Source organism: Delphinus delphis, chromosome X (genome assembly GCF_949987515.2).
Source record: "Delphinus delphis chromosome X, mDelDel1.2, whole genome shotgun sequence".
Lineage (NCBI taxonomy): Eukaryota > Metazoa > Chordata > Mammalia > Artiodactyla > Delphinidae > Delphinus > Delphinus delphis.
Genome location: NC_082704.1, coordinates 62,528,377 through 62,600,465, shown reverse-complemented (window position 1 = coordinate 62,600,465; position 72,089 = coordinate 62,528,377). Strand labels below are relative to the sequence as shown.

The 72,089-nt window shown below is 36.9% G+C and overlaps 1 protein-coding gene across 2 annotated transcripts; it reads left to right on the top strand.

Moving 5' to 3' along the window:
* Nucleotides 1-27,909: 27,909 nt before the first annotated feature.
* On the top strand, nt 27,910-54,146 carry LOC132418070 (putative P2Y purinoceptor 10). 2 transcript variants are annotated; one of them, XM_060001976.1, is made up of 2 exons: nt 27,910-27,959; nt 52,871-54,146. In XM_060001976.1, the coding sequence occupies exon 2, from the start codon at nt 52,920-52,922 to the stop codon at nt 53,904-53,906; it is 987 nt and encodes a 328-aa protein (XP_059857959.1). In that variant the 5' UTR covers nt 27,910-27,959; nt 52,871-52,919; the 3' UTR covers nt 53,907-54,146. The 2 variants fall into 2 exon arrangements, with proteins under 2 accessions (XP_059857959.1, XP_059857960.1); XM_060001977.1 differs by lacking the exon at nt 27,910-27,959 and adding an exon at nt 36,804-36,809.
* Nucleotides 54,147-72,089: the final 17,943 nt, after the last annotated feature.

Below are 72,089 nucleotides of genomic sequence, written 5' to 3'. Positions count from 1 at the left end.
GGACCCTTACTTTGTACCATATAAAAATTTACTCAAAGTGGATCAAAGAGCTAAATAAAAGTAAAACCTAAAATTATAAAGCTCTTAGAAGAAAATTTTAGGAACAAGTTCCTGACATTGGATTTTACGATCACTTTTTGGGTAAGACACCAAAGCAAAGGCAAAAAAAATTTAAATAGATAAGTTGAATTTCATCAAAATTAAAAACTAGAATAGACACAACAATCAAGTGGGGAGAAAGTAAGAAAATTGGAATTGGAAATTGAAAGACTCACCCTTCTCAATTTCTAACTTACCACAAAGCTACAGTAATTAAGCCTGTGTGGTGCTGATACAAGTATGAGCATATGGATCAATGGGATAGAACTTAGAACTCAGAAATAAATCTATACATTCATGGTTAATTGATTCTCAACCAGAGGGCCCAAACATTCAACGAGGGAAAGAATGATCTTTACAACAAATAATACCAGGACAACTGGATATCCACATGCATATGATGAAATTTGACCTCTTCCTTAAAACATACACAGAAATTAACTCTATGTGGATCATAAATATAAATGCAAGAGCTAAAATATAAAACTCCTAGAAGAAAATATAATATAAAATATTCTTGATATTGGACATTCCAATGATTACTTGGATATGACATGACAATCACAGGCAACAAGAGTAAAAATAGACTAAATGAAAATATGAAACTTTTGTGTATCAAAGGACACAATCAATTACCTTTAGAGTAAAAAGGTAATTCACAGAATGGAAAAATATTTGCAAATCACATATCTGATAAGGGATTAAAATCCAGAATATATAATTAACTCCTCCAACTCAACTGCAAATAAACAACACAATTTTAAATATTGCAAAGCACTTGAATAAAAATTTCTCCAAATACAAGTGACCAAATAAGTACATAAAAAGATGTTCATTGTCACTAATCATTAGGGAGATGCAAATCAAAACCACAAGGAGATAGGATCTCACAACCATTATGAAGGCTACTATCGAAACAAACAGAAAAATGTAAGTGTTGGCAAAGATGTGGAGAAATTGTAATTCTTGTGCATCAGTGATAGGACTTTAAATGATGCAGCCAGGTTGTCAAACAGTATAATGGTTCCTCAAAATATTAAAAACAATTGCCATGGGTTCCAGAGATTTCACTGCTGGGTATATACCCAAATGAATTGTGAGCAGGAACTTGAAGAAATATTTGTACATACATATTCATAGCAGCATCATTTACAATAGCCAAAAATGGAAGCAATCCAAGTGTTCATTGACACATAAATAGCTAAACAAAGTGTGGTAATATAAATACAATAAAATGTCACTTAGTTTTAAAAAAGGAGGACATTCTGACACATGTTACAAAGTGAACGAACTTTAAGGACATTATGCTAAGTGAAATAATCCTGTTACAAAAGGAGAAATACTCTGATTCCACTTGTATGATTATCTAGAGTAGTGAAATTCATGGAGACAGAAAGAATGGTGGTTTTCAGGGGCTGAGGGAGGGAATTATCATTTAATGTTTATAGCATTTCAGTTTTACAAGATGAAAAGCGTTCTGAAGATGGATGGTATTGATAGTTGCTCAACAATATGAAGGCACTTATGTCACTGACTGAACTCTATACTTAAAAATGGTTAAGATGTTAAATTTTATGCTATATGTACTTTACCGCAATATGAGAAAAACTTTCAAGGTCATGAAAAACAAAGAAATACTAGAAAATTGCCAAGTAGTATGGGAGACTAAGGAAACATGATGACTAAATTCAATATGGTTCCCTGGGATGGATCCTAGAACAGAAAAGGGACACTTGTATGAATACTGGTAAAATCTGATTAATGTATGGTCTTTGGTTAATTATATGGTATGAATGTTAACCTCTTATTTTGAAAAGTGTATCATGGTTATGATAACGTTAATGGAAAATGGATGTAAGTTATCTAGGAACTCTGTACTATATCTGCAACTTCGTAAATTTATTTCAAAATTAGAAGTTTGTCTACAAATTATTTTAAAAAAAACATAGGAGGAAACCTTCAGGACCTAAGGCTAGGTAAAGAATTAGACTTAACACCAAAGGCACAATCCACAGAAAGGGAAAAGTGATAAGCTGAACTTCATTAAAATTAAAACCTTTGTTCTGTGAAGGACCCTTTTTATAGAAAGATTAAAAAAAAAACAAGCTACAGACTGGTAGTCTATATCTATAGAATATATATCCAGGAGAAGACCATTACCTAGGACATATAGAGTTCTCAACACTCAATATTAAAAAAATTAAAAAATGGGAAAGTGCTGAGCCAACACAACACTGAAGGGTGTATACAGGTAACAAGTAAGGACCTAAAAAGATGTTCAACATCATTAGCCATTTGAAAAATGTAAATTAAAAACACAATGCGATATCAGAATGGCAAAATTAAAAATTAATAATAGCACAAAATTCTGGTGAGGAGGTAGAGAAATTGAATTGCACATATATTGCTGGTGGGAGTGTTAAACAGTATGGTATAGCTTCTTTAGAAATAGTTTGGTGTTTTCTTATAAACTAAACTGCATTTATCATACAACTCAGCAATTGCACTTTGTAAAATTTGTTTAAAATTCTATTCTTTCCTCATTGATTTTTCTTGACAACCTGGTTGAAAATCAATTATGACATAAATATAAATGATCATTTCTAGTCTCTCAACTCTATTCCATTGATCTATATATATGTCTATTGTTATGTCAGTTATCTTCATTACTGTAACTTTGTAGTAAGGTTTGAAAAAGGAAGAATTTCTTCATCCAAGGTTTGTCTAATTTTATTGATCTATTTCAGGATTGTTTTGGCTATTCTGGGACGCTTGTCTTTCCATATGTATTTTAGGATCAGCTTGTCAATTTGTGCAAAAAACAAACAAACAACACTCCTGGGGTTATTAGTGATTGAATTAAACTTGTAGCTCAGTTTGGGCAGTATTGCCATCCTAACAATGTTAGGTGTTCTGACCCATGAACGTAAAGTGTCTTTCCATTTATTTAGACATTCTTTAACTTATGTCAACAATATTTTGTAGTTTTCAGTGTATATGTCTTCCATTTCATTTGTTAAATTTACTCTTAAGTATTTTTCTCTTTAATATACTTGTAAAAGAATTGTTTTCTAAATTTTTTTGGATTGCTCTTGTATAGAAATACAATTGAGATTTTTTTTTCTTTTTTTTTTTTTTGCGGTACGTGGGCCTCTTACCGCTGGGGCCCCTCCCGTTGCAGAGCACAGGCTCCAGACACGCAGGCTTAGCGGCCATGGCTCACAGGCCCAGCCGCTCCGTGGCATGTGGGATCCTCCTGGACCGGGGCACGAACCCGCGTCCCCTGCATCGGCAGGCGGACTCCCAACCTCTGCGACACCAGGGAAGCCCTACAATTGAGATTTTTTTAAATATTGAGCTTTTATCCTGCAACTTTGATGAACTTGTTTACTGATTCACAAAGTTTATTAGTGAATTTCTTAGGATTATTTGTATGCAATATCAGGTTATGTGCAAATATAGTTTCACTTCTTTCTTTACAATCTGTATGCCTTTAATGTATTTTCCTTGTATAATAAATCATCTAGAAATTATATTAGAAAGTTGAATAATTGGGGTAAAAGTGGACAACCTTATGTTTTTGGTGATCTTACATGGGAAGCATTCAATCTTTTACCACTAAGTGTAATGTTAACTGTAGGAATTTTTTGTAGGTGCATTTTATCAGATTGAGGAAGTACCCATCTATTCTTAGGTTACTGAGAATTTTAATAATGAAAGGGTATGGAATTTTGTCAAATGCTTTTTATGCATCTATTAAGATCATGTGTTTTTTTGTGTTTTATTCTATTATGTATTGATTTATTTTCATATTTTGAACCAATTTTACATTCCCGGAATAAATCCCACTTGGCGATGTTGTATAGTCCTATTTGTATGTTCCTGAATTAGGTGTCCTAGTATTTTGTTGAGGATCTCTATATCTGTATTCATAATGGATACTGATCTATAGTTCTATTTTCTTGCAATGTTATTGTCTGGTTTCTTTCAGGATAATACTGGTCTCCTTGTAAAATTAGTTGAGAAATGTTCTCTCATCTTCTATTTTTTTTGAAATGTTTGTGAAGAATTTGTGTTAATTTTTAAAAAAATGATTGGTAGAAGTCACCAGTGAAGTCATCTGGGTCTGGGCTTTTCTTTATGGAAACATTTATTTATTTATTCATTCATTTATTATTTATATTAAGTCTATATATGTTAAAAATTCAACACCACTTTGTTATTACTTTGTCTATTTTTTGTCTTTTAAAAGAGCTGAAAGAGGAGAGCAAGTATATATCTATAGAAGTTTTATATTATCCTTATTTGCAATGTCTGGTTATTTTTGTTTCTTCTTGTGGATTAGAGTTACCATCTGATGTCATTTTTCTCACTCTATGTATCTGAGCTCCCATCTGTCTCCTTTGTGCTGTTATTATGACATAGATCTTTTCTGTATGCTATAGCCCAACGATACAATTATCTTAATATTGTCCTTTGCATTAATTTAAAAAAATCAATTAAGAGATTAAAAGGAGAAGAAATATGCAATTATGTTATGTCTTTCATGTTTACCTACATTTACTGTTAATTTTTTAAAAAAATATATGGATTTAAATAATTGTCTGGTATCACTGGTGTTCTGTCTGAAGAACTTTAGTATTTCTTATATGGTGGGTTTACTAGTAAAGTATTCTTCCACTTTATCTTCATTTCTTAAAGATAGCCTTTCTTTATATGTAATTTTTGGCTGACATATTTCTCTTAACCAGTTTGAATATGTCAGTTCACTGACTTTTGGCCTCTGTAGTTTCTGATGAGTTGTCAGCTTCTAATCTTATCAAGGGTCTTTTATACATGAGGTTCTGCTTCTCTCTTGCTTTCAAGACATTCTTTGATTTTGGCTTTTGCAGTTTGATTATGATGTGGCTAGTATGGATCTCTTTGAATTTATCATATTTGGAATTCATTGAGCTTTTTGGATATGTGGACTAACATTTTTAACCATCCTAATGTTTTCACCAGATTAATATTTTCAGCAATTATTTCTTTGAATATCTTTTCTGCCTTGTAGTCTCCTCTCCTATCTCTCATTATAGACATTTCTCCAAAGAAGATATACAGATTGCCAACAAACACATGAAATAATGTTTTCATTAGCATTCTTGATGGTGTCCCACAAGTCTCAAAATCTTGTTAATTTTTGTTCATTCTTTTCTTCTGTTTCTCAGAGTGGAAAAATATCAATTATTCAATCTTCAAGTTTAATGCTTTTTTTCTTCTGCCTGTACTATCCTGTTGCTTTGTATTTTTACTGAATTTTACTTCAGTTTTTGTACTTTTCAACTCCAGAGTTTCTATTTGGCCTTTAGAAAAATTCTCTTGATATTTTATCTTTGTTGAGACATCATTTTCACACACTTCTTTAGTTCTTTCTAAAGATATGGTTTCTTTTAGTTTTTTGAACATATTTATGATAGCTGAGTTAAGCTTTTGTCTAATATGTCTACTCTCTAGAATTCCTCAGGGACAATTTCCTTTGATTGCTTTATTTTTTTCCTTGCATGTGGCATACTTTCTTGGTTATGTATATTTCTAATATTTTGTGTTGCAAACTGGATATTTAAAATAATATAAGGCTATCCTAGAAATTAGATTTTCTCCTCCTTTCAGTTTATTGTTATTGCTGATTGTTGTTGTTTGTTTGTTGACTGACTTTTCTAAACTAATTCTGTATAGTTAAAAAATATTATTTATTAATTAATTAATTTATTTGCTGCATTGTGTCTTCATTTCTGCACGCAGGCTTTCTCTAGTTGCAATGAGCTGGCACTGCTCTTTGTTGCAGTGCATGGGTTTCTCACTGTAGTGGCTTCTCTTCTTGCAGAGCATGGTCTCTAGGTGGGCAGGCTTCAGTTGTTGTACCATACAGGTAAAGTAGATGTGGCACGTGGGTCCTAGAGTGCACAGGCTTCAGTTGCTGTGGTGCATGGGCTCAGTAGTTTTGGTGCAAGGGCTTAGTTGCTCAGCAGCATGTGGGATCTTTCCAGAAAAGGGATTGAACCCATGACCCCTGCATTTGCAGGCGGATTCATTTTTTTTTTAACATCTTTATTGGGGTATAATTGCTTTACAATGGTGTGTTAGTTTCTGCTTTATAACAAAGTGAATCAGTTATACATATACATATGTTCCCATATCTCTTCCCTCTTGCGTCTCCCTCCCTCCCACCCTCCCTATCCCACCCCTCCAGGCGGTCACAAAGCACCGAGCCGATATCCCTGTGCCATGTGGCTGCTTCCCACTAGCTACCTACCTTACGTTTGTTAGTGTGTATATGTCCATGACTCTCTCTCGCCCTGTCACAGCTCACCCTTCCCCCTCCCCTTATCCTCAAGTCCGTCCTCAACTAGGTCTGTGCCTTTATTCCCGTCTTACCCCTAGGTTCTTCATGACATTTTTTTTCCTTAAATTCCATATATATGTGTTAGCATACAGTATTGGTCTTTTTCTTTCTGACAAACTTCACTCTGTATGACAGACTCTAGGTCTATCCACCTCATTACAAATAGCTCAATTTTGTTTCTTTTTATGGCTGAGTAATATTCCATTGTATATATGTGCCACATCTTTTTTATCCATTCATCCGATGATGGGTACTTAGGTTGTTTCTATCTCCTGGCTATTGTAAATAGAGCTGCAATGAACATTTTGGTACATGACTCTTTTTGGATTTTGGTTTTCTCAGGGTATATGCCCAGTAGTGGGATTGCTGGGTCATATGGTAGTTCTATTTGTAGTTTTTTAAGGAAACTCCATACTGCTCTCCATAGTGGCTGAGCCAATTCACATTCCCACCAACAGTGCAGGAGTGTTCCCTTTTCTTCACACCCTCTCCAGCATTTATTGTTTCTAGATTTTTTGATGATGGCCATTCTGACTGGTGTGAGATGATATCTCATTGTAGTTTTGATTTGCATTTCTCTAATGATTAATGATGTTGAGCATTCTTTCATGTGTTTGTTGGCAATCTATATATCTTCTTTGGAGAAATGTCTATTTAGGGCTTCTGCCCATTTTTGGATTGGGTTGTTTGTTCTTCTGTTATTGAGCTGCATGAGCTGCTTGTAAATTTTGGAGATTAATCCTTTGTCAGTTGCTTCATTTGCAAATATTTTCTCCCATTCTGAGGGCTGTCTTTTGGTCTTGTTTATGGTTTCCTTTGCTGTGCAAAAGTTTTTAAGTTTCATTAGGTCCCATTTGTTTATTTTTGTTTTTATAGCCATTACTCTAGGAGGTGGGTCAGAAAGGATTTTGCTGTGATTTATGTCATAGAGTGTTCTGCCTATGTTTTCCTCTAAGAGTTTGATAGTTTCTGGCCTTACATTTTGTTCTTTAATCCATTTTTAACTTATTTTTGTGTATGGTGTTAGGGAGTGATCTAATCTCATACTTTTACATGTACCTGTCCAGTTTTCCCAGCACCACTTATTGAAGAGGTTTTCCTTTCTCCACTATACGTTCCTGCCACCTTTATCAAAGATAAGGTGTCCATATGTGTGTGGGTTTATCTCTGGGCTTTCTATCCTGTTCTATTGATCTATCTTTCTGTTTTTGTGCCAGTACCATACTGTCTTGATTACTGTAGCTTTGTTGTATAGTCTGAAGTCAGGGAGCCTGAATACTCCAGCTTCTTTTTTCGTTCTCGTGATTGCTTTGGCTATTCAGGGCCTTTTGTGTTTCCATACAAATTGTGAAATTTTTTGTTCTAGTTCTGTGAAAAATGTTAATGGTAGTTTGATAGGGATTGCATTGAATCTGTAGATTGCTTTGGGTAGTAGAATCATTTTCACAATGTTGATTCTTCCAATCCAAGAACATGGTATATCTCTCCATCTATTTGTATCATCTTTAATTTCTTTCATCAGTGTCTTATAATTTTCTGCATACAGGTCTTTTGTCTCCTTAGGTAGGTTTATTCCTAGATATTTTGTTCCTTTTGTTGCAATGGTAAACGGGAGTGTTTTCTTGATTTCACTTTCAGATTTGTCATCATTAGTATATAGGAATGTGGCAGGTGGATTCTTAAGCACTGTGCAACAAGGGAAGTCCCTAATTCTGTACATTTTTAAGTCAAATTCTCTACAATCTTTGCTGTGTCTGGCTACTGAAATCTCTATCATGTTAGCCTCATGATCATTGAATGATAGAACAAAAATTGCCTGGAACCAAAAAGGTCTCACAATTTTTGTTGAGAGCATCTGGATGCATGTTGTGGCAACAGTAGCCTGACAGTTTCAAATCTGCCTTAGACTTCACTTCTTTCCTATCAGCGTTTTTTTTTTTTAACATCTTTATTGTAGTATAATTGCTTTACAATGGTGTGTTAGTTTCTGCTTTATAACAAAGTGAATCAGTTATACATATACATATGTTCCCATATCTCTTCCCTCTTGCATCTCCTTCCCTCCCATCCTCCCTATCTCAGCCCTCTAGGTGGTCACAAAGCACCAAGCTGATCTCCCACTGCATTGCGGCTGCTTCCCACTAGCTATCTATTTTACATTTGGTAGGGTACATATGTCCATGCCACTCTCTCACTGTGTCAAAGCTTACACTTCCCTCTCCCCATATCCTTGAGTCCATTCTCTAGTAAGTCTGTGTCTTTATTCCCATCTTACCCCTAGGTTCTTCATGAACTTTTTTTTTAAATTTTCTTAGATTCCATATATATGTGTTAGCATACGGTATTTGTTATTCTCATTCTGACTTACTTCACTCTGTATGACAGACTCTAGGTCCATCCACCTCACTACAAATAACTCAATTTCGCTTCTTTTTACGGCTGAGTAATATTCCATTGTATATATGAGCCACATCTTCTTTATCCATTCATCCGATGATGGACACTTAGGGTGCTTCCATGTCCTGGCTATTGTAAATAGAGCTGCAATGAACATTTTGGTACATGACACTTTTTGAATTATGGTTTTCTCAGGGTATATGACCAGTAGTGGGATTACTGGGTCGTATGGTAGTTCTATTTGTAGTTTTTTAAGGAACCTCCATACTGTTCCCCATAGTGGCTGTATCAATTTACATTCCCAACAACAGTGCAAGAGTGTTTCCTTTTCTCCACACCCTCTCCAGAATTTATTGTTTCTAGTTTTTTTGATGGCCATGATGACCGGTGTGAGATGATATCTCATTGTATTTTTGATTTGGATTTCTCTAATGATTAATGATGCTGAGCATTATTTCATGTGTTTGTTAGCACTCTGTACATATTCTTTGGAGAAATGTCTATTTAGGTCTTGTGCCCATTTCTGGGTTGGGTTGTTTGATTTTTGTTATTGAGCTGCATGAGCTGCTTGTAAATTTTGGAGATTAATGTTTCATCACTTCCTTCATTTACAAATATTTTCTCCCATTCTGAGGGTTGTCTTTTGGTCTTGTTTATGGTTTCCTTTGCTGTGAAAAATATTTGAAGTTTCATTAGGTCCCATTTGTTTATCTTTGTTTTTATTTCCATTACTCTAGGAGGTGGGTCAGAAAGGATCTTGCTGTGATTTATGTCATAGAGTGTTCAGCCTATGTTTTCCTCTAAGAGTTTGATAGTTTCTGGCCTTACATTTCAGTCTTTAATCCATTTTTAGCTTATTTTTGTGTATGGTGTTAGGGAATGTTTTAATCTCATACTTTTACATGTACCTGTCCAGTTTTCCCAGCACCACTTATTGAAGAGGCTCTCTTTTCTCAACTATATATTGTTGCCTCCTTTATCAAAGATAAGGTGACCATGTGCAAGTGGGTTTATCTCTGGGCTTTCTATCCTATTTCATCGAACTATATTTCTGTTTTTGTGCCAGTACAATACAGTCTTGATTACTGTAGCTTTGTAGTATAGCCTGAAGTCAGGGAGTCTGATTCCTCCAGGTTCGTTTTTCGTTCTCAAGTTTGCTATGGCTATTCGGGGTCTTTTGTGTTTCCATACAAATTGTGAAATTTTTTCTTCTAGTTCTGTGAAAAATGTTAATGGTAGTTTGATAGGGATTGCATTGAATCTGTAGATTGTTTTGGGTTGTCGAGTCTTTTTCACAATGTTCACTCTTCCAATCCAAGAACATGGTATATCTCTCCATTTATTTGTATCATCTTTAATTTCTTTCATCAGTGTCTTATAATTTTCTGCATACAGGTCTTTTGTATCCTTAGGTAGGTTTATTCCTAGATATTTTATTCTTTTTGTTGCAATGGTAAATGGGAGTGTTTTCTTAATTTCACTTTCAGTTTTTTCATCATTAGTGTATAGGAGTGCCAGAGATTTCTGTGCATTAATTTCGTATCCAGCTACTTTACCAAATTCACTGATTAGCTCTAGTAGTCTTGTGGTAGCATCTTTAGGATTCTCTATGTATACTACCTTTTCATCTGCAAACAGTGACAGGTTTACTTCTTCTTTTCCAATTTGAATTCTGTTTATTTCTTTTTCTTCCCTGATTACTGTGGCTAAAACTTCCAAAACTATGTTGAATAATAGTGGTGAGCGTGGGCAACGTTGTTTTGTTCCTGATCTTAGTGGAAATGGTTTCATTTTGTCACCATTGAGCATGATGTTGGCTGTGGGTTTCTCATATTTGGCCTTTATTATGTTGAGGAAAGTTCCCTCTATGCCTACTTTCTGGAGGGTTATTATCATAAATCAGTGTTGAATTTTGTCAAAACCTTCCTCTGCATCTATTAAGATGGTCATCTTGTTTTTCTCCTTCAATTGGTTAATATGGTGTATCAGGTTGATTGATTTGCGTATATTGAAGAATTCTTGCATTACTGGAATAAACCCCACTCGATCATGTTGTATGATCCTTTTAATGTGCTGTTGGATTCTGTTTCCTAGTATTTTGTTGAGGATTTTTGCATGTACGTTCATCAATGATATTGGCCTGTAATTTTATTTCTTTGTGATATCTTTGTCTGGTTTTGGTATCAGGGTGTTGCTGGCCTCGCAGAATGAGTTTGGGAGTGTTCCTCCCTCTGGTATATTTTGGAAGAGTTTGAGAAGGATAGGTGTTAGCTCTTCTCTAAATGTTTGGTAGAATTCGCCTGTGAATCCGTCTGGTCCTTGGCTTTTGTTTGTTGGGGTATTTTTAATCACAGTTTCAATTTCAGTGCTTGTGATTGTTGTGTTCACATTTTCTACCTCTTCCTGGTTCAGTCTCGGCAGGTTGTGCAAGTCTAATAATTTGTCCATTTCTTCCAGGTTGTCCATTTTACTGGCATAGTTTTGCTTGTAGTAATCTCTCATGATCTTTTGTATTTCTGCAGTGTCAGTTGTTACTTCTCCTTTTTCATTTCTAATTCTATTGATTTGAGGCTTCTCCCTTTGTTTCTTGATGAGTCTGGCTAATGGTTTATCAATTTTGTTTATCTTCTCAAAAAACCAGATTTTAGTTTTATTCATCTTTGTATCGTTTCCTTCATTTCTTTTTCATTTATTTCTGATCTGATCTTTATGATTTCTTTCGTTCTGCTAACTTTGGTTTTGTTTTTTGTTCTTCTTTCTCTAATTGCTTTAGGTGCAACCTTAGGTTGTTTATTTGAGATGTTTCCTGTTTCTTAAGGTAGGATGGTATTGCTATAAACTTCTCTCTTAAAGCTGATTTTGGTGCATCCCAGATATTTTGTGTCGTTGTGTCTCCATTGTCATCTGTTTCTAGGTATTTTTTTAATTTCCTCTTTGATTTCTTCAGTGATATCTTCGTTATTAGTAATATGTTGTTTAGCCTGCATGTTTTTGTATTTTTTACAGATCTTTTCCTGTAATTGATATCTAGTCTCATAGCATTGTGGTCAGAAAAGATATTTGATATGATTTCAATTTTCTTAAATTTACCAAGGCTTGATTTTTGACCCAAGATATGGTCTATCCTGGAGAATGTTCCATGACCACTTGAGAAAATTGTGTATTCTGTTGTTTTTGGATGGAATGTCCTGTAAATATCAGTTAAGTCCATCTCGCTTAATGTATCATTTAAAGCTTGTGTTTCCTTATTTATTTTCACTTTTGATGATCAGTCCATTGATGAAGGTGGGTGTTAAAGTCCCCTACTATGATTGTGTTCCTGTCGATTTCCCCTTTTATGGCTGTTAGTATTTGCCTTATATATTGAATTCTTCCTATGTTGGGTGCATAAATATTCACAATTGTTATATCTTCTTCTTGGATTGATCCCTTGGTCATTATGTAGTGTCCTTCTTTGTCTTTTGTAATAGTCTTTATTTTGAAGTCTATTTTGTCTGTTATGAGAACTGCTACTCCTGCTTTTCTTTGATTTCTGTTTGCGTGGAATATATTTTTCCATCCCTTCACTTTCAATGTTTTTGTCCCTAGGTCTGAAGTGGGTCTCTTGTAGACAGCATATATATGGGTCTTTTTTCTTTATCCATTCAGCCAGTCTGTGTCTTTTGGTGGAGCATTTAATCCATTTACATTTAAGGTAAGTATCAATATGTATGTTCCTATTCCTATTTTCTTAATTGCTTTGGGATTGTTATTGTAGATCTTTCCCTTCTCTTGTGTTTCTTGCATAGAGAAGTTCCTTTAGCATTTTTTGTAAAGCTGGTTCGGTGGTGCTGAACTCTGATGTTTTGCTTCTCTGTAAAGTTTTTAATTTCTCCATCAAATTTGAATGAGATCCTTGCTGGGTAGAATAATCTTAGTTGTAGGTTTTTCTGCTTCATCACTTTAAATATGTCCTTCCAGTCCCTTCTGGCTTACAGAGTTTCTGCTGAAAGATCAGCTATTAACCTTATGGGGATTCCCTTGTGTGTTATTTGTTGTTTTTCCCTTGCTGCTTTTAATATGCTTTCTTTGTATTTAATTTTTGATAGTTTCATTAATATGTGTCTTGGCATGATTCTCCGTGGATATATCCTGTATGGGACTCTTTGTGCTTCCTGGACTTGATTAGCTATTTCCTTTCCCATATTAGGGAAGTTTTCAACTATAATCTCTTCAAATATTTTCTCAGGTCCTTTCTTTTCCTCTTCTTCTTCTTTGACCCCTATAATTCGAATGTTGGTGAGTTTAATGTTGTCCCAGAAGTCTCTGAGTCTGTCCTCAGTTCTTTTCATTCTTTTTTCTTTATTCTTATCTGCATTAGTTATTTCCACTATTTTATCTTCCAGTTCACTTATCCATTCTTCTGACTCAGTTATTCTGCTATTGATCCCTTCTAGAGTATTTTTAATTTCATTTATTGTGTTCTTCATCATTGCTTGTTTCCTTTTTAGTTCTCATGTTCCTTTTAAATGTTTATTGCATTTTATCTATTCTATTTCCAAGATTTTGGATCATCTTTACTATCATTATTATGAATTATTTTTTGGTATACTGCCTATTTCCTCTTCATTTGTTAGGTCCGGTGGGTTTTTACCTTGCTCCTTCATCTTCTGTGTGTTTTCATGTCTTCTCATTTTACTTATCTTACTGTTTCTGGGGTCTCCTTTTTGCAGGCTGCAGGTTCATAGTTCCTGTTGTTTTTGGTGTCTGTCCCCAGTGGCTAAATTTGGTTCAGTGGGTTGTGTAGGCTTCCTGGTGGAGGAGACTACTGCCTGTGTTCTGGTGGATGAGGCTGGATCTTTGCTTTCTGTTGGGCTGGTCCATGTCTGGTGGTGTGTTTTGGGGTGTCTGTGTCCTTATTATGCTTTTATGCAGTTTCTCTGCTAATGGGTGGTGTTGTGTTCCTGTCTTGCTAGTTGTTTGCCATAGGGTGTCTAGCACTATAGCTTGCTGTTCGTTGAGTGAGGATGGGTGTTGGTGTTGAGTTGGAGATCTCTGGGAGATTTTCGCCATTTGATATTACGTGGAGCTGGGAGGTCTCTGGTGGCCCAATGTCCTGAATTTGGCTCTCCCATCTCAGAGGCACAGCACTGACTCCTGGCTGGATCTCCAAGAGCCATTCATCCACACAACTCAGAATAAAAGGGAGAAAATATAGAAAGAAAGAAAGAGGATAAAATAAAATAAAGTAAAATAAAATAAAGTTATTACAATAAAAAATAATTATTAAGAAAAAAATTTTAAATGTAAAAAATATCGAAAATGGACAAACAGAACCCTAGGTCAAATGGTGAAAGCAAAGCTATACAGACAACATCTCACACAGAACCATACAGATACACCATCACTAAAAGAGGAAAAAGGAAAAAAAATAATATATCCCACTCCCAAAGTCCATCTCCTCAATTGGTGATTATTCATTGTCTATTCAGGTATTCCACAGATGCAGGGTACATCAAGTTGTTTGTGGAGCTTTAATCCGCTGCTTCTGAGGCTGTTGGGAGAAATTTCCCTTTCTCTTCTGTGTTTACACAGCTCCTGGGGTTCAGCTTTGGATTTGGCCCAGCGTCTGCATGTAGATGGACTGAGGGCGTCTGTTCTTCACTCAGACAGGATGGGGTTAAAGGAGCAGCTGATTTGGTGGCTCTGGCTCACTCATGCCTGGGGGAGGAAGGGGTATGGATGTGGCATGAGCCTGCAGCGGCAGAGGCTGGCGTGACATTGCACCAGCCTGATGCATGCCATGTGTTCTCCCGGGGAAGTTGTCCCTCGATCATGAGACCCTGGCAATGGTGGGCTGTACAGGCTTCTGGGAGAGGAGGTGTGGGTAGTGACCTCTGCTTGCACACAGGCTTCTTGGTGGCTGCAGCAGCAGCCTTAGCATCTCATGCCCATCCCTGGTGTCCAGGCTGATTCCTGAGACTTGCGCCCATGTCTGGAGCTCCTTTCAGTGGCACTGTTAATCCCCTCTCATTGCACACCAGGAAACAAAAAGGGAAGAATAAGTGTCTTGCCTCTTCGGAAGCTCCAGACTTTTTCCCGGACTCCCTCCCGGCTAGCCATGGCACACTAGCCCCCTTCAGGCTGTGTTCATGCCTCCAATCCCTGTGATCCGACCTAAGTCTGAGCCTCAGCTCCCAGCCCACTCCCATCCTGGCGGGTGAGCAGACAAGCCTCTGGGTTTGGTGAGTGCTGGTCGGCCCCGATCCTCTGTGCGGGAATCTCTCCATTTTGCCCTCTGCACGCCTGTTGCTGCACTCTCCTCCATGGCTCCAAAGCTTCCCCTCTCTGCCACCCGCAGTCTCCGCCCACAAAGGGGCTTCCTAGTATGTGGAAACCTTTCTTCCTTCACAGCTCCCTCCTACTGGTGCAGTTCCCGTCCCTATTCTTTTGTCTCTGTTTATTCTTTTTCTTTTTCCCAGGTACGTGGGGAGTTTCTTGCCTTTTGGGAGTTCTGAGGCCTTCTGCCAGCTTTCAGTGGGTGTTCTATAGGAGCAGTTTGACGTGTAGATGTATTTCTGATGTATCTGTGGGGAGGAAGATGATCTCCGCATCTTACTCTTCTGCCATCTTCCTCCCAATCCCCCAGAGTTTTAAGTTTGATCAGAGATGAGAGCTCATTGTCTTCTCAGGTCTTTCTTGAGCTTGTGCACAGCTCTGGGCATGCATATAGACCTACACATGTGTATACTTCTAGATTTTGAGAAATATAGTGCTAGATTTCTAGAACTTTTCAAAGTCCCTTTTGGACTTACCATTCCATAACTTTTCCTTCTAAACATTTTGATTAGGTTATTGTCTCTCCCAGTTGATGTTTCCCCCTTGAGGCACATGTGTTCTTAAATAATTACTGCTAATATTTCTAAAAAACTGTTCCAGGGAAAATGATGTTCACACTGGGAGATCTCTGGGTCAGTTTAAACAAGCCCTGCTGGTGGCATTTTCCAGGGAATGTCCAGACAGATCCAATAGTAATAATTCTCTGGGAATGTGGCTTTGGAAGGACCCAAACCTTAACTTGGCCTTTCTAGTAGTGGCCAGGCTGCTGGTTTCCACTGTGGTTCCAGGTTATTTGTTGTCAAGGGTGCTGCAGGTCTCGGGAAAGAGTTACAGAAATAGAGCAAATTAAAACATCAGAAAGCACACTATTCTTCACAAGAGTTAGCCATTTTTCTCTAAGAAATATTCCATGGATTGTGGCAAGTGTTTAGTCAATTTCCAGAGTACTGAAAAAGTTGGTTTTGACACTCTTTCCAATGTTTTTATTGCTTTTATCCAGGAGAGCACTTTAAGAGGTCCTTATTCTGCCATTTTGAATCTATTGTACTTAGAATGAATCAATCTTCTTAAATGTGTAGATTGATATTTTTCATCAAGTTTAGGACATTTTCATTCATTGTTTCTTTGAATAAGCCTTTGCCCCTTTATCTTTCATCTTTGTTTCTTGTATTTAATTATGTGTCATGCACTTAATAATATCCCATATTTCTCTGAGGCTCCATTCATTTATCCTCCTTTTTTCTCTCTGTTCTTCAGATTGCATAATCTCTATCAATCTATCTTCAGTTTTACTTATTCCTTTCTCTGCCAGTTCAGATATATTTTTGAGCTCCTGTAGTGATTTTTTTTCTTTTTGTTATTGCAGTTTTTATCTCCAGAATTTTCATTTTTAATATAATTTCAACAGTTTACTGATATTCTCTATCTTATGATAGAAGGAAAGTCGTAACACTTTCCTTCAATTCTCTCAAAATGTTTTCCTTTAGTTGTTTGAATATATTTATAATAGCTGTTTTGAAATATTTATCTGCTGAGTGCAACATCTTGCTTTCCTCAAAGGAAATTTCCATTGCTTGTTCTTTTTACTATTTATAGGACTCATTTTCTTGTTTCTTTGCATGTATCATAATTTTTTTTAAACTGAACAATTTTAAATAATATGTTGCAGCAATTCCAGATGCTGAAATGGCCTCCTCCTTGGACCTTGTTGTTTGTTTGTTTGATTGCTTAATTTTTTTAGTGACTTGGCTAAGTTAGTTCAGTGAAGTCTATTTCTATTGCAGTGTGAAGCAGAAATTTTTCTTCAGAAGGCACAGCTTTAGGCATACATATTGTCTTCCTTACCAGTAGGACCACTTTAGATTTTTAGCCTAGAAAATTTGGAGGATATCACATTAATCAAGGAGTAGACTCACGGAGGGCATCATATTCACTGCCATTTGGGATGCATTGACTCTCAGAGGGAACTATATTGTAGACAATTTTGATAAATCTATTTTGGAGTTATGTGTTTATCATAAGAGTACAGATTTTAATTTTGATGATATTACCAAGGACCAGTAAAGAGAAAAGAAGAGAGGTTTAATGATGGTATGTTTTTCGACACTGAGATTTAAGGCTTGAAGGAGGAAAAGGAACAAGCAATAGATTTTTTTTTAAGAGCAATGAGAGAGGTAGGGCAGCTTCGATAATGCAGTTATCAAACCACAGAGAGCATTTCATGAAATGTGGAGAATGGTAACTAACATTTACTGCAAGTTTATTGTGTTAAGGCACTTTAAATGAGCAATTGAGCCATTATATTAAATTCTCAGAATCGGCCTAAGGAGTAAATGAATTATCTCTGTTTTATAGATGAAGTCACTGAAGCTCAGATGAGTAATATAACTTATCTATGATAACCCAGCTAATATGTGGCAACAAAGGATTTGAACGTAGATCTATCTGAACCTAGACCTAATTTCTTGTCCATGGTGTCTTCATACTGGTTAACCATGTCAAATGTCAGAGAGTTCAATAAGATATTGAAGAATGATCCATCAGAATGGGTGATTATGATGCATTTGACAACTTTTATTAGACAAATTTTAGAACAGGAGAGGGAGTAGAAGCCAGATTTCGGGGATTTGATTTGTAGAATGAGCACAGAGAATGCTGTTGGCATAAAGAAAGTGGGATTATTCAAGCAAGGAAGAAAAAAGGTTAGCAGTATATAATTGAAATAACTTTGGAGCCAGGCTATACTGAGTTCAAATACTGTCTTTGCCAGTCATTTAATCTTGGGCTCATTAACTAACTTCTTTGAATGTCAGTTTCCTCATGTGTAAAATAGAAATTCCTATCTTGCAATATTGTTGTGAGGATTACAGATAATGGATGTAAAATACTTTATATATTAGGTATTTATTCATTGAAGGAATTGAGATAGAATTTATGATGCAAAAGGGGCTAGTGTTGTAAGAGGAGGTAGTCTAAAGTATTTTACCCAGTAGCTATTATTATATTATTATTCCCAGTAGTGGGCCTTACATTTTTGGGGAGATCCCATACTTCTTTCAGAATTTGATGGAAGCTCTGAATTCTCTTCTAGAAAATTTCATATACACACAAATGTTAAAGATAACTTCCATGGCTTCACTGGTCCAATGAAGGTTAAAAAAATAATAATTTACATGTATTGAATGTTTACTATATGTCAGATACTACTATAAGTTTTTCATATACATTAACTTATGTTCATTTTAAGATGAAGAAATAGGCTCAGAGAGGTTAAGAAACTTGCCTAAGGTCACACAGCTAGTAAGTAGGAGGGCTAGGATTCAAACCCAAACCACTCTACTATGTTGCTTTATAAATTCATATGTTGAAAATGCCACATATAAAATGACATTATTTACAGAAAAAATTTCAAAAGCAAAAAATTATAAACCACCTAAACCACCAGTAGAGAAGAATTAAATTAATTATTAGACAGTCAAAATTGTCAAAAATTATTGGTACCTCCTTATTTTTACAGATAGGCAATTATGTCTAAGATAATTTACTAAGTGGAAAATCAAGGTGCAGATGAATATATATAGTTTACTGCTTTCTTGTATTAAAAATGAGAGAAAACATATATATGTATGTGCTTGTATGTGCATAGAGTATCTGTGAAAGCATAAATAAGAACCTAAATATGGTAGTTGCCTCTGAAGGAGGGAAGCTGAGTAAATCTGATCTCAGCCTGCATTGTATTCTAGCACTAAGTATATACATCCTTAACTTTCTAAATTAGATTTTAAATTCCTGAAGAGCAAGGACTTGTCTTATTCATCACTGAATCTACCCAAACATAGCCTAGCACAGGGTCTTGCAATTAGTGAATGCTCAATTAACATAGCTACTCTGAATTCAAATGAATAAAGGAAAGTACTCTGAATTCAAATGAATAAAGGATAGTAAAGACAGAGGAGATAGCAAAGAGAATACCGAAGGTACATTTGAAGACAGCCAAAAAGGCTCTACAGAGACCATGTAACTTTCATGTTAATGCTAGAATAATATGATATAGATGGTATCAGTTGATTCCCAGTATGAATGTTTAACTATGTCTATAGTTATTTAGTCATAACATTTTGACTGAATTTTTTAACAATCCCTTATGAATCCCTATGAAATATGATTTGAGACAAAGATTCTTAAGGTGTGGTCTACAGATCCCTGGAGGTGCTGAGATTCTTTCAGTGGGCCCTCAAGGTCAAAACTATTTTTATAACAATACTAAGACATTTTTACTTTTTCACTGTATTGACATTTGCACTGATGGTACAAAACATATGGAGGGTAAGAATGCTGATGGCTTAATATAAATCAAAGCAGTTGTGTCAAAGTATTCTAGTATTCTTCATTGCCATACATTTATGTGTAGAAAAAGCAGTTTCACTTAAGAATGTCCTTGATGTAGCAACAAAAAAATATTAATTTTATTAAATCTTGACCCTTGAGACAAGTCTTTTAATGTTTTGTGTAAAAAATAGGAAGTATATATAAAGTATTTCTGCTGCACATCGAAGTATAATGGTTTTCTCAAAGAAAAGCACTTGTAAATTTTTTAAGGTTTATGCTGAACTAGACACTTTTTCATGGGACACAATTTTTACTTGAAAGAAATTATAGTTGTTCAGATTTGGGTATTTGGCAGACGTTTCTTAGAAATGATCAAAGTAAACCTGTGGCTTCAAGGAAAAACAACTGACAAGTATTTGTTGCCAATATTAAAACTTGAGTTTTCAAGTAAATTAGAAATTGGACAACTTGCACCCATCATCATGTACTTGACAGCTTCCTATTACTTACAGACTTTTCTGATGAAACCGGTGGTGATTGTAGCAGATGTGGTGCATTTTTGATTCTGTATAGTGAACTGTATCAAGAGTAGCATAACTCCATGAACCAATATGTTCCAAGAGACCAATGCAAGTAGTTACAAGTAATGCACGACTAAAAGACCATTCAAAATACAAGATATATCAATGAATTTTAATAAAATAGAGTAGGAAAAGTTCCTTGATGTGCTTTCAGAATCCACATTGCAATTATCCTGTAAAAGGCTACTTCTAGTTTAGTTTTCGTATTGTAACAAAGAATATGTACACTCAAATGAAAGGATTATTAAAATGCTCACCTTTTTTCATCTCATCCACATGAGACCATATTTTTTTCTCCTAAACTACAACTGAAACAATATATCATAACAGATTGAATGAAAAAATAAATATATGAGAATCCAGCTTTGTTCTGTTAAAGAGGTTTGCAAAAATGTAAAACAATGTCACTATTTTTTAGTAAGTTAGTTATATCTCATAAAATATATGCTATTTATGTTAACATACAATGTATTTATTATTTCAAGTGGATTAATAAATTATAACTTTTATCGAAGTATAGTTGATTTACAATATTGTGTTAGTTTCAAGTGTACAGCAAAGTGATTCAGTTATCATTTTCAGATTATATTCCATTATAGGTTATTAAAATACATTGAATATAGTTTCCTGGGTTATACAGAAAATCCTTGTTGTTTCTTTATTTTATGTATAACTTTATATCTGTTAGTCCAATACTCCTGATTTGTGCCTTCCCCACACTCTCTTCCCTTTGGTAACCATAAGTTTGTTTTCTATGCCATCAATTTTAAATGTCTAATATGGGGAATATTGATAGCGTTGACTTGAAACAAATAGACTGCCAGATATTTCTCCAGCAAAATGGGTTTATCAGGATCAACAGAGAATTGCAATTTGGGGTCTGTAAGCATGATAAGCTAAGTGCAAGTCCCCACACAGAAAGGGAAGGAGAGTGTTTTATAGAGAAGAAAAGAAAGTTTGGAGGGTCATAGTAAACAGCAAGTCCATGGCTTTTCATTCACTGAGTACTTGCCAGGAAAGAAGAGGAGTCTTTCTTCTTCCTGCTGGGCTCAGTTGCAGTTGCAGAGCATGAGAGCTCCACCTTCTGGACTACGAACTCTATTTAATTGAAGTTTTCGTTTATTAGTTATTTACAATAGATACAACCCATATAAGCAAAAGTTTTTTGGGATCCTAAATAAGTTTTAAGAGTGTAAAGCGGTCTGAGACAAAAAGCTTGAGAATTGCTTATTTGAGGATTTTGATTTAATTGCTGATTTGAGGAAGCTTTGTTTCTTTTCAATGCCTGAAATTCCAGACACTTGGAATCCATTCTCATGTGTTTGCAGTGCCCAAATCCTAAAAACCCTTCCTGTTTTAGTATTAAATATATAATCACATCAAATTCTTTTGTGACAACAGGAACCCAGAGGGTCTGGAAAAGCACCCTATCCTAGGAGAGAAAGCTGAACAAAAAGGCCAGAAAAGGAAGGTAGGGCACAAATATAGCCTTCACTTATTCCATCATGTTCTCAATGGTCAGTCCTAGTGATATTTATAAAGTTAGTAAACCTCATAGCAAGGAACCCAAAATAAGAAACCTAGAGAAGAAATACCTTTTCTCATCCCTTGTCCTCTTGCCCATTGTTCATGGCTTTGACTATATAGAAACCAAATAGATGACCAAGAATTTTGGGAAAGTTTATCATTCACGTTAATTCACAATATGTATATACAACCAGCCAGTTAGCTGAAGGAACTCTCTTCTTATGGAAATTTTCTGAAATACATTTCTTTAGAAATTCACATCCTGTGAGACTAACCATTTCCCTTTTCAGGACTGTGGGTGCCTCACAGGGGGTCTCAAGAAGTTGCTCTGTGCTAATATCTGTCTCCAAAACAAGCCTCTAGGGTTCAGGAAAATTAACTCCTCTTCCAGTTACAAAGTAAGGTTTTCTCATTGAAGAAAGATACTTTAGTGTGTGACTCAAAAACGTTTTAGTGAAAAATATGAAAAAATTAAACCCCTTCAAAGACTAATTTGTTCCTACTTGTGAAGATTTCGTTTCCCCTTTCATTTTACTGATTACAGTTTTAAGTGCTCTTTTAAGAAAACTAATTCTTTTGAAATTACTCTTTATCTTCATTCTTACTGTCACTGCCCTAATCCATGCTCTTATTACCTTAAATTTAAATTATTGGCATTTCCTTCAATAGGTCTCTCCACCTCCTGTTCCATCTCTTCTCCAATGCATTCTGTGCACCTTTGTCTCAGCAATCCTTCATGGAGTGGAAGAAAAGAGGTTGGGCTCTGGAGCCAGACATACTTGGGTCTGAATCTTGCCTCTCTCACTTATTTGTTGTATGATATTAGGGAATTTAATTACCCTCTCTGTGTTTTAATTTGCTTGTAGGTAGGATAGGACATAATATTAGTCCCTACTCCTTAGGATTTTTCTGAGGATTAAGTGAGAGGATGTGTGTAAATTGCCTAGAATGGTGACTAGTACATAGAAAGTACACAATAAATAAGAGTTTTTAATCTCCCTCTCTCAGCTCTGTTTAAAACCCGTCAATGATTTCCTATATCCTATGGCTTCTATACTCTTAAGTTCTTCTTTATATGGTTTCACTCTCTGAGTTTCTTTCCTGCTGTTCCCTAGCATGCCCTATGCTTTAGTCAAGATTTTGTCCTCCCTATCACACAAATAGTATGTTTACTCTTCATTTACATGCTTGGCAATATTTCTTCTCTCTCCTGGAGTCCCTTGACTTCCCCTTTCTCTTTAAGCTGGTATTTGCCAAATTTCAGATATGCATATGTCTCTCCATTGTTTTTGCTATGTCTATTTACCCTCTATACTATTATTTGTATGTGTGTTGTTTAATCACACTTTTAAAAACTTAGCTACCTACTTTAGCCTCATCCTAAGTAGTATTATGAATGAAATCATAGATGTGAAGTGCTAATTTTATTACATTTAAAGCCTAATAACAAATGTGTAACTTGAAAATGTTTAAACAGCAATTCCTTGTACCACCACAAATAACCTTGCATGCCTCCAGTGGGACATGTTTCACCCATTGGGAATACTACCGAAACCAAATTTGTCTGTTGAGCAAAGACCAGCCAACCTTCCCCAACAGGTTTTACCCATACTGAACTCATTTTAACTTCCACACAATTTAATAGCAAATCATACTGTTTGTGCTTTCTATGTTATGTTTTCTAATTATTTTATGGAGTGATTAACCTGTCACTTAAACTGTATACTCTTGGAAGATAGAAGACATATTTTATGCTTCTGAATTCCACTCTTCCCACTCAGCATCCCCAAATTGATTGTTGTTATAGCTTCTTAAGTACTTATTGAAAGATTAGTTTTTAAAAGTGCAAGAATAATCTGTGTTTACAGAATCAGATATGGGAAACTCTTGAAGACAGTTTATCTAAAGCAATTAATACTCACTAATTCTAATGCAAAAGGAATTGAGATCACAACTCACTCTTTCCTCTTTTTTTTTCCACTTTTTGTTATACTATTGTTCCAGAAAGAATTGAAGATGGTTTAAAAGGATGCATACTATAGCAAGATAATATAAATACAAAATAGGTGGAAAATAATAAAGAAAAATGGACAAGGATGTAAAATTAGAGCCATGAAAGAAAAGCACACCATAAAAATATCTCCAAACTTGCAGCCAGCCGACTATAAACTAGTTCTAGGGTTTTCAGCAGATTATACTAAAAAAGACACATGACACAATTATCAGTATCTGTTAAGAATCAAATCAAACCAATTGCTTAGGAAAAATCTAGCTCTTCCCAATACTAAGATCAGGTAGTATTATTGGGTCCTCCTAGAAAACACAGTATATTGTAATAAATAATGTCCTCAACAACACCTATCACACCTAATTTACTGTTACTGTTAGAGAAGACCTAAAAGCCTTTGAAGCACAGACTCGTAAACTTTCCTAGGCCTAGGGAAGATATGATGTACCAGTTAAACTTTGAAAGGATACATAAGAGAGAAGGGAAGAGTTCAGAAGTATAGGCAAAGTGGGGCAGCTGTACTGTTTTTTAGACTTTTATGACTGGATATTTATTACTTGGTTTGAGATGATAATGATTCCTAGACTATCAGTCATACTCAATAACTAAAGTCTCTCTTCTAAAAGTTAATTGGAGACGATTGTGAAATTATCTGCTTTTTTGGTTTGTCCACAGATTTACTCCTTTAACTAACACTAAAAACTTTACTTAAGTTGAAATGTTCTTTGCCTAAACTGGGTCACTGTCTTCTGAGCTACTTTTGCTTCCCTTTTTAGAACCAATGAAAGGAGAAGACACTTGCATGCAAGAGAGCAATGAGGTAAGCTGGCAAGCTATTTTCTTAGCAATGTTAAGATGCTGTCTGGGAAATGAAAGTGGGCAGCCGTGACAGTAGCTAATTGTCAAGAAAGGGGTCATTTTATCCTTTTGTCCCAGGGTTTGGCTTTAAAGATCAACAGGTCTGGAACTTTCTTTGGTCAGAGAAGGATCATAGCCTAGGAAAACTGGCTTATACTGCCCAAACTCAGAAGGGATGGATTTGTAACAGAAAGCCAATTTAATAATTTATATTGAAGACCAGAACTGCCAAATGGACTGAAATGTGTGTTGGCCTATCAGTGTATTCTTTCAGTAAGGGTGCCAAGTCAGAAAACTAAATTAACAACAGATTGGAGCTGGATAAATATATGTAATCAGAATTAAGAAGGGGATTGCAAGGTCAGGCACGTTTCATTTGATATACCTCAGCCAGGATGGGTACCCTCTTCCTTTACCAGTTCTCACAAGCCATGGCCTTTTCATCAATCAGTTCAAGTTCTCAGTTCCTAGTGCTGAAAGTATCTCTTTTCCATCTCTTGATGTCCTTGAAATTTATATTAGTGATCTCTGAGTGTTGGGTGTGGCTCTTTCTAGTTCTTGAATGATTCTAGTTTTACAAGAAGAGCATGTTGCAGATCCAGGTTGCCCTTCTACAAAAATGTTGTCATCCACTTTAATCAGTCTTATCCATAAATCCAGATGCTACTGTTTGATCTAACCCACAGTACTTTCTTTTCTCCTTTGTTATGGTTATTACCCAGAAGGCTCTTTGCAGCTCTAGGCCCTGGGTTCTGAATGTAGCTTCCTCACATGCACACAGAGGTTTGTGCTGGTTTGCAAGCCTTGTTTCTCAGAACTACTCTCAGACTTGGCTGATACTATAGTCCCCAAGTGTATGATCTTTCTTTACTTGCAACCTTATAAAGGCTCCACAGACAAAGACTAAACCTTAGTATACTGGAGGGAGACTGAAATATATATGGTTCATTTATTTATTCATTCATTATTTGAATATTTACTTTTTTCATTCATTCCTTCACATTCATTCAACAAACATTCATGAAAGTACCTCATGCTGGACTAGTTGGAAATGCAGGGATAAGTCAGACATGATCTTTGCCCTGAAACAGCTTGCAATACACTAAGAGGATAAGAAATGTATAAAAATAAACAAACTACACATTAAATTATAAGCCTTGAGATAAGAGGTTGTGGAAATGTACTCCAAATGCAGGGAATAGCTTAAGCAAAGGTAGTCTTACTGCTGTTAGTTCTGACATGTACTTTTTATTTTTGGCACTACTTCATAAGTTTATTGAAGGGAAAGGTTATTTTTCTATAGTTTTATAATTAAACTTTCTTAGACCCTCACAATTTAAACATAAGTCAAAATTATAAATAGTACCTTCCTAAATCTACATCATAATTAAAACTCCCAAAGTTCAATAAAATAATAAATCACAAGTTGAACAAACTCAATTTAAGAAAATGTAATAGGAGTTGGAGAATATTCTCTGACAGGTATTCTTGAGGTTTTCTCACTCTTTCTCTCTCAGGATTGAAGGAGTTGCAGTTCTTGTTCTTAGGTAAACTCTCTTCAGATTTTGCCTCAGAATCCCATCCTGCCATAGAGCCTACTGGAATCTAGTGAGATGGATAGGCATGTGAGTTGTAGTTGAAAGAGATAGGGTAAGAAACCGTGAAACCATGAGGAAGGCTGGTATACAGTCATTATTTGGTTTTGAACACCCTGTAGCTCTCTGCTCTTTGAATTTCTTTGCACAAATGAAGTAAAAACTAAATGAAACTTGAGTAATGTCTTCTGTTCAAGGGACTTACCTTTTGTCTGTGTAAATATGGTTTCTGTGGTGAGACACCAAATGCACTCAACTTCCTTTTTCAACAACAAATTTGTCAGTTATCAGTAAGCTCCATGCCACCCAGACTTAGGCTTTTCTGCCCCAAGCTCCCTGCAAAGAAACAAGCCCAGCAAGGCTCCAGGGTAAGTTATAGCTTAATATGTGGGAATTGGTATAATTCCATGTGGGAAGATTGGTGGGGACAAGAAGACCTGGGACAGAGACAGATGTGAAACCAGTGTCCAAATTGAAAATGGTCCCTGGTTTCTTATTTCAGACTTATTACAGCAGGAGCAATCGTGACTTCCCTTGAGTCTGACTAGAGTGCAAAGTTAGGGTTAGTGCCATCAGTCTCCACCATTATTCCAGGAGCATGGGGTCTGTGATGCAGCTCAGTCTTTGCTGAGGGTTCTTTGTTTCTTTATCAACAAGGGAAGATGGCACAAAGTGGTAAGAAAAGAGTATCGTTGGTGAGATTCATTGGGAAAGCTTGACCTATTCAGTCAGAAAAAGAAGATTTGGATTTCTGCTCTGTATAAATTATCTAGTTGCTTAGTGAAGGAACATTTTTATGTATAAGCTCCTTGCTTTGGTAAGTTTAACTTTCACAGATACAGCAACAGATAGTAAATTCTCAGGAGAGAAAGAAAGAAAGTCAGATCATAGACTTTGGAGTTGAAGGAGCTCTTAGAGATCCAAATCCCTCACCATACAGATGGGAAAACTGAGAGACAGTGAAATGAAGACATTTAAGATAACCCAGCTAGTTAGCCGCAGAGCTGGAACTAGAACATGTATCTTCTAAATTACGGTCCCTTTTTCCTACAGAAGCTGGTATCTCCCAGAGAATACTGTAAATATATTTATAACTGTGTTGGATTTTAGGTTAGGAAAGGAGAAAATATCCTAGATGACAAAATCTGTTGAAAAGATTTCAAAGTCTGTTCAGAGGCATTTCTAGATCCTTTGAAAGCTGCTTTTCTGCCCAAGTTCAGACCTAATGGATAGCAGAGCCCAAAAAAGAGGCACCTATCTTTTCAGTAATTATTGTTCTTATTACGTTGAGTGCTAGCAATCTCTCTGGTTCTGAGACAAGATGACTGAGTCAAAAGGAGACTTCCAGTTCGGTAATCCTTCAAGGTGGACTGTACCACAACAGTTGGTACCAGGATCATCTTGGATAGAATGATAACAAGCTTTATTGTGCTTTTTGGGTGGAGCAGTAGTCTCAGTCCCAAGGATCCTGCAAGTGGGAACACTTTTATTTTGTTTTTTCAGATGGACGTGGGAGTCCTTGCCATTTCTATTAATTGAGGAGTTTATCCCTTAGCTGTGACACTGTCAAATTATTCACTGTTGAAAATATGTGATAGGTTGATATATTGAGGCTGAAAATAGCATGAACTATACTAAGAATCAAGTCATGCATTTGGGGTAATTATCTTTGGAATGGTTCCTTTTGAACAGAGGGCCTTCTTTGATCAAAGCAGTTCCTTTTTGGGCTCAACTGGAAAAGTTGTTGAGTGCAAGTTGTGCAGACTGCTCAAATCCTGGCAGTGGTGGAACACAAGGTTTCAAATGAGTAAGCATACTTCTGGATGGTTTTTGGTGGCTTTTCACACCTAGTTGTGTTTGAGGTAAGTGAGTTGATGTCCTAAGAGGCAGGGCGGTCTATGGACCTAATAAAGAGAACAGAGCTGTCTTTGTGAAACCATCTTTTCTACGTGTTCCAACAATCAGAGCAATGACTGGCAGGAAGTATATGCTTTATTTAAAAACTTCTGCTCAAGACGTCTCATATTTCAGGTCGGGATATTTTATATTTAAGTGTTCATCTAGTATTGATTCACATGCATCACAGGCAGAGTGATGAAGTATATGAACCAACACACAGAGAGACAGAAAGTTTTGGTTCTAGCTCAAGTTCTGTCAATGATTCAGTTTTGACCTTGGACAAGTTGCTTTATTTTTCTGGGTCTCAGTAGTCTCACCTATAATAAGGGGGGAAGGGCTTGAAATAGATGGTCTTCAATTTCCTTCCTAGTAATACAAATGTTTGACTCTAGGCTCCTGGTGCCTGAGAAGAACTGCATATCATGAAGTGGTAAATAATGGGACCATAGTAGGGAAATCTAACTACAGTGAACCTTCTGGAAATACAGTCTAGATCTCAAAGGGAACTCAGTAATCTTTGCTAAGGGCCATTATACTTATTTCAGAGTAATGTCATCATGAGAGCTTCAACTTTTAGAGCACAGGCAAGTGTTTTGTAAATAATTTCCTTTTTTTTCAAACGATAAGATGCAAACATACAAAGGAGCAAGTTCTGTAATCTGATTTCCACAATGACAGTGTCACTCAATCAGTATTTCTCAATCTTTTAAGTGCAAAGTTCCATTTGAAAAACATAAAAATCTCACTAAAAAGTTATTGTGGACTTGTTCAGACCTTGGACTCCTAGGAAAACCTATCCCATAACATTGACATTTTCCAAATACTGTAAGCCCAACAGCCAAAAAGATTTTTCAGATCTGCGCTTTCAGCAGTTTGTATTATATGGACAATAATTATGATTTCCAAATATATTTACTGTAATAAGGAATTTTCTTTTCAAGTAACACATGTTTTCCACTTTTCTAATTTAAGAATTATTGCATTAGTCTTACTAAATATTTCTCACATCTATCCTTTTGGGGAGATTTTCTAAACTCAGGGAAGTACAGCATCCAACCAAAGGCTCATGGAGATTACTCTCTGTACAAGTAAAGTGGAAATGAACTGCGATTTATTTAACATATACAGTGTACCAGACATGAAAATAGATACATTTTCTACTTAAAGATGTACATTTTCTATTTAATCTTTACAATGATATATGTTGCAGGCACTATGATCCTAATTTTATAAATGAGGAAGCTGAAACCAAGAGATATGGAGTCTTTTCAGGCTAGACAGCTGATAAGTGAGTCAAGATATGAATCCAGGTCTGCCCAAAGAACACGATTCTTTCCATCTCCAAAATCCTGCCCCAAGTACAAAAATAATGAATAATTAGGTCTCCTTCTTACCTTATTAAAAATCCAGTAAAGATGCATGCAGGGAAGTTCAATTCCAACTCTAAGATATTAGTTTGTGAATAGTCTAATTGCTTTAATTTATTTTAAGGGTAAAATAATTTTCACTTCTAATTTTTGGGAAAAATGTCTAGACTTGCAGAATAGATACAAACTTTTGTGTTTCTGACATCAAGCCAGGTTATTTACAGTTGATTTGAACTAATTCAGGAAATGGCAGAGTTCCAGATTCCAGTTGCTCTTCTTTGGCTGTGGTTATGAGTGATTGAATGAAGGACACCATGGTCATGGGTATAGGACTGGCTTGGATAATTCATGTGAGACTTCTGTGGTTTAAATAAGAAGAAAAAGGGGGAAAAAGACAAGTTACATTCCCAAATGGCCTGTAGATATATTCCCCTGGAGAGTGGGAAGGGCCTCCATCAGCAATATTTCTCTATTTAGTTTTCACTTCTCCTCCCAAGATGACAAGCCCACATACTGGCCCTATTATCAAAGAAAATAGGAGACAAAAATTTGACAGACATGTTCATTTAGTGGTATTAGTGACTTAATGATGAGGGGTGAAAAGAGGGAGAGGATTAAGAGGGCAAAACTTTATAGAGTTGTACTAGGAAAAGAGCAGTTACTTTGATGCCAGAAGCCTATGTTCTACACTCTTCACTCTGCCACTTGCATAGTATTCAGGTAACTGTGATCACTTCTTGAAGTCTCAGTTTCCTGATCTGTAAAATGGGGATGATATCCTCTGACCTAATTTGTTCTATATATGGTGTACGATATGCTTATATATATATATACATTTAATAATGATTAACAGCAATTATAGATGTAATAATGGTATGTAAAGTGTAAATCAGCAGGTAGGTTGAGATGGTGGCAGCTGTATCAGTGATGGCAGTGGCAGTGCTGACGGTATTAGCTAGGGGTGGGGATTTAGAGGAGCCAGGCCCATAACATCATGGCAAGTTAGATCAGAAGGTAGTTAACATGATCCAGTTCATATTGTCTTATTTTGATAATGAGGGAATTGAAACCCACATAAGGGAAGGGGATTAGCAGGACAACACAAAGAGACAGAATTTGAATAGTTACTAGAATCCAAGTGTTTTAGCTCCAAATCCAGTGTTCTTTTTAATAAATTCTACTGCTTGAGATTCCCCATCCTATCTGTCTTGTTATATTCAGCTCACCACTCTTATAAATACATTGTTCCAATACTCTATCCATAGATCTATTATGGTTTGGGTTCATAGGCAAAACTCGTTAAAGATCCCTGGTTTTGATACTACCATACGCTGACACCTGGTGGACAATCATTTGCCATATATGTATAGTCATAAAAGTGCTAGAAATAGAACCAAGATTATTAGCTTCTTCATCTTTGAAGAATCGTCTTATCCACAGAAATGTTACTTTAAGGTATTTCTGTGCAACAAATTGTTTGCAGAGAAGAATTTTAGCTATCTCTGCTCATGAAGAGCCTCATTATGACTGAAATTGTAATAGCTGTGACTTTAAGAAAGAAACTTTATCCTGCTGAGCCTTCATTTTCTGATACGTAAAGGGGTATAATAATAATTAACTCAGAGTTCTCTCAAAGATCAAAGATAATATATTAACAGCGCTTAGCTAAAAACTGACAGGATGCGTGTGGAAACTTCTTGAACTTAGTATTTCACTGAAACTTAGGAGTCTGGTACAAATTCTGATGCTGCCATAAAATAAGTTCAGTTTGGCTGTAACTTTGTGAAAGCACAGCATTAAGCTAGTTGGTTGGGAAGTGAAGCTGCTTTGGGTAGACATTATTGGTACCTATGATGTTCTTGAACTCAGTCATAGTATGAGTCATATTTAGTGACATGACATACGTTTGTGCTCTGAGACAAAATTTAGTTATTTCCATAAAGTCAAGTGTTTAATGACAAAATTCTCACTTAACTTTATGGGATTCCTACTGGCTTTAAAATAAAAGGTTGGGATTACAGGCTTTGGAGTTTTTAGATTTGTTAGACTCCAACCTTATTATCCTTGCCTTGACCATATTTTCCTCAGTAACAAAGGGTGAAAAACTATTGCTGTTGTTCAGGAGAGTAGCTTTTGGGAGAGACATTAGAAATAAAAATGCCTAAGGCTCTGCTAATGTGTGCCTATTCTCCATAGTCTTACCTTTATAAACCAATGTGTATGAACTGAGATCCTACTACATGCCTAACCCTCTGCTAAACAAAATGAGGGATATAAAAGTGTAAGATACAGTCTTCCCTCATTGAGACTACATGCTTATAGTGTAGCCTAAAAGTCCAGTACAAATACAAAAAAGGAAGAAGTCAGAATAGGTTGCCCCATGCAAGGAAAAGATGACAGTTGAGATGGGATCTGGAGAGAGGAGTAAAATATTTACTTCTGAGATGGGATCCAGAAGAGAGGAGTTTGATGAAGTTTTAGTCATATTTTTTTTTTTTTTTTTTTTGCGGTACGCGAGCCTCTCACTGTTGTGGCCTCTCCCGTTGTGGAGCACAGGCTCCGGATGCGCAGGCTCAGCGGCCATGGCTCACGGGCCTAGGCGCTCCGCAGCATGTGGGATCTTCCCTGACCGGGTCACGCACCTGTGTCCCCTGCATCGGCAGGCGGACTCTCAACCACTTGCGCCATCAATGAAGCCCTAGTCATAATTTTATACCAATCTTCATTATCAGGAACATTCTTAAAGCTGCACACTGAAAGTGAATCTTGTTAGCTCGATCATGGTAGCTGATTTTCCTGCTCTGCTTATTAGATTAGAAGTCTGTGCTGGTCATTCCCTTTAGGGTTTAGCTCCCATTACAGACCCCTATTTCAAGAAGAGGCATCTCTATGAAGGTACTGGCCTTTGATGTAGGCAGTGTATACCCTGGATAGAGCATTGAACATTGGATAAACCAAGAGGCATTTACTTCTTTAAGGATGGTATTGGAGGCACTGGGAATTTAGCCCTCATTCTATCTGGGTGGTTCACAGTCATAGAGCTAGGAGCTCAAGTATATACTAAAGATATGGTATTTTCACAGGTTATAATTTTGCCTGGATTGTATTTTCTGTGTGGTCCTGCTTAGCTGAGTTGGTTATGCAACACCAGTGAGGTTAAGTCTTTAGGATTAATCCCCACATGAGCCAGTTAACATCAATTTTTTTAATAGTGCTATATATTTAGCCTTGTTCTAGGGTGAGAGAGAGAGAGAGAGAGAGAGAGAGAGAGAGAGGGAGGGAACAAAATTTAGGGCATAACCCCTGACTTTACAAAGCTCACAGCCCAGTGTAGAGAGATTCATAAACAGATAAACAATAAAAGAGTTGTCATAAGGCAGAATATTTGCCCAGTTAAAATATTTACTAAGTGATTATGTGCTAATTATTCTGCTAGGTTCTAGAGATTTAAAGATGAGTAAGGCATGCTGTTTGGCTTCAAAAATGCTCATAGTTTAGTTAGAAATAAAGAGATATAAACGGAAACATTCTATAGCAGTGAATGTATCGTTAAAGCAATCCTTATGATGACATGGTAGCCCAGATTTGCCTTTTTGATATATCATTTTGGCAGCAGAGTATAGAATAGATTTTAAGAGGGAAATCCTCAAAACAGGTAGATCAGTTAAAGAGTGTTTTAATAATCCAGAGAGAGAGGAGGGAGAGAGAGTGGGAGAGGGAGAAAACTTGGTTGATTGAATGAGAGTGAAGGGATCTAGGATTATTTTAAGGCTTCTGGCTCTTGTAATTGGATAGATGGTGTGGATAAGTAAAAGATCAGGGAGTATGATGAGTTTAGTTTTGAATATTTTTATTTTGAGACGCCTGGGAGACATTGAAATGGGAAATCTCCACTGAAAGTTAGACATATAGATTTAATATCTGAGAGGAGGCCAACCCTGGACATTGAGACATAAGAGTCATCTGGATATGGGTGGTAACAGAAGCCATGAAACTGGGTGATGTTACTTAGCACGAGGGCACTGAATAAGAAAAGAATATGCAGACCTTAGGAAAACAAACATTTAAAGGATGTGCAGAGATAAAAGAAACCATAAAGGAGACTCGGTATGAATGGATAGATAGTTAAGAGGAGACTCAAGAAAGAGTTGTGGCTTAGAAGCCAACAGAAGAGAGCATTTAAAAAACATGGAAACGATCAGACTGTGTCCAAGCTGGCAGAGAAGCCCTGCCTGATTTGGAAATGTGATGGTCACTTGTCGCCTTTATTAAAGTAGTTTCAGTGATGTTGTAAAGGTATGCATGTCACCTTGGAATGCATTAAAGAATGTATATAAAATGAGGAAAAGAAAACAGTCAGTGTCAAAAACTATTGTGAGACGTTTATTTAAGAAGAGAAGGAAAATGACAAAGAGCTAGAATAAGATGCATTGACAAGAGAATTATTATTTTGGGTGTTGGAGAGACTTGATGACAAATATCTAGCTGAGAGTGAAGGGCAACATGATGATCTAGGAGTGAAAGGGAACAGCTAATGAAAGAAGATCCTGAGAAAGATAAAAGGGATTAAGAGCATGGGAATTCATCTTGTGCAATAGGAAAGACAGCTGTGTTGGGAAGGATGCAGTTGTAGATAAGATTGTGTGGGTTGGGAGGGGACAATGGATGAAACTGAGTTGTTTCTCAACCAATAACCTCAATTTTCTTGTGATTTAAGGAGTAAGTTTCTCTGCTGAGAAAGTTGGGGGATGGGAGAACAGGAGAGAAGAAACTTTAGAAGAGTTGTGAAGGTGCTGCATAGTCAATAGGAGAAGAAACTAATCAGGCATGTGCAAAAAGAGGCTGGAGCAAAAAATCTTAGACTGGAGATCATACACTTCTAGTTTTAGCATTTCAAATATATACTGGTATTTTTAATAGAATCATTCAGCAGTTTGGATAGTAAAAAAGAAAATGGATTGTGGACTTGATCTGGGATTAAGACCTTGCCAGGCTGGTACGGCAGAAAAATCATGAGCAAAGAAGTTGATGGTTCTTGTGTGAGAATAGTTAATTTGACCATTTAATGTAGTCTGCGTAAGGGAGGAAGTAAAATGAGGGCGGGTGCCAGATTGGCCCAGGAGAAATGGCAAAATTTAGAAATTTAAGGTCTCTGGGAGTGTCTGGTGCAAGCTAGCATAGTGCAACTTGCAGTGAAGTTCAGTGATTTTAATGTTAGAGAAAGCAAACCATCTGAAGAGTCAGGAATTTATGAAGCTTGGCAGAGAGTACAAATTTGAAAAGTTCTGGAATAAGGAAGAGTTTACTTTTGACTCAGAGTGTCAGGAATAGTGAATGCTGTGAGCTGCTAATCTGAAAGGGCTTTGGTACAGTACAAAACTGTGATATCCTTGTATAACATTTGACATGTTTTATAAATGAAGTTATCTTTGACTCCTCAAGCAGTCTCCCAAACTGGTCAATTCCATATCTGACTTTTACTTGAAATTCTAATATTCATGCCATACCAGGTCAGAGCTTTTTTTTTTTTTTTTTTTTTTTTTTACTTCCTTGACTGTTGGAATAGTAGGATGATCAATTATTCTGTTTGTCCTGGACTGTCACCGAAAATATTACATACTGGGAAACCCTCAGTCCTAGGCAAACCTGGACTGTTGGTCACCCTACAAACTCACAACTAATTTGGACTTCCTGTCTCTGGTCTCCCAATCCATCTTCCACACTGTTGCCAGAGTGGTCTTTCTAAAACACAAGTATAGTAATATCACATCTCTTCACAGAATCCTTCAATAATTCCCCATAAAACCCTCCATGATCTAGCTGCATCTAACTTTTAAGTTGCTTTTCCCTTCCACTACCTTCTCCCAATCTAACCTCCTATTCCACCTTCCCCACCATCTCACCCTGTTTTCCAGCTGTTATAGAACACCTATTCTTCCTTTCTATGGGTCATTCATTTTTATACTTTGAGAACTTTGAATGCTCTTCATTCACCTTTGAAACTCTTTTTTCATCCCTTTTTCCTACAGCCTTCCCACTCCAGCTGCTTATTAAAAGTGAACTTATCCTTCAGGATGAGCTCTAAGACTCCTTTTCTGTGCAGGATTCATTTCTACTCTCACAGAAATTTCTTTGTTATCCCTTTCATGGCACATTTAAAAATCCATTATGGTTAGTTATTCTTATGTCTTTTACTCCTTAAATGACTATAAACTTCTTGAGGATGACAATCACGTATTATTCTTCCTTGAAATTTCCCACCCCACTACACTACCTTCATCAATTTACATATCAAATACACATAAAGCAGAATGTCCCTTTGCTGGATAAAATTATGAATTGCTAAATCCCAGATGAATGGTATTGATAATACCAAGTTCAGCCTTTCTTGAAGAGATGGGACTTGACCACAGCTTTGAAGGGCAATTTAGATTTAAATACAATAGTGTATAATTCAGGCAAAGTAAGGTTAACTTTTATCTCCTCCCCAGCCACCATCAGCAGTTTGTTCTCTAACCCTGTCCCTGTAGTGACTAATAAAATAATGCAGATAGCTTGACACAAGTGCCATCTTCTCTGGCTCGAGGTGATCTATCTCTCTTAATTTAATAGAAGCAGCCCAACATGGTTGAAAGAGCGTTAAGTAAGAGGCGTACAAACCTGACTTCTGGTCCTAGTTTCACCATATTTTAACCCTGTGACTTTGGACAGGGTACTGAGTTGTTCTTGAATGCATCTCTTTGTAAGCTAAACAATATGGTAGGGGTATTACTGATATCTGTCCTGCTTACCTCACAGAGATGATGCTGTGCCAACATGAGGATTTCTTATCACCTATGCCATTCACCTCAGTTCTTGTCATGCATTGGTTGTGACGTTGGAAATTAAAAAAAAATATTTTTTCCGCCAGACCAGAAGTTTCTCAGGGACAGAGATTATAGCAGATGATTCTATATTCTCCATAGAACCTAGGACAGAATTCATAGTATGATGCTTATTAAACATATGTTGGTTGAGTGTTGGCCTCCAAGGCAGCCAGAACCCTTAAAAGGCCAAAGAAAAAAGTAAATACACAAGTTGTTTTCCTTTTATGCTTAATTTCCATGTGGAAAATTAAGCTCTGGGGACTACAGATGTTACCTCTCACTCTTGTTCCAAGTCCCACACGTAGGTGGGTAGGAAGCCATTCGCTGATGAGATGAGGCAGGTATATATTTCATTTGCAGAATGACAATCAACAAAAATAAAGGGTTGAGAAGCTTTGGGAAGCAGATCACAAGGACTACCCTCTCCCTGAGGCCTAGATAATAGTGTTGATGGTACTCTGAGATGTTGGGCTGTGCTGGTATCTACCTACAGGATATGTCTGACCACCTCTGATTCTAAATTGAATATTTTGCTCTTTTCTCAGGCTTCTGAAGGCATGTTTTTTCTGAGTTGTAATGGGTAAGTGCAGCAAATATTGATGATAATAGCCCAAATCAGGAGACAACTTTTGAGGGAAATAAAAAACAGTAGAAATATTGGGCTGGCCAAAAAGTTCATTCGGGTGTTTCCATAAGCTCTTACCCAATATATTAGTTGACATATCAGGGCTTGCATTTTTACTTAATGATTCCAAATAAGGACTTTAAACTATTTTGTATGCAATTGAATCCAATTATATCACTTTTCTTTGGGTGCTTACCATATAGCCAAGGCTAAGTCTTGGCTATATGGTCATAAACAGAATAGATCTTTTTATGGCACTAATAGAGCTAACAGCACAGTGAACGAAATAGTCAATAAAAACTGAGCAAACATCTACATTACATGTGTTGATGTTACGAAGAGAAATTGGACGGAGTGTGAGAGTATGTAATGCTATGTAGGATGGCCTAAATAATAGTGGCAGTGAAGATGTCTCTGACCTGCAAATTGAGGTTAAAGGAGACAGATATGTGAAAAAGAAGGAAGATAATTCCAGACAGAGGAAACAACGTGTGCAGATGTTTTTGTCAGGAGAAAAGCTTGGCTTGTTCTAGAAACTGAAAGCTTCTCAGTATAATTGAAACAGTAGTGAATGAGGAAAAGAATGGCATGAAGTGATGTTAAATGACACGGGAATGGCCTTCAAGCCATGGTGAGAAGTTTGGCCTTAATACAATAGAGAACCAACAAAGGATTTTAGACAGGAGAATGACAAGATATTTCAAAGAAAAACCACTTAGGCCACAGTGGGGAAGAGGTTAGAAAGGGTTAAGAGATGACATAGTCCCTGCCATCAAGGAGTGCAAAGTCTAGTTAAACAGAAAGACATGTTAGCAGAATTTCAGTGTGTGTGTAGTAAGTGCCATGACAGAGGTAAGGGAGTATGGAGACAAGCATGGGTTCCAATTCTTATATACCACCTCTACACTATGCAAGTTTTGTGACTTTGGCACAACTTATTTAACCTCTCTGGGTCTCAGTTTTCTCATTTGTAATATGGAAATAATCATTGAGTTGCTATAAGGATTAATGAGATAATATGTGCTTAGCTTGTAAATAGATGGAAGCTCTCAATAAGCAGTAGCCATAATTAATGTTAATGTTAGACACAGTATGGGGTTGAACTGCAGGAGACAAGACTGGGGTGCCGGGAGTCCAGTAAGGCATCTTCTACAATAATCAAGAGGAATGATGACAGTGGTCTGGGTTAAAATGGCAACAGTGTAAGTGGAGATGGATTGGAGATAGATTTGAGAGATTTAAAGGAGACAGAATCACCTGGTTTCTGATTAGATATGGGTGAAATATAGTGATAGGAGTTGAATGAATTCCCAGTTTCTATCTGTAGTGTCTGGGAAGAGAGTCATGGCACAGACAGAGAAGGGGAGCTTAGACTCAAGAGTGAATCACCAATCTTGTACCCTTTCCTGAGAGAGGAACCAAAAATATGTCTAGATTGAAGGGAAGAGAGACTAGTATCACAGGGGGCATGAACCAACCAGAAATAGTCAATAATAGAGCCAGAGCCAAAGAGAGAGACACAGAGACAGGAGCAGGGGCAGAGACTGAGAGAAGGAACATGTTCTGACTTTGGCCCTTCCATTCAGCCTCCTCCTGTTAGTGGCTTCTTTGGTTGTTCTCCATTCTAAAATTTCAGTAGTGTCACAGATTGTTAACAGGAAGCTAAATGTTCCCTGAGAGAGTTTATATTTTCACCCTACCCCAAAAAATTCCCCCAGTCTCCCATTACCATGGGGATTTTACATTTAATTGTCACCAGACATATTTGGGGAAAAACCCTTCCTACCTCCCCTTCAGTCTGGAGAAGAAAAAAGATTTTGGAAAGCAGGTCATGTAAGTCTCTAAACTTGAAATAAACTGAATTGCAGAAGCATAAGAAACCACAGAAACAAAATAAATTGTGAACATAATGCTGTTCTGGCCTAATAGGACTCTTTTATTTAGCACAGAGGTATGAAAACAACCTGTCCCATTAGTAAGTGAAATTTTCTGTACCAGTGAAGCAGAAACAAATATCCATGTTTGTAAAGTGCAGAAGTGGAAGTGTGAATTTGGTGGGTGTGAGTTGTTTTTAGTTCTTAGAACTGTAATGCACTTGATATAGCCTCCCTTGTTCTCTCACAAGCTTATGCATAGATAATAGATAATAGTAGAAACAGGATCAATACTGAAGTAATATGGAAATAATCACTGGGCTGCTATGAGGATTAATGAGATAATATGTGCAATAAAATGTGAGATAATATGTGAGATAAAAGTGGGTGGTAAGGAGGGGTGGGTGACATGTGTGGGGACAGATGTTTAGTTATATCCTGATGGCATAGCTAGAGTAATTCTAATGTTACAAGATCATAAGGTCCTACTATGGGGTTAGAAAGGTTCTGCCATAATGTGCCCTCCAGATAACACAATGATCCTCATTCTATTAAAAAGTCCCTCCTGAGCAGGGAGAGGCAAGTGGTATAATGGAAATAGCACAGACTTTGGAGCAAGTCAGGCATGGTAGTAAATCCCATTTATACCATTTTTTAACTTTGTTACCTAAGACAATTTACTGAATCTCTCTGAACCTCAGTTTCTCATCTGCACTATAAGAGTAATAATAGTAACTTACGATGGTTGTGAGAATTGAATTATGTAATGCATGTGAAAAATTCCATTGCAGATTCTGGGGTACATCATTGATAGACCATTATAATTATTTCCTTTCTTTTCACCTGTGAGTACCCCTCTACCTTTGTTCTAAGTCATACATACACAAGCAAGATGACTGCATGACTCTTTAGGATATATCACAGATAGGTCAAATAGGGAGTATAAGAGGAGGGAAAATGAAAGTACTCTTTAGAGTAATGGTAGCTTATAAAGTTGACTCTCTTTTATCTGTGAATTAATCCTTTGTGGTTCTGTTCTTTTATCACATTTCTATTCCCTGGAGTAGACTTAGAATGATATAGGAAGTCATTCTGCTACTTATGAAGAGAATCTAAAAGAGGCCACTCCTTTGTTTTTGTAAACATACTTAAAACAAAACAATACCAACAACAAAACTCCACCTGAGAAAACCTCAGTACTTTTTTTTCCAATTCTAGCTCTAAAGGCAAAAAACATTCCTGCAGTATGGACAGAAGCTATGTTTGTAAAATTTGTCTTTGAGAGGAAAACAAATGATGGACAGAAGGGTGTGTGTAAAGATTAACCACCTTTTTCCTCCTTTTTGAAGTCCCAGATCTTTCATTTAGTAGATGTGTGGCCTTAATAAATCCCTCTCTGGGCCTTGCTTCTTCTACCTGTATCATATGGTGGCTGAATTAAATGTTTTTTAAAGGTCCTCTTCAGTCCAAATTTCTACAAATAAAATAACAAGGTTGTTGCTGTCCTGCCATTCTTATTTGCAAACAGCCTGCATAAATCCATGGCCAGAACTTGAGAAGCCCTAAAAATTATTGTATATTCCCCATGTCTTACATATAATACACAATAAAAACTATACTAAAACATAAAATAAATTAAGGAAGTCCAAAAAACTTTCTCATTATGATGAATAATGAAAAAAATATTAAATCTTAAATTGTTTCAGAAAAATGATTTTGGTGGCCTATTTTGCTGGTACCTTAATCAATGTTCACTGTGGCTGTTGGATAATCTGTCAAGACATGATGTCACACCAGTACAGAATTCCCCTTAGACAGAGAATAGGTCTCTTCCCTTCCCAATTACATAAGGGAAAATATCCTGGTTCAGCTTCTAAATCCATATATTACTGAAAATTTTCACGTAAATTTGGAATGAAACCTAAGCTAAGAGAAAGAGAGAAAATGCATGAAAACCACCAGCTATTGTGATAGAATAATAAGGAGGTAATATTCCCAAGCCCTGAAAATCAACCAGGATACTGGTAATGCAGGCTAAAGGAGGCAGATCTGTTTTCCAGGTGCTGTGATGCCAAGTTAGGAAGTCAGGACCCAGTGAGCAAGGTGGCAGACAGAAGAGAGGCAAGAAGACCTGAACAACAAGACTGGATTTCTACCATTGCAATTGGGAAGTAGTGAACAGTGGTCATCCCAACCAGAGCTCGAGGCAAGAGAAGTCTTGATACAGAAGAAACAAACTCAAATATCACATTCTTTTTCTGTGGTTAGAAAAACAGATGGAATATTTCAAGACTTCCTTACCTGCAAGACACATCTTTGACAATCTGGTAGGGCAAGGCAGTTGGATGACAATTCCATGGTTCTCTAACTGATTCACTGGGTGACCTTGGATCAATAGTATATCTTCCTTGAGCATCTTCTTCATCTGTAAACAAATCCCTTCTAATTTTAATACCCTATGACTCTGTAGGTATAAAAACATATCTGGTGACACCTCATCATAGTTTTGATTTGCTTTTCTCTAATAATTAATGATGTTGAGCATCTTTTCATATGCTTGTTGGCCATCTGTATGTCTTCTTGGAGAAATGTCTGTTTAGATATTCTGCCCATTTCTTGATTGTTTTTTTTTTTAATTAAGCTGTACAAGCTGTTTGTGTATTTTGGAAATTAAGCCCTTGTCAACTGCATTGTTTGCAAATAATTTCTCTCATTCAATAGGTTGTCTTTGTGTCTTGTTGATGGTTTCCTTTGCTGTGCAAAAGCTTTTAAATCTAATAAGGTCCACCTTGTTTGCTTCTGTTTCCATTACTCTAGTAGATGGATTTTTAAAAAAAAAAACTATTGTGTGATTTATGTCAAAGAGTGTTCTGCCTATGTTTTCCTCTAGGAGTTTTATAGTATCTGCTCTTACATTTATATCTTTAATCAATTTTGAGTTTATTTTTGTGTATGGTGTTAGAGAATGTTCTAATTTCATTCTTTTACCTGTAGCTGTCCAGTTTTCCCAGCACCACTTATTAAAGGGATTGTCTTTCCTCCATTGTATATTCTTGTCTCCTTCATCATCAGATTAATTGACCATAAGTGCGTGGGTTCATTTCTGGGCTTTCTAAAATGTTCCATTGATCTATATGTTTTTTTCGTGCCAGTATCATACTGTTTGATTACTGTAACTTTGCAGCATAGTCTAAAATCAATGAGTATGATTCCTCCAGCACCTTACCTTTTCTATTTTTTTAAACTCTTTACTGGTGTATAATAGCTTTACAAATGTGTGTTAGTTTCTGCTTTATAACAGTGAATCAGTTATACATATCCATATGTTCCCATATCTCTTGCATCTCCCTCCCTCCCACCCTCCCTATCCCACCCATCTAGGTGGTCGCAGAGCACCGAGATGATCTCCCTGTGCTATGCAGCTGCTTCCCACTAGCTATCTATTTTACGCTTGGTAGTATATATATGTCCATGCCACTCTCTCACTTTGTCACAGCTTACCCTTCCCCATCCCCATATCCTCAAGTCCATTCTCTAGTAGGTCTCACTCTTTACTCCCATCTTGCCCCTAGGTTCTTCATGAAATTTTTTTTCTTAGATTCCATATATAAGTGTCAGCATATGGTATTTGTTTTTCTCTTTTGGACTTACTTCACTCTGTATGACAGACTCTAGGTCCATCCACCTCACTACAAATAACTCAACTTCATTTCTTTTTATGGCTAATATTCCATTGTATACATGTGCCACATCTTCTTTATCCATTCATCTGTTGATGGACACTTAGGTTGCTTCCATGTCCTGGCTATTGTAAATAGAGCTCCAAAGAACATTCTGGTACATGACTCTTTTTTTTTGCGGTACGTGGGCCTCTCACTGCTGTGGCTTCTCCCATTGTGGAGCACAGGCTCTGGATGTGCAGGTGCAGCGGGCACGGCTCACGGGCCCAGCCACTCCGTGGCATGTGGGATCCTCCTGGACCAGGGCACGAACCAGTGTCACCTACATTGGCACGCAGACTGCCAACCACTGCGCCACCAGGGAAGCACAGTATATGACTCTTTTTCAGTTATGGTTTTCTCAGTGTACATGCCCAGTAGTGGGATTGCTGGGTTGTATGGTAGTTCTATTGTTAGCTTTTAAGGAGCCTCCATTCTGTTCTCCATAGTGGCTGTATCAATTTACATTCCCATCAACAGTGCAAGACGGTTCCCTTTTCTCCACACCCTCTCCAGCATTTATTGTTTCTAGATTTTTTGATGATGGCTATTCTGACCAGTGTGAGATGATATCTCATTGTAGTTTTGATTTGCATTTCTCTAATGATTAATGTTGTTGAGCATTCTTTCATGTGTTTGTTGGCAATCTGTATATTTTCTTTAGAGAAATGTCTATTTAGGTCTTCTGCCCATTTTTGGATTGGGTTGTTTGTTTTTTTGTTATTGAGCTACATGAGCTGCTTGTAAATTTTGGAGATTAATCCATTGTCAGTTGCTTCATTTGCAAATATTTTCTCCCATTCTGAGGGTTGTCTTTTCATCTTGTCTATGGTTTCCTTTGCTGTGCAAAAGCTTTTAAGTTTCATTAGGTCCCATTTGTTTATTTTTGTTTTTATTTCCACTTCTCTAGGAGGTGGGTCAAAAAGGATCTTGCTGTGACTTATGTCATAGAGTGTTCTGCCTATGTTTTCCTCTAAGAGTTTGATAGTGTCTGGCCTTACATTTGGGTCTTTAAACCATTTTGAGTTTACTTTTGTGTATGGTGTTAGAGAGTGTTCTAATTTCATACTTTTACATGTACCTGTCCAGTTTTCCCAGCAACACTTATTGAAGAGGCTGTCTTTTCTACACTGTATATTCTTGCCTCCTTTATCAAAGATAAGGTGACCATATGTGCATGGGTTTATCTCTGAGCTTTCTATCCTGTTCCATTGATATGTGTTTCTGTTTCATAGATAATGAGTCTCATAGATAATGAGTAGGTCTTTATGAAATCCAGCACCTAACCATGGTAGTGCCCCCAAGATCAAGCCCATATCTATTCCCCTACCTCATCTCTTAACTACTCTCTCCTTCATACCTGAACTCCAGATACATTGGTCTTCTTTCCATTATTTAATATGTTAAGCTCATTCTTGTCTTAGGGCCTTTGCCTTTGTTGTTCTCTCTGCTTAGAATGCTTCTCCACTAGGTCTTCACGTGGCTAGCTCCTTCTCATCATTCAGGTTCAAATGTCACCTCCTCAGAGAAGCCTTCCCTGATCATACAATCTACAGTAGATATGCAGTTACTCTTATCAACTTATCATATTATAATTTTCTTCATAGAATTCTCTGATTTTTTCTTTTTCATTGATTTATTCAGTGTCTGTCTATATCACTGTCCAAAAAATATAGGTTCCATGAGGGCAGCAATCATATTGCTCTGTTTCAGTACAATAACTAGTACATAGTAGACACTCAAGTAATATTTTTTGAATGAATCAAAGTGGGAGAACCGGGATGGCAAACCAGGTCTGTATGACTTTAAGGCTCTTGCTCCATACTGCCCCTTTTATTTATTTATTTTTTTACACCTTTATTGGAGTATAATTGCTTTACAATGATGTGTTAGTTTCTGCTTTATAACAAAGTGAATCAGTTATACATATCCATATGTTCCCATAAGTCTTCCCTCTTGCATCTCCCTCCCTCCCACCCTCCTTATTCCTCACATTTAGTTGGTCACAGAGCACCGAGCTGATCTCCCTGTGCTATGCAGCTGCTTTCCACTAGCTATCTATTTTACATTTGGTAGTATATATATATGTCCATGCCACTCTCTCACTTTGTCACAGCTTACCCTTCCCTCTCCCCATATCCTCAAGTCCATTGTCTAGTAATCTCACTCTTTATTCCCATCTTGCCCCTAGGTTCTTCATGAAATTTTTTTTCTTAGATTCCATATATAAGTGTCAGCATATGGTATTTGTTTTTCTCTTTCGGACTTACTTCACTCTGTATGACAGACTCTAGGTCCATCCACCTCACTACAAATAACTCAACTTCGTTTCTTTCTATGGCTGAGTAATATTCCATTGTATATATGTGCCACATCTTCTTTATCCATTCATCTGTTGATGGACAATTAGGTTGCTTCCATGTCCTGGCTATTGTAAATAGAGCTCCAAAGAACATTTTGGTACATGACTCTTTTTTTTTTTTTTTTTGTGGTACGCGGGCCTCTCACTGCTGTGGCCTCTCCCATTGTGGAGCACAGGCTCTGGATGTGCAGGCACAGCGGGCACGGCTCATGGGACCGGCCACTCTGTGGCATGTGGGATTCTCCTGGACTGAGGCATGAACCAGTGTCACCTGCATCGGCACGCAGACTGCCAACCACTGCGCCACCAGGGAAGCCCGGTACATGACTCTTTTTGAAGTATGGGTTTCTCAGGCTACATGCCCAGTAGTGGGATTGCTGGGTTGTATGGTAGTTCTACTGTTAGCTCTTAAGGAACCTCCATGTTGTTCTCCACAGTGGCTGTATCAATTTACATTCCCACCAACAGTGCAAGACGGTTCCCTTTTCTCCACACCCTCTCCAGCATTTATTGTTTCTAGATTTTTTGATGATGGCCATTCTGACTGGTGTGAGATGATATCTCATTGTAGTTTTGATTTGCATTTCTCTAATGATTAATGTTGTTGAGCATTCTTTCATGTGTTTGTTGGCAATCTGTATATCTTCTTTGGAGAAATGTCTATTTAGGTCTTCTGCCCATTTTTGCATCAGGTTGTTTGTTTTTTTGATATTGAGCTTCATGAGCTGCTTGTAAAGTTTGGAGATTAATCCTTTGTCAGTTGCTACATTTGCAAATACTTTCTCCCACTCTGAGGGTTGTCTTTTGGTCTTGTTTATGGTTTCCTTTGCTGTGCAAAAGCTTTTAAGTTTCATTAGGTCCCATTTGTTTATTTTTGTCTTTATTTCCATTTCTCTAGGAGGTGGGTCAAAAAGGATCTTGCTGTGATTTATTTCATAGAGTGTTCTGCCTATGTTTTCCTCTAAGAGTTTGATAGTTTCTGGCCTTACATTTGGGTCTTTAATCCATTTTGAGTTTACTTTTGTGTATGGTGTTAGAGAATGTTCTAATTTCATACTTTTACATGTACCTGTCCAGTTTTCCCAGCAACACTTATTGAAGAGGCTGTCTTTTCTACACTGTATATTCTTGCCTCCTTTATCAAAGATAAGATGACCATATGTGCGTGGGTTTATCTCTGAGCTTTCTATCCTGTTCCATTGATCTGTGTTTCTGTTTTTGTTCCAGTACCATACTGTCTTGATTACTATGGCTTTGTAGTATAGTCTGAAGTCAGGGAGCCTCATTCCTCCAGCTCCATTTTTCTTTATCAAGATTGCTTTGGCTATTTGCGGTTTTTTGTGTTTCCGTACAAATTGTGAAATTTTTTGTTCTAGTTCTGTGAAAAGTGCCAGTGGAATTTTGTTAGGGATTGCATTGAATCTGTATATTGCTTTGGACATTCGAGTCATTTTCACAATGTTGATTCTTCCAATCCAATAACATGGTTTATCTCTCCATCTATTTGTATCATCTTTAATTTCTTTCATCAGTGTCTTATAATTTTCTGCACACAGGTCTTTTGTCTCCTTAGGTAGGTGTATTCCTAGATATTTTATTCTATTTGTTGCAATGGTAAATGGGAGTGTTTCCTTAACTTCACCTTCAGATTTTCCATCACTCGTGTATAGGAATGCAAGAGATATCTGTGAATAAATATTGTATCCTGCTACTTTACCAAATTCTTGATTAGCTGTAGCACTTTTCTGGTAGCATCTTTTGGAATCTGTATGTATAGTATCATGTCATTCGCAAACACTGCCAGTTTACCTCTTCTTTTCTGATTTGGATTCCTTTTATTTCTTTTTCTTCTCTTATTGCTCTGGCTAAACCCTCCAAAACTATGTTGAATAAGAGTGGTGAGAGTGGCCAACCTTGTCTTATTCCTGATCTTAGTGGAAAAGTTTTCGGTTTTTCACCATTGAGGACAATGTTGGCTGTGGGATTGTCATATATGGCCTTTATTATGTTGAGGAAAGTTCCCCTATGCCTACTTCCTGGAGGGTATTTATCATAAATGGGTGTTGAATTTTTTCTAAAGCTTTTTCTGTATCTATTAATATGATCATATGGTTTTTCTCCCTCAATTTTTTTTTTTTTTTTTTTTTTGCGGTACGCGGGCCTCTCACTGTTGTGGCGTCTCCCGTTGCGGAGCACAGGCTCCGGACGCGCAGTCTCAGCAGCCATGGCTCACGATTGCAGCTGCTCCGCGGCATGTGGGATCCTACCAGACCGGGGCACGAACCAGCATCCCCTGCATCGGCAGGCGGACTCTCAACCACTGCACCACCAGGGAAGCCCCTCCCTCAATTTTTTAATATGGTGTATCACATTGATTGATTCACGTATATTGAAGAATCCTTCCATTCTTGCAATAAACCCCACTAAATCATGGTGTATGATCCTTTTAATGTGCTGTTGGATTCTGTTTGCTGGCATTTTGTGGAGGATTTTTGCATCTAGGTTCATCAGTGATATTGGCCTGTAGTTTTCTTTCTTTGTGCCTTCTTTGTTTTGTTTTGGTATCAGGGTGATGGTGGCCTCTTAGAATGAGTTTGGGAGTGTTCCTCCCTCTGCTATATTTTGGAACATTTGGGAAGGATAGGTGTTAGCTCTTCTCTAAATGTTTGTTAGAATTCGCCTGTGAATCCATCTGGTTCTGGGCTTCTGTTTGTTGGAAGATTTTTAATCACAGTTTTACTTTCACTGTTTGTGATGGAACTTTTCATATTTTCTATTTCTTCTTGATTCAGTCTCGGAACATTGGGCATTTCTAAGAATTTGTCCATTTCTTCCACAGTGTCCATTTTATTGGCATAGAGTTGCTTGTAGTAATCTCTCATGATCCTTTGTACCTCTGTAGTTAAGTTGTCACTTCTCCTTGTTCATTTCTAATTCTATTGATTTGATTCTTCTCCCTTTTTTCTTTGATGAGTCTGGCTAATGGCTTATCAATTTTGTTTATCTTCTCAGAGAACCAGCTTTTAGTTTTATTGATCTTTGCTATCATTTCCTTCATTTCTTTTTCATTTATTTTTGATCTGATCTTTATGATTTGTTTCCTTCTGCTAACATTGGGGCTTCTTTTTCTTTTTTCTCTAGTTGCTTTCAGTGTAAGGTTAGGTTGTTTATTTGAGATGTTTCTTGTTTCTTAAGGTAGGACTGTATTGCTATAAACTTCCCTCTTAGAATTGCCTTTGTAGCATCCCAAAGGTTTTGGGTCCTCGTGTTTTCATTCTAATTTGTTTCTAGGCATTTTTTGATTTTCTGTTTTCTTTCTTTAATGATCTGTTGGTTATTAAGTAGTGTATTGTTTAGCCTCCATGTGTTTGTATTTTTTACAGATGTTTTCCTGTAATTGATATCTAGTCTCATAGCACTGTGGTCGGAAAAGATACTTGATTTGATTTCAATTTCTTAAATTTACCAAGGCTTGGCTTGTGACCCAAGATATGATCTATCCTGGAGAATGTTCAATGAGCACTTGAGGAGAATGTGTATTCTGTTGTGTTTGGATGGAATGTCCTATAAATATCAATCGAGTCCATCTTGTTTAATGTGTCATTTAACGCTTGTGTTTCCTTACTTATTTTCATTTTGAATGATCTGTCCATTGGTGAAAGTGGGGTGTTGAAATCCCCTACTATGAATGTGTTACTGTCGATTTCCCCTTTTATGGCTGTTAGTATTTGCCTTATGTGTTGAGGTGCTCCTATGTTGGGTGCATAAATATTATAATTGTTATATCTTCTTCTTGGATTGATCACTTGATCATTATGTAGTGTGCTTCATTGTCTGTTGTGATAGTCTTTATTTTGAAGTCTATTTTGTCTGATATGAGAACTGCTGCTCCAGCTTTCTTTTGATTTCCATTTGCATGGAATAACATTTTCCATCCCCTCAATTTCAGTCTGTATGTTTTCTTAGGTGTGAAGTGGGTCTCTTGTAGACAGCATATATATGGGTCTTGTTTTTGTATCCATTCAGCCAATCTGTGTCTTTTCCTGGGAGCATTCAGTCCATTTACATTTAAGGTAATTATCAATATGTATGTTCCTAATCCCATTTTCTAAATTGTTTTGGGTTCATTATTGTAGGTCTTTTCCTCCTCTTCTGTTTCCTGCCTAGAGAAGTTCCTTTAGCATTTGTTGTAAAGCTAGTTTGGAGGTGCTGAAATCTCTTCCTTTTCGCTTGTCTGTAAAGTTTTTAATTTCTCCATCAAATCTGAATGAGATCGTTGCTGGGTAGAGTAACCTTGGTTGTAGGTTTTTCTCCTTCATCACTTTAAATATGTCCTGCCACTCCCTTCTGGCTTGCAGAGTTCCTGCTGAAAGATCAGCTGTTAACCTTATGGGATTCCTTTGTGTGTTATTTGTTGTTTTTCCCTTGCTGCTTTTAATATGTTTTCTTTGTATTTAATATTTGATTATTTGATTAATGTATGTCTTGTCCTGTTTCCCCTTGTATTTATCCTGTTGGGACTCTCTGTGCTTCCTGGACTTGATTTACTATTTCCTTTCCCATATTAGGGAAATTTTCAATGATAATCTCTTCAAATATTTTCTCAGTCCCTTTCTTTTTCTCTTCTTCTTCTGGAACCCCTATTATTCTAATGTTGGTGCTTTTAATGTTGTCCCAGAGGTCTCTGAGACTGTCCTCAATTCTTTTCATTATTTTTTCTTTTTTCTGCTCTTCAATAGTTATTTCCACTATTTTATCTTCCAGATCACTTATCCGTTCTTCTGCCTCAGTTATTCTGCAATTGATCCTTTCTAGAGAATTTTTAATTTCATTTATATTGTTATTCATCACCGTTTTTTTGCTCTTTACTTCTTCTAGGTCCTTGTTAAATGTTTCTTGTATTTTCTCTATTCTATTGTCAAGATTATGGATCATCTTTATTAACATTATATTGAATGCTTTTTCAGGTAGACTGCCTATTTCCTTTTCATTTTTTAGATCTGGTGGGTTTTTACCTTGCTCCTTAATTTGCTGTGTGTTTTTCTGTCTTCTCATTTTGCTTAACTTACTGTGTTTGGGGTCTCCTTTTCTCAGCCTGCAGGCTCGTAGTTCCCGTTGTTTTTGGTGTCTGTCCCCAGTGGCTAAGGTTTGTTCAGTGGGTTGTTTAGGCTTCCTGGTGGAGGGGACTTGTGCCTGTGTTCTGGTGAATGGGGCTGGATCTTGTCTTTCTGGTGGGCAGGTCCACGTCTGGTGGTGTGTTTTGGGGTGTCAGTGGCATTATTATGATTTTACGCAGCCTCTCCGCTAATGGATGTGGTTGTGTTCTTGTCTTCCTAGTTGTTTGGTATAGGGTGTCCAGCACTGTAGTTTTCTGGTTGTTGAGTGAAGCTGGGTCTTTGTGTTTAGATAAAAGTCTCTGGGAGATTTTATTGTTTAATATTACGTGGAACTGGGAGGTCCCTTGTGGACCAGTGTCCTGATCTTGTCTCTCCCTCCTCAGAGGCACAGCCCTCATGCATGTCTGGAACACCAAGAGCCTTTCATCCACATGGCTTTGAATAAAAGGGATAAAATTTAGAGAGAAAGACAGAAACAAGATAAAATAAAATAAAATAATGTAAAATACAATAAAATAAAGTTATTAAAATAAAAAAATTAAGAAAAAAATTTTTTAAAGTAATAATAATAAAAAACCATAACGGACAGACAGGACCCTAGGAAAAATGGTAAAAGTAAATCTATAGAGACAATATCACACACAGAAGCATACACATACACATCTACATAAAGAGAAGAAAAAAATTATATATATCTTTGCTCACAAAGTCCACTTCCTCAATTTGGGATCATTCGTTGTCTATTCAGGTATTCTACAGATGCAGGGTACATCAAGTTTATTGTGGACGTTTAATCCTCTGCTCCTGAGGCTGCTGGGGGAACTTTCTCTTCTTTGTTCACATAACTCCCGGGGTTCATCTTTGGATTTGGCCCCGCCTCTGTGTGTAGGTCGCCTGAGGGCGTCTGTTCTTCACTGAGAAAGGACAGGGTTAAAGGAGCAGCTGATTCGGGGGCTCTGGCTCACTCAGGCCGGGGCTAGAGAAGGGTATGGATGCATGGAGGGCCTGCAGTGGCAGAGGCCAGCGTGACATTGCACCAGCCTGAGGCACACCGTGTGTTCTCCCGGGGAAGTTGTCCCTGGATCACGGGACCCTGGCAGTGGCAGGCTGCACAGGGTCCCATGAGGGGAGGTGTGGATAGTGACCTGTGTTTGCACACAGTCTTCTTGGTGGCTGCAGCAGCAGCCTTAGCATCCCATGCCCGTCTCTGGGATCCGCGCTGATAGCCACGGCTCATGCCTGTCTCTGGAGCTCTTTTAAGCAGCACTCTTAATCCCCTCTCCTCGCGCACCAGGAAACAAATAGGCAAGAAAAAGTCTCTTGTCTCTTCGGCAGTCCAGACTTTTTCCCAGACTCCCTCCCGGCTAGTCGTGGTGCACTAACCCCTTCAGGCTGTGTTCACGCCACCAACCCCAGTCCTCTCCTGGGATCTGACTGAAACCCGAGCCTCAGCTCCCAGCCCTCGCCCGCTCCGGCGGGTGAGCAGACAAGCCTCTCGGGCTGGTGAGTGCTGGTCGGCACTTATCCTCTGTGTGGGAATCTGTCTGCTTTGCCCTTCTGACCCCTGTTGCTGTGTGTCCTCCATGGCTCCAAAGCTCCCCCCCACTGTCACCCACAGTCTCCTCCTGTGAAGGGGCCTCCTAGTGTGTGGAAACCTTTCCTCCTGCACAGCTCCCTCCCACTGATGCAGGTCCCGTCCCTATTCTTTTGTCTCTGTTTTTATCTTTTGTGCTACCCAGGTACGTGGGTGAGTTTCTTGCCTTTTGGGAGGTCTGAGGTCTTCTGCCAGTGTTCAGTACGTGTTCTGTAGGAGCTGTTCCACATGTAGATGTATTTCTGATGTATTTGTGGAGAGGAAGGTGATCTCCGCGTCTTACTCTTCCGCCATCTTGAAGCTCCTCCTCCAGCACATTTCTTTCTCAAGATTGTTTGTCTATTCTGAGTCTTTTGTGTTTCCTTGAGGTCTCACCTCACACTGGTCACAATGGTTATCATCAAAAAGTCTACAAATAATAAATATTGGAGAGGGCATAGAGAAAAGGGAACCCTCCTACACTGTAGGTGGGCATGTAAATTGGTACACCCACTATGGAGAACAGTATGGAGGCTCCTTAAGAAAACCAAAAATGGTTATCATATGATCCAGCAATCCCACTTCTGTGCATATATCCAGAAAAGCCAAAAACTCTAATTCAAAAAGGTACATGCACCCTAATGTTCATAGCAGCACTATTTACAAAAGACAAGACATGGGAGCAACCTAAGTGTCTATTTACAGATGAATGGGTGAAGATGTGGTTGTATATATATATATAATATATATATATAATATATATATAATATATATATTATATATATAATATATATATATATAGTTGTGTGTGTGTGTATATATATATGTATATATATATGTATATATATATATATATATAAATCTTACTCAGCCATAAAAAGAATGAAATAATGCCATTTGTAGCAACATACATGGACCTAGAGATTACGATACTGAGTGACGTAAGTCAGACAGAGAAAACCAAATATGATATGATATCACTTCCATGTAGAATCTAAAACAATGGTACAAATGAACTTATTTACAAAACAGAAATAAACTCACAGACATAGAAAACAAACTTACAGTTACAAGAGGGGAAAGGGAGAGAGGGATAAATTAGGAATTTGAGATTAAGGGGTACACACTACTGTATATAAAATAGATTAAAAAAAAGGACCTACTGTGTAGCACAGGGAACTATATTCAATATCTTGTAATACCCTGTAATGGAAAAGAATCTGATATAACTTAATCACTTTGCTGTACACCTGAAACTTTTTAAATCAACTATATTTCAATTAAAAAAAATTCTGGGTGTCAGCTATAGTACTGGTTAACCATTATACCCTTTTTCTTTCTTTTTTTTTTTTTTTGTTTTGTTTTGGGCAGGGATCATAACTTCACGGCTTACCTTGATGAATATACTGAAATATTCAAGATGGGCAGCAACAGTACCAGCAATGCTGAGAATCACTGCAATGTCACTAATTTGACATTTCAATACTCCCTCTATGCCACCACCTACATCCTCATATTCATCCCTGGTCTACTGGCCAACAGTGCAGCCTTGTGGGTTCTGTGCCGCTTCATCAGCAAGAAAAATAAAGCCATCATTTTCATGATCAACCTCTCTGTGGCTGACCTTGCTCATGTGCTGTCCTTACCCCTCCGGATTTACTATTACATCAGCCACCACTGGCCTTTCCAGAGGGCCCTTTGCCTGCTGTGCTTCTACCTAAAGTATCTCAACATGTATGCCAGCATTTGTTTCCTGACATGCATCAGCCTTCAGAGGTGCTTCTTTCTCCTCAAGCCTTTCAGGGCCAGAGACTGGAAGCGTAGGTATGATGTGGGCATCAGTGCTGCCGTCTGGGTCATCGTGGGGACTGCCTGTTTGCCATTTCCCATCATGAGAAGCACAGACTTAGCCAACAACACTGAGTCCTGCTTTGCTGATCTTGGTTACAGGAAAATGAATGCAATGGCTTTGGTTGGGATGATTACAGCTGCTGAGCTGGCAGGATTTGTGATCCCAGTAGTCATCATTGCATGGTGTACCTGGAAAACCACTATATCCTTGCGACAACCACCAGTGGCTTTCCAGGGAATCAGTGAGAGGCAGAAAGCACTGCGGATGGTTTACATGTGTGCTGCAGTCTTCTTCATCTGTTTCACTCCCTATCATATTAACTTTATTTTTTACACCATGGTAAAGGAAACCATCATTAGCAGTTGTCCCATTGTCCAAAGCTCACTGTATTTCCACCCTTTTTGTCTATGCCTTGCAAGTCTTTGCTGCCTTTTGGATCCAATTCTCTACTACTTCATGGCCTCAGAGTTTCGTGACCAACTATCCCGCCATGGCAGCTCCGTGACTCGTTCCCACCTAATGAGCAGGGAGAGTGGTTCATCAATGATTGGTTAAAAATAAAATAGCTCTTTGATTATGGCTTTGTTTAACTATGTTTCCTGGCTTTTTCCAAAGGTGGAAATGACCAGCCAGACAATTTTGTTAATTGAACTTTGGGAACAACAGAAATAGTTGTGCTCACAGGGTTGTGATGGTGCAGGGAGAGTGTGAAAAATGTGGGAGAGGAAGAGAAGATGGGAGTTGTATGTTTCCTCTTTGAAATTCAAGGCACTTTCTTACTTAAGAGATCTAGATCAAGGCTTTACAGATGTTTTAAACAAATGGAAATTGGATATTTTATCTTAAACCTTTCTTTATTAAATGTGATGTTGTTAATGATACAATAAATGCATGAATCTTTTCCAGAATGTAAAAACAAATCTCTTTCATACGAAGACCATTATTTGTGAATGAGAGCAAAAAAATCTCCAGTCTTTCTAAGGTATAAATGCACAGGCAAGGGGGTGTGAATGTTGAAGCAACATGTGCATCAATTTTAGGGCACAGACCTCTTATTGAATAAAGGGCATGGGAATTTGTTCATTCATTGAAAATATGTTGGATGTCTATTGTATTCTGGGTTACCACTTTCCTGGGTACTTTCACATATAGCATCTCATCTAGCTCTTCTAATAAAGTTGTGGAAGGTTATACAAATGAATAAATGGAACCTCAGACAGATGAAACAACTTCCCTGGAGATAATCAGTGGTGAGCAAAATTTGTCCTGAATACACGACATATGCTTAAATTATTACCTCTATTTGTGTTATTATTCACTAGGTTAATGCTAAACTTGGTTTGAATGGTGAAAACACAGACTAAATTTAAGCCATCCAAGACCAAGATCATTTCTATACAATTTTTTGAAGATTATTTGAAAAGCCTGTGGCTTGTGGGGATGGTGTGTCAGGCTTCAGGTTGCAAGGTATCAAATAATAAATAGGTTTTTCTAATACTGTCCCAAACTACAGAGTCCTGATGATCAGGGGTATAGGACACACAAGTAGTTCATTATTAACACAAAATATACTTAAGTCTTAATGTTGGTAATATAAACCCATAAATGGAAGAAAGAAAAAAAATCTATAAGGCTGGAAAATAAGCATTCTGTAAAATTTAGATTTTTTTGAGTTCACCCAACCTTTCTTCTTAAACATTACTATGCATCGCTCTGAACAGATTTGTGTTTATTAAGAAACTTCTCTATGAGCAGAGCTTACAGAATTGTATTGGAAGCATAATATTATCACATCATAAATGAATGACAGAAAAGTTTATGTCCTCTTTCTGGAAATCTCATCTTCATTTTTTTTTAAAGGTTATGGCTACTGTTTCAGAATTACTATGGAGGTTTTAAATGCAAGCAATCCTCAGATTCTTGGGTTGGCATTTATGAAGCTCAATCCATCACTCTCATTTTTTATTTATTATTATTATTATTTTTTTTGTGGTACATGGGCCTCTCACTGTTGTGGCCTCTCCTGTTGTGGAGCACAGGCTCCGGACGTACAGGCTCAGCGGCCATGGCTCACGGGCCTAGTCGCTCTGCGGCATGTGGGATCTTCCCGGACTGGGGCATGAACCCATGTCCCCTGCATCGGCAGGCGGACTCTCAACCACTGCGCCACCAGGGAAGCCCATCATCACTCTCAGTTTTTTTATTCCTGCAGTTTAAGTAGCATAGACATTTGGTGTGCAGGGAGGAGAAGGGAAGTGGTAGTCCTCAGATATCCATTTGAATACAATGTCTATGGAAGAGGAAGTAGGGACAACTGAAAAAGGAGGAATTAAAAGGAAAAAAAAAACAAAAGTTTTCTAGGGAAGAAGAGAGTTCTGTAATTATAAAGTAATGAAACTTTTTTTGTGTGTGCTTTATTAACCAGAATCTAAAGGCACAGCCTAAAGAGGGTTTCCAGATATTCATAGGCAATCCTACTCTAAGGAGATTATTGTGAAAGAAACCCACTTGGAACTACACATCCTGTTATCTTTGTGAACAAAAGGAACCTCAGTTCCAAATAGTCACACTTCATATTCCCTCCTTTCACGTTGTTGACAAGAGGCTGTGCTTCAAGCACCAGATGTTTGGGTTTGCGAACAAATTAAATTTCATCTGTCCACCATTAAAGAGGAATCTTTGGGCCTTTTCTGACATGTGAATCTCTATTGTAATGAGAGAGAAAAAGATAACTTCAAAACAAGCAATGATTCGTTCTTGAACTTTAAAGGCTGGATTGCCTTATATAATGTTAGGGGGAAAGGTAACAGTGCTTGATCTAATGAAATAACAGTTCAAGAAATAGGTGAGGCTACTTTAAGGTATTACAATGACCAATTTGAGCAAGGACATTCTGTGTGACAAAGAGGATAGCAGACATATATCCTTGAATCAGCTTTTCAAGAAGTCAACTAAAAAAGCTGTACATTTCCCCAAAATCTCTGTAAGACGTGTGTCACAATCCAATTATTAACCATTCAGAATCTCATAACCTTTATGAAATACTCTTTAGTTTTGTGATAGTTTTGGTTTAAAAAAAGAAAGGGATTTTGAGGAATATAGTAAAGTTGTACAATAATCTATATGATCTTAAATACAGTTTATGCATGATTGGTTATGCTGTTTACTTTTAGAAAACTTTAATTACTAGTACAGACTATAGATATAGCATTTATCATAGATTAAATTGATAGATAATCTTTATGGAACATGAGGTCATTTTTATAAAAAAATATTAAGCATCATTCTCTTATTTGAAAATTGAACTCACTTATTATAAAATTGCTTCTATAAGAAAATCAGTTTCTCCTCACATGCTTTTGTGTATTTTCCAGGAATGTAACGCACCATAAAAGTAAGGTACTGCTTAAATAGAAATTTTAAACCACATTCCTCTTTTAACTAGTAAGTAGTTTGGGTGTCATATTAACTCTTTAGACGTAATACTGTGCCTTTAAGTACATTAGGAACACAATATGTAATTACAAGTAAAAGTATGCTACTATTCTCTAAGGCTTTGAAAGAGTTAATTAATCTCACAAAGTTCCAAATTTACCACCAATGAATAATTAAGTTATTTTCAATTCCTGACATTTCAATAATTAACCACAATTTTGTTTTTGGAACAGGAAATAGGTTTCCTTCTTTCTTTCTTTTTTTTTTTTTTTGCGGTACCCGTGCCTCTCGTTGTTGTGGCCTCTCCCGTTGCGGAGCACAGGCTCCGGACGTACAGGCTCAGCAGCCATGGCTCACGGGCCCAGCCGCTCTGTGGCATGTGGGATCCTCCTGGACCGGGGCACAAACCTGTGTCCCCTGCATCAGCAGGCGGACTGTCAACCACTGCACCATCAGGGAAGCCCAAGTTTCCTTTTTTAATATAGATATTACTTTGTCCAAGTAAACTGTGCAGAATTTGTAAAGTAGGGAGGGAAAAATTTGTTTACAGAAGCTGAATTTCAAACTGGTTACTAAGGAGAAAAATGGAGAGTAGCAAACTTTCAGGAGCTGTTATCATAGACTAGCAGATTTCCTGATCTTCTGGAGTTGAGGGGGGGCAGATTTCCTTGACCTGAGAAATTGCATTTGAACTTGGTCTTACATGATAGAAAAGTTTGAAAATTGTTTTTAAATACCAAAGAAGAGTAAGCATTCTTATTGGAAATCCTCCTGAGCCAAGGAAGGAAAGAGAAAAAAACTGGAAGGTGACTAATACTGAATACTATAGTTTGGCTAGAACTATATGAGGGAGCAATAAGTAATGAGGCTGTAATGAGGCTATGTAGAGGCCTAGTTCTGGTTCAAGTCCCTGAACTCACCTCATCCTAGAGACACACCAAATCTATGCTGAAGAGTTTCCTTTGAAAAAAGCCAAAAAACCCAGTGGAGGAACCACTTCACATTGAAAAGTGAGACAAAAACCACATTGAAGAAGGTAGGAAAAGCTAAGACACAACCTCCTCATAAACCCCACCCCAACTATGGTGACTCACAATCAGGAGGGAATTCAAAACACAAATATTCATCTTGAGGAGCAAAGGGTCTGTATCTGACTTTGGGCACCCCAACGTTTAATACTCACATCTGAGAGATGAGCCCCTGCCAAACATCAGGCTTTCAAGACCAACAGCACTCAAGCCCACAACATCAGTGGGAATATGGTGAACTTAAAAATGACTCTTAAAGGCCTCACATATATCTCACCTGCTCCAGGGCCCAGCACAGAAACAGCCCTTTGAAAAGTGCTTAGACTTTCTGTGAAAGGAACCCAGTTGCAGATTTTAAAGCATCAGTCTGAGGGTCCTGCTGGGATATTCTCTGGAGATGGAGACTGGTAGATATCATCTTCCATGCTCTTCCTCTGCCTTGCTAAAGCAGGAGCCATGTGATTTTTTCTTTTTCTTCTTCCTTTAAAAAAAAAATCTTTTTCTTTCACTTTGCTTTTCTTTATATATTTTTTCTTTTTGGCTTTCATTTTACTTTCCTCTATTTTCTTTTCTTCTCTTTTTTTCTTTTCTTTATCTTTTTTGGCAGATGGCATCTTTTCATTTTTTAACATATATTTTTATTTTTTAACGTTTTTATTGGAGTATAATTGCTTTACAGTGGTGTGTTAGTTTCTGCTTTATAATGAAGTGAATCAGTTATACATATACATATATCCCCATATCTCTTCCCTCTTGCATCTCTCTCCCTGCCACCCTCCTTATCCCACCCTTCTAGCTGGTCACAAAGCACCGAGCTGATCTCCCTGTGCTATGTGGCTGCTTCCCACTAGCTATCTATTTTACATTTGGTAGGGTATATATATCCATGCCACTCTCTCACTTTGTCCCAACTTACCCTTCCCCCTTCACGTATCCTCAAGTCCATTCTCCAGTAGGTCTGCGTCTATATTCCCGTCTTGCCCCTAGGTTCTTCATGACCTTTATTTTTTCTTTTTGTTTAGATTCCATATATGTGTGTTAGCATGCGGTATTTGTTTTTCTCTTTCTGACTTACTTCACTCTGTATGACAGACTCTAGGTCCATCCACCTCATTACAAATAACTCAATTTCTTTTCTTTTTATGGCGGAGTAATATTCCACTATATATGTGTCACACCTTCCACATTCCACCCATGTGCCACATGGGTACATTCATCTGTTGATGGACACTTAGCTTACTTCCATGCCCTGGCTATTGTAAATAGAGCTGCAATGAACATTTTGATACATGACTCGTTTTGAATTATGGTTTTCTCAGGGTATAACACCCATTTATGATAAAATCCCTCCAGAACATAGGCATAGAGGGAACTTACCTCAACATAACAAAGGACATATATGACAATCTCACAACCAACATCATCCTCAATGGTGAAAAATTGAAATCATTTCCACTAAGATCAGGAATAAGACTAGGTTGCCCACTCTCACCACTATTATTCAACATACTTTTGGAAGTTTTAGACACAGCAATAAGAGAAGAAAAAGAAACGAAAGGAATCCAAATTGGAAAAGTAGAAGTAAAACACTCACTGTCTGCAGATGACATGGTACTATATATAGAGAATCCTAAAGATGCTACCAAAAAACTGCTAGAGCTAATCAATTAATTTGGTAAAGTAGCAGGATACAAAATTAAGGCACAGAAATCTCTTGCATTACTATACACTAATGATGAAAAATCTGAAAGATAAATTACAAAAACGCTCTCATTTACCACTGCAACAAAAAGAATAAAATACCTAGGAATAAACCTACCTAAGGAGACAGAAGACCTGTATGCAGAAAATTATAAGACACTGATAAAAAAATTAAAAATGATACAAATAGATAGAGAGATATACCATGTTCTTGGATTGGAAGCATCAACATTGTGAAAATGATTATATTACCCGAAGAAATCTACAGATTCAATGCAATCCAATGGCATTTTTCACAGAACTAGAACAAAAAATTCCACAATTCATATGGAAACACAAAAGATCCCAAAGAGCCAAAGCAATCTTGAGAAAGAAAAATGGAGATGGAGGAATCAGGCTCCCTGACTTCAGACTATACTACAAAGCTATAGTAATCAAGACAGTATGGTACTGGCACTATAACAGAAATATAGATCAATGGAACAGGATAGAAAGCCCAGAGATAAACCCACGCATATATGGTTACCTTATCTTTGACAAAGGAAACAAGAATATACAGTGTAGAAAAGACAGCCTCTTCAATAAGTGGTGCTGGGAAACCTGGACAGCTACATGTAAAATAATGAAATTAGAATACTCACTAGCACCATACACAAAAATAAATTTAAAATGGATTAAAGACCTAAATGTAAGGCCAGACACTGTCAAATTCTTAGAGGAAAACATAGGCAGAACACTCTATGACATAAATCACAGAAAGATCCTTTTTGACTCACCTCCTAGAGGAATGGAAATAAAAACAAAAATAAACAGATGGGACCTAATGAAACTTAAAACTTTTGCACAGCAAATGAAACCATAAACATTACAGAAAAAAAAGCCCTCAGAATGGGAGAAAATATTTGCAAATGAAGCAACTGACACATGGTTAATCTCCAAAATTTACAAGCAGCTCATGCAGCTCAATATGAAACAAAAAAAAAACAACCTGATGCAAAAATGGGCAGGAGGCTTAAATAGACATTTCTCCAAAGAAGATACACAGATTGCCAACAAACACATGAAGGAATGCTCAACATCATTAATCATTAGAGAAATGCAAATCAAAACTACAATGATATATCATCTCACACCAGTCAGAATGGCCATCATCAAAAAGTCTAGAAACAATAAATGCTGGAGAGTGTGTGGAGAAAAGGGAACCCTCTTGCACTGCTGGTGGGAATGTAAGTTGATACAGCCACTATATTGAACAGTATGGAGAGTCCTTAAAAAACACAAATAGAACTGCCTTATGACACAGCAATCCCACTACTGGGCATATACCCTGAGAAAACTATAATTCAAAAAGAGTTATGTACCTCACTGTTCATTACAACTCTATTTACAATAGCCAGGACATGGAAGCAACCTAAGTGTCTTATCAGCAGATGAATGGAGAATGAAGATGTGACACATATAGACAATGGAATATTACTCAGCCATAAAAATAAATGAAATTGAGTTATTTGTAGTGAGGTGGATGGCCCTAGCGTCTGTCATACAGAGTGAAGTAAGTCAGAAAGAGAAAAACAAATACCGTGTGCTAGCACATATATATGGAATCTAAAAAACAACAACAAAAAATGGTCTTGAATTACCTAGGGGCAAGACGGGAATAAAGATGCAGACCTACTAGAGAATGGACTTGAGGATACAGGGAGGGGGAAGGGTAAACTGGGAAAAAGTGAGAGAGTGGCATGGACATATATACACTACCAAATGTAAAATACATAGCTGGTGCGAAGCAGCCACATAACACAGGGAGATCAGCTCGGTGCTTTGTGACCACCTAGAGTGGTGGGATAGGGAGGGTGGGAGGCAGGGAGACCCAAGAGGGAAGAGATATAGGTATATATGTATATGTATAACTGATTCACTTTGTTATAAAGCAGAAACTAACACACCATTGTAAAGAAATTATACTTTAATAAAGATGTTAAGAAAAATAAATCTATGCTGACTATAAGAGATTCACTTCATATGTAAGAACATATGCAGACTGAAAGTGAAGGAGTGGAAAAATACTCCATGCAAATGGAAACCAAAGGATGCTGGGGTAGCTCTACTTATATTGGTCAAAAATAAACATTAAAACAAAGATTTCTGTAAGAGGGAAAGAAGGATATTACATAATGATAAAGGGGTAACTCTAACCAGAGTACATAACATTTGTAAATATTAATTCACCTAACTTAGGATCACCTAAATAAATAAAGCAAATATTAACAGAATTAAAGGGAGAAATGGAAAATAAAACAATAATAATAGGAGACTTTAATACTCCACTTACTTCAATGGGTGGATCATGTAGCCAAAAAATCAGTAAGGAAACATTGTCTTTAAAGGACACTTTAGACCTGTCAGACATAACAGTTATATACAGAACATTTCATCCAAAAGCAACAAAATAAACATTCTTAGTGCACACGGAACATTCTCCAGGCTAGATCGTAAGTTAGGCCACAAAACAAGTATTAACATATTTAAGAATACTGAAATCATATCAAACATCTTTTTCCACCTCAAAGGTATGAGACTAGAAATCAACTACAAGAAGAAAACCAGAAACTTAAAAATACGTGGAGATTACACTATGTAATACTGAACAACCTATGAGTCAATGAAGACTTCAAAAGAGGAGTCAAAAAATACCTTGTGACAAATAAAATTGTAAATAAAATATATCAAAATTTATGAGGTATGAATAAGTAGTTCAAACAGGGAAGCTAATAGCAATACATTTTTACCTCAAGAAACAAGAAAAATCTCAAATAAACAATATAAATTTACACCTCAAAGAATTAGAAAAAAAAAAAACAAATGAAGTCCAAAGTTTGTACAAGAAAGGAAATAATAAAAAAGGATCATAACATAAATAAAGTAGAAACTAAAAAAGAAAATAAAAAGATAATTAAACCAAAAGCTGGTTCTTTGAAAGATAAGCAAAACTGACACACCAAGAAAAAAAGAAAGAGAACTCAAATAAATAGAATCAGAAATGAAGCAGGAAATGCTACAACTGATACCCCAGAAATACAAAACATCAGAACATACTACTATGGATACTTATACCAACAAACCAGACAACCTAGAAGAAATACATTCCTAGAATTAAAAAATCACCCACAACTAAATCATGAAGAAATAGAAAATATGATAGATAATTACTAGTCAGGAGATTGAAGCAGTAATCAAAAACATCCCAACACATAAAAGTCAAGGAAGATATTGCTTCACTGACGAATTCTACCAAACATTCAAAGAAGAGTTAATGTTTATACTTCTCAAACTCTTCCAAAAAATAGAAGTGAAGGGAACATTTTCAAACCCATTTTACATGGTGAGCTTTATCTTGATACCAAGAACATACAAGGAAGCCACAAGAAAATTACAGGCCAATGTATATAATAAGCATAAATGCAAAAATCCTTAACAAAATACTAACAAACCATGTTTAACAGCACATTCAAAGGATCATACAACATGATCAAGTGGGATTTATGCCAGGGATGCAAGGTTGGTTCAAATTTTGCAAATCAATGAGATACACCACATTAACAAATGAAGGATAAAAATCTTATGATCAACTCAATAGATGCAGAAACAAGTATTTGACAAAATAAGACTCAATTTATAATAAAAACTCTCAACAAAATGGGTATAGAGGGAATGTGCTTCAACATACTAAAGGCCATATATGACAATCCTACAGCTAACATCATACTCAATGATGAAGAGCTAAAATCTTTTCTTCTAAGATCAAGAACTAGACAAGAAAAACCCTAAAGTCTCCACCCTAAACCATTAGAATTAATAAATTCAGTACAGTTGCAACATATAAAATCAATACACAAAAATTGGTTGCATTTCCATGAACTAATAATGAATTATAAGGAAGAGAAATTAAGAGAACAATAACATTTACAATCTCATCAAAAATAATAAGATGTCTAGGAATAAAATTAACCAAGGAAGTGAAAGACCTCTATTCTGAAACCTATAAGATATTGATGAAACAACATTAACAAAAACTTGAAGAAGACACATATAATTGGAAAGATATTCCATGCTAATGGATTAGAAGAATCAATATTGTGTAAATGTCTGTACTACCCAAAGCAATCTACAGATTCAGTACAAGCCCTATCAAAATTCCAATGGCATTTGTGAAACCTAACTCAAAATGAATTATAGACTTGAATGTGAGATTGGATCTGGATGGCAGAGTAGAAAGACATGAAACTCACCTCTTCCCACAAACACATCAAAAACACATTGACATGTGGAAAAATTCTCATAGAAAACTAACTGGAAACTGGCAGAAAAACTATACAATCAAATCTGCAAGAAGGATTTCCACATAACCAGGCAGAAAGGAAAAAAGGCATAGCATCAGGACCTCTGCTCCTGGAAGGGATATGAAAGGAAGAGAAAGTCTGCACAGGCAGACACTCGTCCTGGGGAGTGAATAGGTTGAGCCACACACTGGGTGTCTCAGTCCCAGGGTCCTACACAGAGGAGGTAAACCGCCTTGAATGCTGGGACAGATGAAAGGGCTGGAGGGGCTTCCCTGGTGGTGCAGTGGTTGAGAGTCTACCTGCCGATGCAGGGGACACGGGTTCGTGCCCCAGTGCCGCAGGATCCCACATGCCATGGAGCGGCTGGGCCTATGAGCCATGGCCGTTGAGCCTGTGCATCTGGAGCCTGTGCTCTGCAACAGGAGAGGCCACAGCAGTGAGAGGCCCGCATACCGCAAAAAAAAAAAAAGGGGGGGGGGCTGGAGAAAACTAGATTCTATTCATGAAGAGTGCACGGGTGCTGACTTGCCAACAAACAGTGTGGAGAGAGCTCTGCACTGCCAGATGCCACCTTGCCACACTCAATACAAGCCAGGTTAACACCCTGGCCTCACTCATTCCACACCACAGCTTGGTGCTGGATCTAGGGCAGCTGGACCCTGGGAAAAGACTAGCAATGCAGAAATGGTCTGGGGGTCTGGTGTGTGGTCAAGGTGGGGCTGCAGCGGCCATTGTCAGTACTTACTTGGGTGGTGCCTCTAGAATCCCTGCGACCAGCATTGTTTATCTCCCAGCCTATTGAGTGCTCTGGCCCCACCCACTCCACACTACAGCTTGGTGCTGGATCTGAAGCAAACAGTTAGGAGAAGACTTGATCTAGGGACACAAAAGTCCTGGGAGACTTGGATGTGGTCTAGGTAGAGGAGCAGTGGTCATTGTTGGCAGTTACATGGGTAGCAACGTGGGAGCCACCATGACCATCACACTGCAGTCTGTTTCCTAGCTAAGCAAGTGTTCTGGCTTCACCCACTCCACACCACATCTTGGCACTACATCTGGGCAGATGGGTCCTAGGAAAAGACTGCCACAGAGGCAACCCAGATCTATGAGGTCACTTCAATATCTGCAGCTACAATCCCAACTTCCCACTTAGCAAATACCCCAGTCCTGCCCACTCCACACCACAGCCTTGCACTAGATTTGGAACAACTACAACAGGGGAAGGTATGTAAACTTTGGCTGCATCTGAGCAGAGCCATGAATACATATAAAGGTGGTAAATCAGTCTTCTCTGAGTGCACTGGCCTCACTTGCTTCAGCACTCTCCTCCTTTGGGGCAGGACACTCAATAAAGGGGAATGATGTCTGATTGAGCCTGAAAATTAGAGCTTCTGATCCAAGGGCAGAAGAGCAGACCCCACCCCTGAAAGGGTGGCAGCAGCCATGGAGCAGAGAAGTCCGACCTCATTCACTGCATAGGCTTTAGATCTTCCAACACCAACCACAGCCACTATCAAAATGATAGTGGCCAGAACACTCTGAGGAAAGATGTGGCTGACATCCATATCAAAATCAGCTCTCACACCAAAGACACTGGACACACAGAGCCTACATAGGAATGTTCTCACATAAAAACACCCCTTTGAGACCACAATTGATAACTGTTTCTCTTAAATTCATAGAGACAGAGAAAGTTAACTAAAATGAAAAGGTAGAAGAACCACTCCCAATTAAAATAGTAAGAAAAATCCCCTGAAAGAATAATTAAACAGACATCACTGATTGACCATACACTGAGTTCAAACAGGTGGTATTAAAATTCTAACTGAATTAAGAAAGATTACTGTAACAAAGAACTAGAAACTATAAAGATGAATCAAGCAAAAAAAGACAATTCAATCACTGAGATAAAAAACAATTTGGAAGTAATGAATAGAAGACTAAATGACATGGGAGAATGAATAAGTGATCTGGAAGTTAGAATAATGGAAACCACACAATCAGATTAGCAGACACAAAGAAAAATGAAAAAAGAAAAAGAAAGCAACATACAAAATTGATGGGATAATATGAAATGTGCTAACCTACACATAATAAATGTTCCATAAAGCACAGAGAGAGAGAGAGAGAAGGGAATTGAAAACGTATTTCAAGAAATTATGGATGAAAACACCCCAAGTCTAAAAATCGAAACAGATATCCAGGTACAGGAAACATGGAGAGTCCCAAACAGGATGAACCCAAACAGACCCACACCAAGACATATCATAATTAAAATGGTAAAATTAAAAATAAAGAGAGGTTTCTAAGGACAGCAAGAGAAAAGAAAATAATCAGTTACAAGGGAACCCCATAAGGTTATCAGCTGATTTCTCTGCAGAAACTTTTCATGCCAGAAGGGAGTGGCATGATATATTCAAAGTGCTGAAAGGGGAAAATCTACAACGTAGGATACTCTACCTAGCAAAATTACCATTTAGGATAGAAGGAGAGGTAAACAATTTCTCAAACAAGCAAAAATTCAGCAATACTAAGCCTAACCTAAAAGAAATATTGAAGGATCTTCTCTAAGTAGGAAAGAAACAAGAATTTATAGAAAAGAGAAAATCACAATAGAAAAGGCGAATATATAGTAAGAATTGAAGATCACTTAACTAAGCTACTACATAGATTAAAAAAAACAATCAAAAAATTGTAAAAGCAATTATAACTACAACAAACAGAAAAAGGATAAGCATGAAGATATAAAATAGGACATCAAAATCACAAAATGTAGGGGAGTGGTATATAAAACCATAGATATTTTAGAAAGTATTTAAACTTGAATGACAATTTAAAGCAAGTAGATATAGTTATGGGTAAACATACTTGAACTCCATGGTAACCACAAATAAAAAACATACAGTAGATACACAAAAACAAAAAAGAAATTAAAGCATAATACAAAAGAAAATCATCAAAATACAAAAGTTAAAACAAAAAAGAGTAAAAAATGAACAAAGAAGAATTACAGAAACAACTGGAAAAAAAGGGTTAAAATGGCAATTCATACATACCACTCAATAATTACTTTAAATGCTCAGATTAAAAGATTGAGCATTGGATTAAAAAAAGAGATATAATATGCTGCCTATAAGAGATTCACTTCAGCCTGAAAGACATACACAGACTGAAGGGGAGGGGATAGGAAAAGGTACTTCATGCAAATGGAAATGATAAGAAAATGGGGGTAGCAATACTCATATCAGATGAAATAAACTTTAAAACAAATGCTATAAAGAAAAACAAAGAGAGGCATTATATAATGATAAAGACATCAATACAAGGAGAGGATAATAACACTCATTACCATAAACACACCCAATATAGGAGCACCTAAGTATAGAAAGCAAATACTAACAGACATAAAGGGAGAAATTGACAGGAATACAACAATAGTAAGAGACTTTAATTCTTGCTGACATCAATGGACAGATCATGCAGACAGAAAATCAATTGGTAACAGAGGTCCTAATGACACAATAGACAAATTGGACTTAATTGATATCTAAAGGACACTACATCCAAAAAAAACAGAATACACCTTTTTTAAGTGTGTAAGGAATGTTCTGTAAGATAGACCACATAGCAGATCAGAGAGCAAACCTCAACAAATTTAAGATAAGAGGATAGAAATTATATTAAGCAACTTTTCTTACCACAGTTGTATGAAACTAGAAATCAACTACAGAAAGAAAAAACAGGAAAAGAACAAGCATGGAGATTAAGCAAAATGCTACTAAAAAACCTACAAGTCAATGGCAAAATCAAAGAAGAAATAAGACAATACCTTGAGGAAAACAAAAAGGAAACACTTTACAAAATCTGTGGGATGCAGCAAAAGCAGTTCTGAAAGGGAAAGTTCATAGGAATACAAACCTTCCTCAAGAAATAAGAAAAATCTCAAATAAACAACCCAATTTACCACCTAAAAGAATTGAAAAGGAAGAAAAAACAAAGCCCAAAGTCTACATAATAAAGGGAATGATAAAGATCAGAGAGGAAATCAATGAAATAGAAATAAAAAACACAATGGAAAAGAATCAATAAAACCAAGAGTTGGTTTTTTGAAAAGATAAAATCGGCAAACCTTTAGATAGGTGCACTAAGAAGAATAAAGGAGGACTCAAATAAACAAGAAGTGAAAGAGGAGAAATTACCACCAATAACACAGAATACAAAAAATCCTAAGAGAATACTATGAACAATTTTATGCCAACAAATTGGACCACCTAGAAGAAATGCAAAAATTTCTAGAAACATACATCATGCGAAGGAGGTGAAAGACCTATGCTCTGAAAACTAAAAAATATTGATAAGGAAATTGAAGTTCATTCATACAAATGGAAAGATATCCCATGCTCATGAATTGGAAGAATTAATAGTGTTAAAATGACCATACTACCCAAAGCAATAAGAGATTTAATGCAAACCCTTCCAAATACCCATGATATTTTTCACAGAAACAGAACAAACAATCCTAAAATTTATATAGAACCACAAAAGACCCATAATTGCCAAATCACTCCTGAGAAAAAAGAACAAAGCTGGAGGTATGGCCTTTGAGACTTCAGTCTATACTACAATGCTATAGTAAAACAGCATGGTACTGGCACAAAAACAGCCACATAGATCAGTGGAACATAGTAGAGAGCCCAGAAATAAACCCATGCATCTATGGTCAATTAATCTACAACAAAGGGTCAAGAATATACAATGGAGAAAACACAGTTTCTTTAATATTTGTGCAGGGAAAGCTGAAGAGACAAAAGTAAAGCAATGAAATTAGAACATTCTCTCGCACTGTATACAAAAATAAGCTCAATGCTTTAAAGACCTAAATGTAATACATGACACCATAACACTCCTAGAAGACAATATAAACAGAACACTCTTTGACATAAATCATAGCAATATTTTCATAGATCAGTCTCCCAAGGGAAAATAAATAAAATCACAAATAAACAAATGGGACCTAATCAAACTTAAAAGATTTGCACAGCAAAGGAAACCAGTGACAAAATGAAAAGATGACCTACAGAATGGGAAAAAAAACATTTGAAAATCATGTATTTGATAAGCAGTTAATATCCAAATATATATTTAAAAACTCATACAACTCAGTAGCAAATAAACCACAAATTATCCAATCTTAAAATGGGCAGAGGATCTGGGTCAACATTTTTTTGAAGAAAACATACAAATGGTCAACAGTTACATGAACAGATGCTGAACATCACTCATCATCAGTGAAATGCAAATCAAAACCACAGTGAGATATCACCTCACACTTATTATAATGGTTATTATCAAAAATACAAGAAATAACAAGTATTGGCAAGGATATGTGGAAAAGGGAATCATAGTACACTATTGGTGAGAATGTAAATTGGTTGAGCTACTATGGTAAACAGTATGGAAGTTCCTCAAAAATTTAAAAATAGAAGTACTGTGGCTTCTGCAATTCTACTTCCGCATACTTATCTGAAGAACATAAAAACAATAACTGGAAAGTATATATGCACCTTCATGGTCACTGCATCATGATTTACAATAGTGAAGGTATGGAAACAACCTAAATGTCCATTGACAGATTAATGAATAAAATGTGAGAAATTTATATTATTAAGACATAATAAAAACAATGAAATCTTGCCATTTGCACCAACATGGATGAAACTCGAGGACATTATGCTTAGTATAAGTGAGATAGAGAAAGACAAATACTATATGATTTCATATTAGGACACCCCTCCGAAAAAAGAAAGCTATAATTATAGAGAACAGAATGGTGTTTGTCAGAGGTGAGGGTGGGGTAAGAATGAAGGGTTGATGAAATGGGTGACAGGAGGCAAAAGGTACAAAATTCCAGTTATAAAATATATAAGTCATGGAGATGTAATGTACAGCACAGTAATTATGGTGCACAATACCATATTGAATATTTTAAAGTTGCTAAGAAAGTAGATATTAAAAGTTCTCATCACAAGAAAAAAATTTTGTAAGTATATATGATTATGAATGTTAACTAGACTTATTATAGTGAAAATTTTGCAATATATACAAATATTGAATTACTATGTTGTACACCTGAAACTAATATAATGTTGTTTTTCAGTTATATGTCAATTTAAAAAATAGAGGCCTATAATATGGAGGAACTTGAATGCACTTTTGTGTGGTGGGTGAGGAGGTGGATCATAAGAATTATGAAAATAAAATACCTTATATCTAACAGGTCTTGAGAAATAATGATAAAATATAAGAATGTGAGGGGCTTTATATGGTTTGTCACAATCCTCACAATTCCATGATAGGTATGATAATTATCCTCATTTGCTAGATTACAAAAAACAAAACAAAAAACACAAGATAGAGAGGTTATGTAATTTGGTCAAGGATATACAGCTTATAATTAGTGATAGGGCTGTGAATTTTATAATCCTGGAAGTCTGAGTCCAGAGATCATGAGTTTAATTACTGTAGCATTAGTCTATAACCTAATTCAGTAAAATATAGTTCATGGGAAGCATTTACATTTTAAGGTGTTTTTCCCTTTTAATAAAAAATATGTATCATACACTCAGAATGTTGTGATACATGCATTTGGATTTTGTTCACATTTTCCAACATCCTAAAAACTCATTTTTGTCTCTACCTTCTTTCTAAATGCTTATTTCAATCTCTTGTGTGGGAGCAAACCTTGGAGATGAGTGTAAATAAATATATGATATTATGAATGGTCTCAGCCATAATTGTATACAAATGCATAAAAGAAAAACTTGAAAAACAACACTGAAATATTAAATTTGGTTATCTTTGGTAAACTTGCTTATGAATAGTTACAATTTTCTACTTTAATTTGTCTGATTTGCTAGAATTTCTTTAGTATACATATTGGTTTTAATCAGAAAATAGTACTATAAAGCATGACTCAGCAATTAGGTAAATGAAGAAAAATACAATTGCTTCAGAACAAATAACATTTTGAGATGCACTAAAAAAGACAGTAAGGCATAATGGATAGTTGGTAGACATTACATCACATAGAAAGGGAGTATAGGTTATGAAACATCCGTGGAATGTATTATATACTAGATTATATACTAGATCTTATAGGAAACCTGAGATGAATAAATCAGTAATTATGAATGTGACCTTATGAGACCAAGGTTAGAATTACCAAAAATGTAGATAGTAGAAAATAAAAAGGACACTGAATAACCAACATAAGATAATGTAAGGCAATGGTATGATATCTAATGCAAATCAATTTTAAAATTCATTGAAATGGATGATTTTCTATTAAAAGAATTATCCAGGCTTCCCTGGTGGTGCAGTGGTTGAGAGTCTGCCTGCCAATGCAGGGGACACAGGTTCGTGCCCCGGTCCGGGAAGATCCCACATGCCACGGAGCAGCTAGGTCCGTGAGCTATGGCTGCTGAGCCTGCGTATCTGGAGCCTGTGCTTCACAACAGGAGAGGCCACAACAGTGAGAGGCCCACGTACCACAAGAAAAAAAAAGAATTATCCAAATGAAATAAGAATATAAAAATGAAACCATAGAACATTTTCTAATGCCATATACAAAAATAAATTCAAAATGAATTAAAGACCTAAGTGTAAGACCAGAAATCATAAAACTCCTAGAAGAAAACATAGACAGTACAGTCTTTGACATGATTCTTAGCAATATTTTTTGGATCTGTCATCTTGAGCAGGTGAAACAAAATTAAAAAATAAACAAATTGGATGTAACTAAATGCGAAAGCTTTTACACAGTGAAGGAAACCATCAAAAAAACAAAAAGAAAACCTACAGAATGAGAGATGATATTTGCAAATGTTACTTCTGATAAAGGGTTAATATCCAAAATATATAGATATCAATACCCAAAAAGCAAACCAATTAAAAAATGTGCAGAAGATGCAATTAGCCACTTTTCCAAATTGAACATACAGATGTTCAATAATCACATGAAAAGATGCTCAATATCACAAAGCATTAGGGAAATGCAAATCAAAACCACAATGAGATATCACCTTAAATCTGTCGGAATGGCTATCTTCAAAAGACAGCAAATAATAAATGTTGGCAAGGATGTGGAGAAAATAGAACCCTAGTTCACTGTTGGTGTGAATGTAAATTGGTACAACCTGTATGGAAAACAGTATGGAGGTTCCTCAGAAGATTAA

Coding starts and splice junctions, on each gene's coding strand:
- LOC132418070 (XM_060001976.1), top strand. CDS start 52,920: ATGGGCAGCAACAGTACCAGCAATGCTGAGAATCACTGCAATGTCACT.